The sequence below is a fragment of the Chiloscyllium punctatum genome, chromosome 29 (genome assembly GCF_047496795.1).
Source record: "Chiloscyllium punctatum isolate Juve2018m chromosome 29, sChiPun1.3, whole genome shotgun sequence".
In the NCBI taxonomy this organism is placed as follows: Eukaryota; Metazoa; Chordata; class Chondrichthyes; order Orectolobiformes; family Hemiscylliidae; genus Chiloscyllium; species Chiloscyllium punctatum.
This window is the reverse complement of record NC_092767.1, coordinates 8,251,016-8,323,104: the sequence shown is the minus strand read 5'-3', so window position 1 is coordinate 8,323,104 and position 72,089 is coordinate 8,251,016. Positions and strand designations below refer to the sequence as shown.

The following is a 72,089-nucleotide window of genomic DNA, read 5'->3' as shown; positions in this document are numbered from 1 at the left end:
ATATTCCCGAGATAACTTCAGGTTTTACAAAAAAAATTAACATCCCTGCTCAGACAATGCATTAAATGTGTGAGGTTAGAGACTGTATCTATTCCATCTTTGAGTCAGACTGGTTCTAGTTCCAACGTAGGAACTTATAAAATGTTACATGGATTAACTGCCTGCATTCACTGCCTGCAGGTTGTGTGCTTTTTGAGCAAAATAGATTGTATCTACAAATACAATTCTGCAAATACAAATTCAGCCCATTGACTTAAATGTTTGTGTGTGTGCATGTGAGGGAGAGAGGAGCGTGTGTGTATGTGCATGCATGTGTGTGTGTGTAAGGGAGAGTGTGTGTGTGTGTGTGTGCGAGTGTGTGTGCTTGCTTGATAGACTGTGAGTGTGACGGAGTATAAGCCTGTGAGAGGGAGTGCAAGTGGGGATTGTATGTGTGTTTGGCTGAAAGAGAGAATATGTATATGAGAGAGTCAATATGAGTGTATGTGCATATAAGAATGTGTGTGTATGTGAGAGTATATGTGTGTATATAGTGTAGTGGAGTCAACTGTAGTGGAACATGAACCCCAGGTCCCGTTGAGGCCATCCTCATGGGTATCAAATGTGGCTATCGACCACTCCATCTCTACACACTCAACTCAGCATGCACACACTCACACTCTGTCTCTCTCCCCCAACCCTCAACATACACATACACTCTCTCTCTCTCACACACGCACACATGCACACACACACATAAGTCGATGAGGTGAATTTGCATTTGCAGAATTGTATTTGCAGATGCATTCTATTTTATATTATTGACCAGAGACAAAGTAATTTGTATTTTAACTCATCCATAAACACACCCTTGGCAAAAGCAAATTCAGCAAAACAGTGTGATTCTCATTGCAGTCTTCTCATTCTAACGCGGCAGAATGAAATACTGAAAGAACCCTTTCAAAACTGAGAGAGCCCTCAAGAGTTTTTTGTAGCAGCAGAGAGAGAGCTGTATTGACCAGTTTCAACTCCAAAACACGAAGTTCAACAACAGATCACAGAAACTAAAACCCTGGGAGTTTGTGAGCCTAACTCCATCCACTCAGGATGTTGTTGTGTAAATTTTAAAAATATCAAAGCTATTTACTCTGCTTTCCACGGAGCAGACACCTCACCATTAGTTGACAATAACTCTCTTCAAGAGAAACAGGACAAAATAAATCCCACTTAACGGCATATTTCCCACACACTGTAGTCCCATGTAGCCCAGTCCATGTTAGAATGAAAGCTTTCCTTCTCTGAAATATATTTGTGAAGGAAATGGGATTCTTTTTTTCCTGACAACTGATAACAGTTTAGTGGTCACCATTAGACTGTTAAGTCTAGATTTGTATTGAATTCACCGTCTGCCGTTGTGGATATCGAACCCAGCTCCCCTTGATCTCTGAAATCATTGTCTCACAAGACCAAAACACCATCATCTCCCCTAATCTTTGAGATTGGACTGGATCCACAGCAGCAGTCCCTGATACCAAGCTCCAAGAAGGCAGCGGAGTAGGATGTTCCAGCCAGAACTCATCCGTTCCACGTGTTCTTCTTTCTCTTTTCCTGCTCCTTTCCTTCCTGGCCGCTGGTGAGCAATGATTCTTTGCCTGCAGAGACGATTCCCAGCCTCTGGCAACCACTCCCGTCCTCTAGGGAGCACGATTCCTTGCCTGCAGAGATGATTTGCGCCCTTTGGTGTCGACTCCTGGACTGGCACAGCAGCCTCCTCTCACGGTCTCCTGGCCTGGCACACAGCTTACTGGCATGTTGTGGGCAGCCTTAATGTTCCCATAACAGCATTCCGGTGAGGTATGACATCCTACTGGCCTGTTGCAAGGGCCTCCCAGCCTAGCGCAGCAGTCTTCCAGCATGGCGTGCCATCCTCCCATCCTGGCGTAGTGGCGTCTCAGTGTGGCATCCTCCTGACCTGGTACAGTGGCCTTACAGCATAGTGCCCTCCCCGCCTGGTGCAGCAGCCTCCCGGGGTGACATGGCAACGTCCTAGTCTGGCGTATGAGCCTCCTTGCATAGCGGCTTCCCGGCATTGTGTGTCACTGATGCGGACTGAAAACTAGCTGCCAGCGTGGTCTGCTGTCCTGAACTTTTACTTTTGTATCTCAGTCGGTACTGTAATTGGTGAGGTATAAACTCCTCACTGTACTCATTGAGTATATGTGACAATAAAGGCTATTCGATGTTTGCTCCCCTAGAACAAAATTGTGGTGCAATTCTGGTGATCTCCACAGAGAGTGCTGGTTAAACCGCAAAGACTCCTAACCCTAGTGTGTGCTCCCAATCTGGGAGGGGGGTTTCCATTCACAGGGAGAGGGGCTAGGAGAGGAGTTTGGGTGCATGAACCTGGACATCAGGCAAGAAGCTTTGCTTAATCCCAGATAAAGTGCCTGATTTCTAAACTGGAAAGATGCAATGAACTATTTTGCATGGAGTCAGATTTTATTTGTGTGAAGACTATGGTTTACAGGCTTGAACATGTGACGGAATTCCATCACAAATATTGGAAGTTGGGCGGCATGGTGGCTAGGTGATTAGCACTGCTGTCTTGCAGCACCAGGAAGACAGGTTCAATCCCAGCTTCTGGTGACTATGTGTTGATTACATATTCTCCCTGGGTCTGTATCAGTTTCATTTGGGTGCTCTGGTCTCCTTACACAGTCCAAAAATGTGCAGGATCAGTGGATTGGCCATGGGAAACGCAGCGTTACTGGGATTGGGAGGCAGGTGTTTTGAGTGGGACACTCTTCAGAGAGTTTTTGTGGACTTGTTGGGCTGAAGGATTTGTTTCCACACTGTACAGATTTTTTTAAAAAAACACTTCTTTTAATTTTGGTGCAATCTAACCTGGGACATGGTGGTTGGATTCACTGCTGATTACCTTCAAAGTTCTGATTGTCAGTATGTTCAGTCCTGTGCATGAGGGAGTGACTCAATGTCCAATCATTCACCTGTCCATAATGTGGAGGGCATCCATTTCTGGTTACTGTGCCGTGATTCCATATCTTGTACTGTCCTTCATAAAGCGTGGATATAAAATTCTGGAGGCAATCTGAGCTGTGGAGATTCCAAAACTGAATGCAAACATTTTGCAGTTAATGTCTATGTCAGGTGTCTCCCATTCTCTACTTTATTGATCCCAGATGTCTTCTTGTGGATATTGTGGTCTTATGAGAAACTCCTGCCAGTCAGAGTAACCTATGAAAGAGAAGAAACAACTTCTGCTTTCCCCCAAAAATATTGAGTATATTAACGTGTTTCTGGGGGTGATTTGCTGCTGATGCATTTCCCTATGTGTCTCTAGAAGGGCAATTGTTTGATTTGAGAGGTGTTACTATAATTGTTCAGATGATAAGACACAGAGCAACAATTATCTTTGTGTTAAAATCCATCATGCATAGAGAATATTTGATCAGTAACTTTGTCTCTTTTTTGCCTTTCTCTCTCTTACAGTTAGTCCAGCAGCAATTCTAATCTTATCTGAGGGCAAGTGTGGTCTTTCGACATGCACCGCCTGCTATCTGGTAACCATGGCAGTGTCTGATCTACTTTTGATATCATGCTTTTTAAGTTTACTCACTATTATTATCCATGGTGCCTTCTGGACATCACTCCTGTTTGTAGCACCATCTATGCCCTGAGCCGCTTGACCGTTGATTGTTCTGTCTGGTTCACTGTCGCTTTTTCTTTTGATTGATTTGTTGCCATTTATATTCATCAGATGAAATCTCAGTATTGCACAGAGAAAACTGCAATGAGGGTTCTAGCAATAATCTGAATTTTCCTTTCTTTAAAGAATATTCCCAACTATTTTCGATTTGAAGCCGAAATGATCATTAACAATGTTCCATGGTACTGTTACACCACCTACAGATATTATAATGATGTTCATTGGCTGAGTTATCGATATATTGAAACATTTTTAACACCACTTCTCCCATTAACTTTTATTCTCTTTCTGAACATCCTGAATACATGAGTGAGAATTTAAAATTGAGAATTTGGAGGATAGTGTGTCTGTGTTGGTTCTTGCAATCACAGGATGATCAGGGAATATTGGGATTTGCTGGGATACGCAAAGCAGGAGGGAGGAAGACATTTGGACAAAGTAAAGCTATGGAGTTTATAATCTGGTCTCCAGCCGATATGGTGCTTGTTACAAAGGTCTAGATATAACAACCAAATAAATGACTGTTTCACCAAATATAAACTGAGGCAGGGATATAGGAGCTATTTTGCAGATAGAAGCAATTCTTCATGATGATATAAATATCATTTTGAATTTATCACAAGCAAACAGGGTTCACCCAGAGTCAGTTCTGCCACCTCCCAGAGCACCTTCAACCCTCCCATCTCTGTTACCTCCTTTAACCACAACAAGCTTCCCTATATCTGTAAACCTGCTCTATCTGTACACCCCTCATCTCTCTAATGTCCTTGAGAAACTACATACCTCCCTATCTCTTTCAATTCCACCATCCAACAAAACTCATCCCTATCTTTGTAATATTCTCCAGACACTGCATCTGTCCCTATTCCAGTAATCTGTTCCAGCCCCGACATCCCTTCCTCTCTCTTTGTGTCACCATCCAGCAGTTACATCCCTCCCTGTATGAGAAGCCATCTTGACTATCAACATTATTCCATATCTCTCCAACAGCCTCCAACCCCTATACCACTCCCTACCTCTGTAAACCCCACCAGCTCCAACACCCCTCATTATCTCTGTAATTTCCTTCCAGCACCTACACCCTCCTTATCTCCTTATCCCCCTCCAGTCCCTTCACTATCCTTCCAGGATATAGACGCTTCAGACAGGACAGGGAGGGAAGTAAAAGGAGGAGAGGATTTGCATTGTTGGTCAGGGATGATAGCACGGCTGTGCGAAAGGACTCTATGGAGGGCTTGAGTAGCGAGGCATTATGGGTGGAGCTGACAAATAAGGGTGCAGTTACATTGTTGGGGCTGTATTACAGGCCTCCCAAAAGTGAGCGTGAGGGAGAAGAATGAATAGGTTAAACAGATTTTGGAATGATGTAGAGGCAACAGGGTAGTGGTGATGGGAGATTTTAATTTTCCCAACATTTACTGGGATACACGTAGTGTCAGAGGTCTGGATGGGACATAACTTGTAAGAAGCGTCCAGGAGAATGTTTTAGAGCAGTATGTCAATAGTCCGATGAGGAAAGGGGCCATATTGCACTTGGTGTTGGAGAATGAGCCAGGCCAGGTGGTAGAAGTTACGGTGGGGGATATCTTTGGGAACGGTGACCACAATTCTGTAAGTTTTAGAATACTTGTAGACAAAGATGAGAGTGGTCCTAAAGGAAGAGTATTAAACTGGGTCAAGGCCAGTTATATCAAAATTAAGCAGGAGCTGGGAAATGTGGATTTGACAAATGTGAAAGGAAGTCCACATTTGATATGTGGGAGGCTTTCAAAGATAGTTTAAAGTTAGTGCAGGGTCGGCATGTCCCGTTGAAAGCAAAGGACAGGAAAGGCAAAATTCGTGAACTGTGGAGGACAGGAGAAATTATACGACTAACCAAGAGGAAAAGGGAAGCGTACATAAGGTCAAGGCAGCTAAGAAGAGAACAGGCCCTGGAGGAATATTGGAAGAGTAGAACCTGTCTTAAATGATGAATCAAGCGGGCTAAAAGGAGTCATGAAATAGCTTTAGCAAGCAGAATTAAGGACAATCCCAAAGCCTTTTATTCTTATATAAGAAGCAAGCGGGTAACTAAAGGATAATGAAGGAAGGCTGTGTGTCGAACCGAAGAGAATGGGTTAGATTCTGAATGATTACTTTACATCAGTATTCACTGAGGAGAGGGACATGATGAATGTTGAGATGAGAGATAGATATGTGATTAGTCTGGATTGTGGGAAGAAACCGGAGCAAACCCACGCAGACATGGGGAGAATGAGCAAACTCCACACAGTTCGTCGCCTGAGGCGGGAATTGAACCCGGGTCTCTGGCGCTGTGAGGCAGCAGTGCTAACCACCATGCCACTGTGCCGCTCAGTAGGCCATGCTAAATTGCCCATAATGTTCAGTGCATTAATCAGAGGGAAATGGGTCTGGGTGGATTAATCTTTGGAGGGTCGGTATGGACTTGTAGGGCTGAAGGGCCTGTTTCCACTCTGGAGGGAATCTAATCTAATCAGTGAGTATAACTGGTTAGGTAGAAGGTTAAAAAAAAACAGAATATAAAAAAATAGTAATCTCTGGTTTACTTCTGGTGCCAAGTTCTAATGAAGGAAGGAATAAAAGGACAGGGCAGATAAATCAATGGTTGATGAGGTGCTGCAATGTGCAGGGAGTCACTTTCTTGGAACATTGGGATCTCTTCTCGGACAGAAAAGACCTGTTTAAAAGGATGGGTTTCACCTGAAATAGACCAATATCTTGGTGGGGAGGTTTGCTCGTTCTATTTCAGGAGATTGTAAGATTTGAGAGAGGTGGGGCGGGGCTTTCTGAACAACAATGAAAATAGAAAGAAAGGTGACAATGATTCTAAATCAGAAAACAGCACGTTATTGAGAAAAGACAGACAAGAACAAGTCAGAGAACAAAGGAACACTGAACAATTAAACTGTATTTATTTCAATGCAAGAGGTCTAATGGATAAGGCTGATGACCACAGGGCATCTAAGAGAACATGGGCCTGGGATGTCATCGCTATCACAGAAACATGGCTGAGGAATGGAAAAGTCTGGCAGCTCAGTGTTCTGGGTTTTAGATGGTACAGGAAGGACAGAAAGAGGCAAGGTGGGAGAAGGTCTGGCATTTTTTATTAAGGAAAATATTAGGGAAGATATTTCTGAGGGATCATTTAGTGAAAATATATGGGTTCAAATTAGAAATAAGAAAGAGATGGGATGGGATTTTACTATCAATGCCCCAATAGTCAGAGGGCAATTGAGAAGCAAATATTTCAAGAGACTTCAAATATAGCGAAGATAACAAGGTTGTAATAGAAGGGGATTTTAATTTTCCAAACATTATCTCAGACTGCCAATGGTATTAAAGGATTTGATGGTGAAGAATTTGTTCACAAATTCACAAGACAGGCAAAAAGTGGTAAGATAAAGGAACCTTGGATGATGAGAGCGGTGGAGCTTCTCGTCAAAAGGGAAAAGGTCGCTTACATAAGGTGGAGGAAGCTCGGGTCAAGCTCAGCTCCACAGGATTACACGCAGGCCCTCACTTAAAAAAAATCTGAGGAGAGCCAGGAGGGGGCACGAGAAAGGCTTGGCAGAATGGATTAGGGAGAACACAAGTGCATTTTACACTTATGTGAAGAATAAGAGAATGGTCAAAGAAAGAGTAGGGCCGATCAGGGATAGCATAGGGAATTTGTGTGTGGAGTCTGAGGAGGTAGGGGAAGCCCTAAAGGAGTTTTTTGCTTCTGTCTTTATGAAAGAAACGAACTTTGTAGTGAATGAAACCTTTGAAGAGCAGTTGTACGTGCTGAAATGGATAGAGATAGAGGAAGCTGATGTGCTGAAAATTTTGTCAAACATTAAGATTAAGTCACCAGGCCTGGACCAAATTTGTCCTCGGCTGCTTTGGGAAACGAGAAATGCAATTGCTTCACCACTTGCGAAGATCTTTTCATCCTCGCTCTCCACTGGAGTCATACCTGAGGACTGGAGAGAGGCAAATGTAATTCCTCTCTTCAAGAAAGGAAATAGGGAAATCCCCGGCAATTACAGACCAGTAAGTCTCACGTCTGTCGTCTGTAAGGTGTTAGAAAGGATTCTGAGGGAAAGGATTTATGTCCATCTGGAAGAGCATGGCTTGATTAAATGCAGTCAACGTGGCTTTGTGAGGGGCAGGTCATGCCTCACAAACCTTATCAAGTTCTTTGAGGGTGTGACTAGAAACGTTGATGAGGGTCAAGCTGTGGATGTGGTGTATATGGACTTCAGCAAGGCATTTGATAAGGTTCCCCATGATAGGCTCATTCAGAAGGTCAGGAGGAATGGGATTCAGGGGAACATAGCTCTCTGGATACAGAATTGGCTGGCCAACTGAAGACAGCGAGTGGTAGCAGAAGGAAAATATTCTGCCTGGAAGTCTGTGGTGAGTGGTGTTCCACAGGGCTCTGTCCTTGGGCCTCTATTGTCAACCAGTTTTCAGATGACACAAAGGTTGGAGGTGTCATTGACAGTATAGAGGGCTGTTGTAGGCTGCAGCAGGACATTGACAGGATGCAGAGATGGGCTCAGATGCAGATGGAGTTCAACCTGGATGGCGAGGTGATGCATTTTGGAAGGTTGAATTTGAAAGCTGAGTACAGGATTAAGGATAGGATTCTTGGCAGTGTGGAGGAACAGAGGGATCTTGGGGTGCAGGTACATAGATCCCCTAAAATGGCCACCCAAGTGGACAGGGTTGTTAAGAAAGCATATGGTGTCTTGGCTTTCATTAACAGGGGGATTGAGTTTAAGAGTCGTGAGATCTTGTTGCAGCTCTTTAAAACTTTGGTTAGACCGCACTTGGAATACTGCGTCCAGTTCTGGTCGTCCTATTATAAGAAAGATGTGGATGCTTTGGAGCGGGTTCAGAGGAGGTTTACCAGGATGTTTCCTGGACTGGAGGGCTTATCTTATGAAGAGAGGTTGACTGAGCTTAGACTTTTTTCATTGGAGAAAAGGAGGAGGAGAGGGGACCTAATTGAGGTATACAAGATAATGAGAGGCATAGATAGAGTCGATAGCCAGAGACTATTTCCCAGGGCAGCAATGACTCAGGGGTCATAGTTTTAAGCTGGTTGGAGGAAAGTATAGAGGGGATGTCAGAGGCGGGTTCTTTACACAGAGAGTGTGAGAGCATGGAATGCTTTGCCAGCAGCAGTTGTGGAAGCGAGGTCATTGGGGACATTGAAGAGACTCCTGGACATGCATATGGTCACAGAAATTTGAGGGTGCATACATGAGGATCAGTGCTCGGCACAACATCGTGGGCTGAAGGGCCTGTTCTGTGCTGAACTGTTCTATGTTCTATGTTCTATGTTCTATGTTCTATAAATGTTCCCACTAGAGACGGATCAAAACTTGAACTTCTCTTGGGAAATAAGGCAGGGCAAGTGACTGATGTGTTAGGGAAGATTAGAGTGGTGCTGGAAAAGCACAGCAGATCAGGCAGCATCTGAGGAGCAGGAAAATCAATGCTTCGGGAAAAAACCCTTCATCAGGAATTTTGGGCAAAAGCCCTTCTGATGAAGACCTTTTGCCCGAAATTCCTAATGAAGGATTTTTGCCCGAAGCATTGATTTTCCTGCTCCTCGGATGCTGCTTGACCTGCTGTGCTTTTCCAGCACCACTTTAATCCTGACTCTAATCTCCAGAATCGATAGTGCCCACTTCCACCTGAAAGTCAGGGAACACTTTTGGACTTGTGATCGTAATGCGAATAATTTTAAAATAGTTATGGAAAAGGATAAGTCTTCCATAAAAGTTAAAGTTCCGAATTGGAATAGGCAAATTTTCAGGTTATGAAACAAGATCTTTCAAAAGTTGATTGGAGTAGACTAATCGCAGGGAAAAGGAGGACTGACAAGTGGGAGGCCTTCCAAAGTGTGACAACAAGTGTTCAGAAATATTCTGTTCCAGTTAGAGTGAAAGGCAAGGCTGGTAAGATTAGGGAACAATGGATGAATAAAGATGTTGAAGTTCAAGTCAAGAATAAAAAAATGATCATCTATTAGAGAGACAATTGGGATCAACTGAATGTCTTGAAGAGTATAAAGAACTTGATTACAGTGTGGAAACAGGCCCTTTGACCCAACAAGTCCACACCGACCCACCAAAGCGCAACCCACCCATACCCCTTACCTTACACTACGGGCAATTTAGCATGGCCAATTCACCTGACCTGCACATCTTTGGACTGTGAGAGGAAACCAGAGCAAACTCACGCAGACACGGGGAGAATGTGTAAACTCCACACAGTCAGTCGCCTGAGGCGGGAATTGAACCCGGGTCTCTGGCACTGGGAGGCAACAGTGCTAACCACTGTGCCACCCGTATAGGGGCAGTCTTCAGAAGGAAATGAGGAAGGCAACGAGGGGACAGGAGATAGTCTTGGCAGGTAAGGTGAAGATAATCCAAGATTCTATGAATATATTAAGAGTGAGAGAGCAACTGGAGAGAGAATAAGATCCCTTAAAGACCAACGAGGTTGTCTTTGTGTTGAATCTCAAGAGATGGGAGTGATATAAATGAATAGTTTGAATCAGTTTTTACTGTTGAGAAAGAAATGGAGGCTGGAGAAATCAGGGATATAAATATTGATGTTTTGAGAACAGTTCACAGAAAACAGAAGAGGAAGTGCTGGAGATCCTAAAAAACATAAAGATAAATAAACCTCTAGGACCTGATCAAGTGTGTCCCAGGACGTTGTGGGAAGTTAGAGAGAAGATTGCAGGGGCCTGACCACAAATATTTGTATCATCTAAAAACACATATGAAGAACTGGAGGACTGGGGTGTGGTTAATATGTTTAAGAAGGGATGTGAGGAGAAGGCTGGGAACTATTGACCTGCGAGTCTGACTTCGGTGGTGGATACATTTTTAGAGATGATCCTGAAAGGTAGGATTTACACACGGTGGAGAGGAAAGGATTGATTAGAGATATTCAGTATGGTTTAGTGTGAGGAAAGTCATGTCTCACACACTTGATTGGGTTTGTTTTTAGAAGTAACCAAAATGATTGATGAGGACAGAGTGGTAGATGTTGTTTGGTTGCCCTTTAATAACGCCTTTTACAAGGCTCTGCATGGGAGACAGATTAGTAAAGTTAGATCACATGGGATTCAGGGTGGACTTGCCAATTGGATGTAATTGGCTTGATGGTAGAAGACAGCAGGTGATGGTGGATCATTGTTTTTCAGATGTAGGCTTGTGACCAGCAGTGTCCCACAGGGAGCAGTACTGGCTTCACTTCTGTTTGTCATTTATACAAAGGATTTGGATGAGAATTTAGGAGGCATGTTTAGTAAGTTTGTGGATGACACCAAAATGGTCAATTGGACAGTAAAGAATGTTACCCAAGATTACAAAGAGATCTTGATCAATTGGGTCAATGTTTCCATACTGTAGGGAGTCGAATAGAGGGAATCTAACCCTCCATTCCTGGCAACATCTTGCTAAATCTTTACTGAACCCTCTCCAGTTTAATAATATCCTTCCTAAAAGAGGGTTGAGGAGTAGCAGATGGAGTTTCATTTGGATAAATGTGAGGTATTGCATTGTGGGAATACAAACAAGGTCAGGACTTAATGGTAGGGCCCTGGGTATTGTGGGAGAGCAGAGAGAGGCCTCAGGGTCAGGGATATACTTCATTGAAATTTGCATAACAGTTAGACAGGGTAGTTAAGAAGGTGTTTAGCATGCTTGCCTTCATTGCTCAGACCTTTGAGTATAGGAGTTCTGACATCATATTGAACTTGTACAGGACAGTGATAAGGGCTCTTCTGGATTAATGTGTGCAATTCTCATCACCCTCTTTTAGGAAGGATATTATTAAACTGGAGAGGGTTCAGTAAAGATTTAGCAAGATGTTGCCAGGAATGGAGGGTTAGATTCCCTCTATTAGACTCCCTACAGTATGGAAACAGGCCCTTTGGCCCAGCAAGTCCATACTGACCCTCTGAAGAGTAACACATCTAGAACCATTTCTGTCTAATGTACCTAACACTATGGGCAATTTAACATGGCCAATTCCCCAGACCTGCACATCAGTTTGAGATATAACAATGGGCTGTTGCATTGGAGGGTGAGGGGTAAACTTATTGATGTTTATAAAATTATCAGGGGCATAGATAAGGTGAATGACAGGGGTCTTTTCCCTAGGATGGGGAGTTCAAACCTGAGGGGTATATTTTTAAGGTGAGAGGAGAAAGATTGAAAAAGGACATGAGGGGCAACATTTTTAGTAGTTCATGTGTGGAATGCTCTACCAGAGGGAGTGATGGATGCAGGTACAGTTACAATGTTTAAAATACATTTGGATAAGTTCATGAATAGGAAAGGTTTGGAGGGATATGGGTCAAGTACAAGCAGTTGGGAATAGATTAGTTTTGGAACATGGTCGGTGTGGCCTGATTGGTCCAAAGGGTCTGTCTCCGTGCTGGATGACTCTATGACTCCATGACATTATGGTACGGAGTCAAAAGACACGTTAGTCTCTTCACGCGCTCACTTTGTCCTCCAGACCAGGACCTGGGACACAGCAGGGGGAAGGGTATTGTTTATGGATGGAGATACCTAGGGGCTTTTATATGCAGTGGGTGTGAAATAGAGAAACTACAGAGGGGCAATTCAGGGGAGATGAAGCAGCACAGGGAAGGGCAAATGGACAGGGGTCATGGAGGGGGACAGGGGCTAAATGTGCTGTTAGAGGGGGAGGGTGTCCAAAATTGAAGGGAAGGGTGCTGTTTCAGGATTGAAACACAGAAATAGGGAAGAAAAGGAAGAGTAGGAAAATGAGAGAAGAAGAAAGAGCAAAAGAGTGAGAAAGAACATAGATAAAGGTAGAAAGAAGAGGCAGGAGAGAAAAGTACAAAAGAAGAGGCTGTCAGTAAGAGAGAGAGAGATAAAGAAAGATAGTGTGAGAGAGAAAGGTTGAGAGGGAGAGGGAGATGTAGAGTGATACAGACAGAGAGTGAGAGATAGAGACAAAGCGAAAGACTGAGAGAGAGAAAAGAGGAAAAATCAGAGAGATAAAACAGGTGATAAGGAAAGATATGGCCACATTAAAGAGGTGATATTCACCATATCAGTTGGCCCTCTCTCCATTTGGAACAGACTCTGCTCCAGGGGTTTGCTTTAGGAGGGATTGGTTCAGGGAGGGGGTGAAGTTAAAGGATCAAAACTGGGATTAAGGTTCAACACTCCCCACACTCTCAGTCACACAAAAACAGACAGAGACACACCGATACTCACCCCCTGCTCAGTGCACACAGTGAAAGAGACAATGGCTGCCAGAACCTGTTTGAAATATCCCCAAGTCTCTCACTCAAAGCCCCCTCTCTGCCCAATTCCCAGCTCATTCAGTCAGCTCCCAGCTCCCTCCACCTAGGGCATACCACCACCCCCCCCCCGCCACGCCCCCCCCCCCCCCCCACCATCCCCAGCGATGGAGCACAGCCAAAGTCATCTCAGTGGGATCACAGTGGGGAGGAAGGGAGGGAGGAGATGTGAGAGAATGCAGCAGGTAAACAGTTTCATCCAGTCTGCCTTTGTCTACTCCTGCTTTGCACTGTATTGTCTTGGAATGAAAGCCAAATGTATTCACAAACTAATCAAATTCCTTTTGTCTTTGGGGTTTCCTACTGATCAATGTGAAAATCTTAATTTGTGATTGCCAGTAATCGAAGCAAGGAACTGAATGGAAACAAAGTCAATTATTGTTGAAAATAAATGTGCAATCAAAAGACACAGAATCCTTACAGTATGTTCTTTCCTCTTTCTGACAGGAAACTCCTGGTGTGTTTTAATTTGCCCTGATGTGTGGCTCAGAGAATTCAGTGAGGAAGAGTGGACAGGAGCCTGTCGTTGCATTTCCCTCTCTGGCCTGCAGTGAACGATTACATCTTCCTCCACATCATTTATCTTTCTAACCTCTTCACTCACTGAGAACGGATTACTTGGGATAAACGTAGCTTTTGTGTATATTTGGTTTTGCTTCCGTTGACCCACTTCCTACTAATTGTTGCTGATTACTAACAGCACTTTACACTGGCTTTACCCCTCCAGTCTTTGTCATTTTGCTCCTCAGATGGAGTCAGTCCTTGCCCATGAGGAAAGGAGTGTTATCATGTTGCTGCTCCTCCTTCTCCTTTCGGTCCATTCCTCACGTGGACTCCTCGTTCCGTTATCTGCTGCACCTAATATTGGCTCTCAGTTACTTGGATTGATTCACCAATTGAATTATTGTTCTAACTGGATATGTCACGGCATACTTTAACTGGTCTCTGAATTGTTTCTGTGTCACCACATAAATAAGGGCATTTGTGCAGCAACTTAAGTTCCTCAGCATATATCCAATCTGTACAAAGAGACCAAAAGAAACATAATCCAAGGAATAACCAGCATTAAAGAAATATAAAATATGCAACAACCAGAGAAGTATGAAGCTGGCAGATATGGCAAAGAGTAAAATCACAGAATTCTTCCTGCTCTCTACCTCTGGATCATTCTCTGTTTTTCTCTGACCTCTCAGTTCCTTCCGCACCTTAATGGCCTCGAAGATATGTCTGACAGTCAGAATGTTGATAAAGAGAATAAAAGTGAATGGGAACATTGGTGTTAAAAAAGTCTCAAAATATCTAAAACCTATCCACCGAGGGTCATTATAATAACTAGACCTGGTATAACAGTACCATGGAACATTATTGATCATCTTTCCAGGGTAATACACAAAGGAGTTGGGAATGTTCTTTAAACAAAAGAAGATGCAGATTGTTGCTAGAACCCTGGTTGCCGTTTTCCCTGTGCAATACTTAGTTTTCATCTCATGTAAACAAATGGCAACAAATCGATCAAAGGAAAAAGCAATGGTGAACCATGCAGAACAATCAATATTCAAGCGGTTGAGGGCATAGATAACACCACAAACAGGAGTGATTTGCAGGAAACACAGTGGACAATAATACTGTTGAAATCGGTGAAGGATGATATAAAAAACAATGAACAGTAGATCTGACATTGTCATGGCAACAAGATAGCGAGTGCTGCACGTAGAAAGACCACATTTGCCCCGAGCTAAGATTACAATCACCACGAGACTAACTGTAAGAGAAAGGAAAAAATACATTTGAAGTCACTAATGAAACATTCTCTGTGCGTGAGCCCAGACTGTAAGTGATGACACAAAGATAATTGTTGTTCCATGTTATATGAAGTTTAAAGAATCTCTCTCAATGAATCATTGAACTTTTAAAGGACATAGGGAAGAACATGAGCAGCAGATTACTCATAGAAACATGGCCATATACCCAAGGTGTCGTATATGGCTCGACGGCAGTTGATTCCTACTGCTGCCTGTCCTGCTGTGCCTTTTCTAGCACCGCAGTCTATCTGCAAACACCATTGTCTTCTAATCCCTAATGATCTGCTGAACCCACCCATTGCCCTGCTGTATCTGGGTTCCCATTTGGAGCGAGCTGCCTGAGCAAGAACCACCAACAAAATCCCTTTCCATCAAGGAATGGGAGACACCAGGTGAACTGAGAGGTGGGCTGTTACAAAACCCATAGCAAGCTGTGAACTACCACAGAGAGAGGTAGTCTTGTTAAAGTGTTGTTAAACAGTCTTGTTAAACACTGTGGCCTCAATGTAAACCCACTCTGCACAGTATAGGGAAACAAACATTACTGAGGAGTCTCTGAACTACAGACTATTCACTTTAACTCAGTCAGTGAGGAGACTATCAACTGTCTTCAGTATTTGCTTTGCTAAATGGGAATATAATAACTATCAGCTGTCGGGAGAAATGGGGATGATTCAATGCAGAGGTTTATATAAGTTAAGTTGTTACCAAACTTACCAGGAATGCCAACGACAGCCAGAATGGTCTCATACACTCTCTCAATCCTTTCCCTGAGAAGATGCATTTCGTTGTTTGTGACACAACCTTTCCCTTCCTGCTGCTGGCAATCTGTTGTATTTGGAGAATTCTCTCGGCGATGGAGCTGACACAGTTCCAGAGACTTTGTTTTATATTGTGTGGTATTTCCACTGGGAAACCATGATTACATCTTCAAAATTTTAATATCATTTTGAACAAACAAGTTACGACAGCAGGTTTATTTTAATGATGTGATAGCATTGAGATTTGCGTCTAGATTTGAATACCCCAAAGACTGGATTAATCGAATCCTGTTAGGTCTCAAACATTCATTTCCATTTGATTTCAAGCAACAATACTTGCAATATTTCACTCGCTATCAATCCCATAAATATCTAAATAGCTTTTGATTTTCTTTTCAGTGATGACCTTCATTCTGCTGAGGTTATTCAGTCATTCAATACCTCATGTTATACAGCTTTTTGAGAGCTGTTGTACTGTTCACTGTTATCCCACTGCTTTCCTTGTTAATTCAGTTATACAACTGATTTCAGAAAATTCTCTCTGTGAATGAGCACTCTAACACAGAACCTGAAGCTGACACACCAACAGCTGGAACTTCCACTCAGTCACATTTTCTCAAAATAAAAACAAAAATACTCAGTCCCTTCAGTTCAAAACCATAGAATGATGGCATCATCCAGGACAGAGATGGCCCTTCGCTCCATCGAGTCTGTATCGCTAAACTCACACTCAAAGCTGCACAGGGCTGGACAATGGGAAGCCTTTAAAAATGAGATATTGAGAGTCCAGAGAGAATGTATTCCTGTTCAGGTGAAAGACAAGGCTGGTAGGTGTAGGGAATGCTGGATGACGGGAGAAATTGAGGTTTTGGTTAAGGAAAAGAAGGAAGCATATGCCAGTTACAGACAGCAGAGAGCAAGTGAACCATGAGAAGAGCATAAATGCAGTAGGAGTATACTTAAAAGGGAAATCAGGAAGGCTGAAAGGGGACATGAGGTAACACTGGCAAATAAGATTAGGGAGAATCCAAAGGGATTTTATAAATACATTAAGAACAAAAGGGTAATTGGGGAGAGAATAGGGCACCTCAAAGATCAGCAAGGCAGCCTATGTTTAACCACAGGAGATTGGGGAGATACTAAATGAAAATTTCGCATCAATGTTTACTGTGGAGAAGGACATAAAGATAATACAATGTGGGGAAAGAAATAGCGACATCTTAAAAATATTCATATTACACAGGAGGAGGAGCTGGACTTAAAATGCATAAAAGTGGCTAAATGCCCAGGATGTGATCAGGTGTACCCTCAAACTCTGTGGGAAAGTCGGGAAGTGATTGCTGGGCACCTTGCTGAGATATTTGTGTCATTGATAGTCACAGGTGAAGTGCTGGCAGACTGAGGGTTGGCTAATGTCGTGGCACTATTTAAGAAAGATGGTAAGGAAAAGCCAGGGAACTATAGACCGGTGAGCCTGACATTGATGGCAGGCAGGTTGTTGGAGGGAATATATTTGGAAAGACAAGGATTGTTTAGGGATAGTCAGCATGACTTTGTGCTTATGAAGAAGATTGATGAGAGAAGAGTAGTGGGTGTGATCTACATGAACTTCAGTAAGGCGTTCAACAAGGTTCCTCATGGTTGGCTGGTTAGCAAGGTTAGATCTCATGGAATTCAGGGAAAACCAGCCACTTGGATACAGTATTGGCTCAAAAGGTAGAAGACAGAGGGTAGTGGTGGAGAGTTGCTTTTCAGACTGGAGGCCTTTGATCAGTGGTGTGCCACAAGAATTGGTGCTGGGTCCATTTCTTTTTATCATTTATACAAATGATTTAGATGTGAACATAAGAGGTATAGTTTGGAGGTTTTCCGATGACATCAAAATGGAGGTTACCTCAGAATACACAGGATCATGTTCAGATGGGCCAATGGGCCAAGGAGTGGCAGATGGAGAGTAATTTAGATAAATGTGAGGTGCTGCATTTTGGAAAGGCAAATCAGAGCAGGACTTATACACTAATGGTAAATCTTGGGGAGCGTTGCTGAACAAAGAGACCTTGGAGTGCAGGTTCATAGTTCCTTTATAGTGGAGTTGCAGGTAGATAGGATAGTGAAGAAGGCATTTGGTATACTTTCCTTTATTGGTCAGTGAATTGAGTAAATTAATTGGGAGGTCCTGTTACAGGGCATTGTTTAGGGGCCACGTTTGGAATACCGTGTGCAAATCTGGTCTCCCTCCTACCGGAAGGATGTTGTGAAACTTGAAAGGGTTCCGAAAAGATTTACAAGTGTTGGAGGATTTGAGCTGTCGGGAGAGGCTGAAAAGGCTGAGGTTGTTTTTCCTGGAGCGTTGGAGGCTGAGGGGTGACCTTATAGAGGTTTATATGGAGAGGCATGGATAGGATAAATAGACAAGGACTTTTCCCTGGGTAGGGGAGAAATTTAAAAGGGACCTAAGGGGCAATTTTGCCATGCAGAGGGTGGTCCGTGTGTGGAATAAACAGAGGAAGTGGTGGAGGCTGGTACAATTGCATTTAAAAGACATCTGGATGGGTATGTGAACAATGAGGGTTTAGAGGGATATTGGCCAAGTGCTGGCAAATGGGACGAGATTAATTTAGGATACCTGGCTGAAATGGACCAAAGGGTCTGTTCCTGTGTTGTACATCTCTATGATTCTCTCTCTCTCTCTCTCTCTCACATACACACGAGCACGCACGCACACACACCCGATATACACCACACACAATCATGTAATGCATTCCTTTCCATGGAAACCAACTCACTCTGCTCATCTTTCGTTCATTTAAACTTTCTACTGAGCAAATTCATTATTCAATCTCAAATGGGGTGATGTCACAACTGTTCAGATAGGATTCAAGTTCATGTTGTTGACAGCCCACACTCAGTCTGTCTGAATTCTGATTTTCAAGGGACCAAATAGAGACAAAATAATATTACACTCAATGAGACAAAATAAATATCAACTTTTATTTTGTAATTGGGACGGAAATAACAAGTTGGATTCGAAATCAGCCAGGAGGCCAGCCATTGATTTGACTCAGATTCAGATACTTCCCAACTATTATCCTGCACCCGCATCAAATCCTATCAATGACAGATGGCAGAATTATGATGTGGAACGGTTGATGTGTTGCCTCCCAGGTGCAGGGTTCATGACGTTTCTGAATTACGACAGTGGAATTATGACTGTAATGGTGACCACAAAACCCTTGTCAATTGTTGTTAAAACCCATCTGGTTCTCTAATGCCCTTTAGGGATTAGGGCTGTTTTTGTCTTGTCTGGGCTACATGTGACTCCAGACCCACAGCAACTGGTGCGGTGGGTGGAGGTCAGCCATCTAAGCTCCAGGCCCTCACAACAGGAGTTCCTCAAGATTGTGTCCTAGCCCTAACTATCTTTAGTGACTGTATAACTGACCTTCCCTCAGGCAGAATGTCATGAGTCCAAGGGTTCGCTAATACTCACACAATGTTCAGCAGCATTCTTCCCTCCTCAGATCCTGAAGCACTCCATGTGACTCTGCAGCAAGATACTGGCAACTTCAGCTCCTCGGAAATGGCATTAGGGAACTGGACACAGAGCTGGATGAACTTTGGATTATTCGGGAAGCTGAGGGAGTAATTGAGAGGAGTTACAGGGAGGTAGTCATACCTCAGGTACAGGGGAAAGGTAGATGGATAACAGTCAGGGGACGGAAAGGGAACCGGCAGACAGTGCAGGGACCCCCTGTTGCCATTCCCCTCAATAACAAATATACTGTTATCGATACTGTTGCGGCGTAGCGACTTACCAGGGGTAAGCCATGGGGTACAGATCTCAGGCACAGAGTATGTCCCTGGTGCTCAGACGGGAAGGGGGAAGAGGAGCAGAAGATTAGTCACTGGGGACTCCATAGTTAGGGGGACAGATAGAAGGTTCTGTGGGAACGAAAGAGACTCACGGTTTATGTGTTGCCTCCCAGGTGCCAGGGTTCATGATGTTTCTGATCGTGTTTTTGGTATCCTTAAGGGGGAGGGGTGTAGCCCCAAGTCATGTTCAACATAGGCACCAACTACACAGGTAGGAAAAGGGCTAAGGATTTAAGGCAGAAATTTAGGATTGCTACCCATGTCACTTGCTAGCGAGATGAGGAATAGGGAGAGAGAGCAGTTGAACACATGGCTACAGGAATGGTGCAGGAGGGACAGTTTCAGATACCTGGATAATTGGGGCTCATTCTGGGGTAGATGGGTCCTCTACAAACAGGATGGTTGACACCTGAACCAGAGAGGTACCAATATCCTTGGGGGGCAATATGTTTAAGCTCTTCAGGAATGGTGAAGCTAATTCAGCAAAAGATGGGAACCTGAATTGTAGCTCCAGTGTACAGAAGGTTGAGAGTAGTGAGGTCAAAAATAAGGTGTCAAGTTCACAGGAGTGCAGCAGCAGTAAAGAAGGTGCTTTGAAGTGTGCCTACTTCAACGCCAGGAGCAGCCGGAATAAGGTGGGTGAACTTGCAGCATGGGTTAGTATCTAAGACTTCGATGTTCTTGCCATTTCAGAGACATGCAGAGAGCAGGGACAGGAATGCTGTTGCAGGTTCCGGGGTTTAGATGTTTCAGTATGAACAGAGAAGGTAGTAAAAGAGGGGGAGGTGTGGCATTGTTAGTCAAGGACAGTATTACAGGTGGCAGAAAAGATGTTTGATGAGGACCCATCTCCTGAGGTAGAACAGGCAAAGTTTAGAAACAGGAAAGGAGGTTTCCCCTGTTGGGAGTTTTGTATAGGCTTCCAAAAAGTTCCAGAGATGTAGAGTAAAGGATTGCAAGAATTATTCTGAATAGGAGAGAAAGTAACAGGATAATTGCTATGAGGTCTTTCACTTTCCAAATATTGACTGGAAACTCTATAGCTTGTGTACTTTAGATGGGTCAGTTTTTGTCCAATGTCTGCAGGAGGGTTTCCTGAAACATTATGCAACTTCGTCAACAAGAGGCAAGAACAATCGGATTTGGTACTGGCTAATGAACTGGGCAAGGTGATAGATTTAGAGGTAGGTGAGCACTTTGGTGATAGTAGGTAAAAACAGTGACTGTAGATGCTGGAAACCAGATTCTGGATTAGTGGTGCTGGAAGAGCACAGCAGTTCAGGCAGCATCCGAGGAGCAGTAAAATCGACGTTTCGGGCAAAAGCCCTTCATCAGGAATACAGGCAGAGAGCCTGAAGTGTGGAGAAATAAGTGAGAGGAGGGTGGGGGTGGGGAGAAAGTAGCATAGAGTACAATAGGTGAGTGGGGGAGGGGATGAAGATGATACGTCGGGGGGGGGGAGGGTGGAGTGGATAGGTGGAAAAGAAGATAGGCAGGTAGGGCAAGTCATGGGGACAGTGTTGAAGTTTGGAACTGGGGTGAGGTAAGGGAAGGGGAAATGAGGAAACTGTTGAAGTCCACATTGATGCCCTGGGATTGAAGTGTTCCGAGGTGGAAGATGGGGCGTTCTTCCTCCAGGCGTCTGGTGGTGAAGGAGTGGCAGTGAAGGAGGCCCAGGACCTCCATGTCCTCGACAGAGCGGGAGGGAGAGTTTGAAATGTTGGGCCACAGGACGATGTGGTTGATTGGTGCGTGTATCCCAGAGATGTTCCATAAAGCGCTCTGCTAGGAGACGTCCAGTCTCCCCAGTGTAAAGGAGACCGCATCGGGAGCAACGGATACATAAATAATATTGGTGGATGTGCAAGTAAAACTTTGATGGATGTGGAAGGCTTCTTTAGGTCTTGGATGGAGGTGAGGGAGGAAGTGTGGACGCAAGTTTTGCAATTCCTGCGGTGTCAGGGGAAGGTGCCAGGATGGGACGGTGGGTTGAAGCGGGGTGTGGACCTGAGCAGGTAGTCACAGAGGGAATGGTCTTTGCAGAAGGCGGAAAGGGGTGGGGAGGGAAATATATCCCTGGTGGTGGGGTCTGTTTGGAGGTGGCGGAAATGTTGGCGGATGATTTGGTTTATGCGGAGGTTGGTAGGGTGGAAGGTGAGCACCAGGGGCGTTCTATCCTTGTTACGGTTGGAGGGGTGGGTCTGAGGGTGGAGGTGCGGGATACGGATGAGATGCATTGGAGGGCATCTTTAACCACGTGGGAAGGGAAATTGTGGTCTACAAAGAAGGAGGCCATCTGGTGTGTTCTGTGGTGGAACTGGTCCTCTTGGGAGCAGATACGGCGGAGGCGGAGGAATTGGGAATATGGGGATGGCATTTTTGCAGGAGGTAGGGTGGGAAGAGGTGTAATCCAGGTAGCTGTGGGATTCGGTGGGTTTGTAAAAAATGTCGGTATCAGGTCGGTCGTCATTAATGGAGATGGAGAGGTCCAGGAAGGGGAGGGAGGTGACAGAGATGGTCCAGGTAAATTTAAGGTCAGGGTGGAATATGTTGGTGAAGTTGATGAATTGCTCGACCTCCTCACGGGAGCACGAGGTGACGCCAATGCAGTCATCAATGTAGCGGAGGAAGAGGTGGGAGTGGTGCCGGTGTAATTACGGAAGATCACCTGTTCTATGTAGCCAACAAAAAGACAGGCATAGCTGGGGCCCATATGGGTGCCCATGGCTAGCCCTTTGGTCTGTAGGAAGTGGGAGGATTTAAAGGAGAAATTGTTAAGGGTGAGGACCAGTTCAGCTAAATGAATGAGAGTGTCGGTGGAAGGGTACTGTTGCGGACGTTGGGAGAGGAAGAAACGGAGGGCTTGGAGGCCCTGGTCATGGCGGATGGAGGTGTAGCGGGATTGGCTATCCATGGTGAAGATAAGGCTTTGGGGCCAGGGAAATGGAAGTCTTGGAGGAGATGGACGGCACACGTGGTCTCTCGAATGTATGTGGGGAGTTCCTGGACTAGGGGGGATAGGACAGTGTCGAGGTAAATACAAATGAGTTCGGTGGGGCAGGAGCATGCTGAGACAATGGGTTGGCCAGGGTAGTCAGGCTTGTGGATCTTGGGAAGGTGGTAGAACCGGGCAGTGCAGGATTCCCGGACTATGAGGTTGGAAGCTGTGGGTAGGAGATCTCCTGAGATGATGAGGTTCTGTATGACCTGGGAGATGATGGTTTGGTGATGGGGGTGTGGAGTCATGGTTGAAGGGGCGGTAGGAAAAGGTGTCCACGAGTTGGCGTTTGGCTTCAGCGGTATTGAGGTCAGTGCGCCAGACTACCCTTTATCCGCTGGCTTGATGGTAAGGTCGGGATTGGAGCAGAGGGAGAGAGGGAGAGGAGGGCAGCATGTTGTGAGGGTGAGAGGTTCGAGGCTCAGTGACTTCCGCCCCCTCCTCTCCCCCCGCTCCCCCCCCCCCCACAGTCGTGGTCACCACCACTTCCGCCCCCACCAACGCCACTCACCTGCATTCTGCTAACATGCGCCCCACAGATCCCACTGTCACCATCCACGCCACCCAGAACCCTGAGGGGAACACCACCCCTGCTCATGACTCTACCCCCATTCCCCCCAACACCACAACCACTCCAGTTACAGGCTCCACCCCCACTCCCAGCTCCACACTCACAACGGGTCCCAGCTCCTAGCCCTGCCAAGTTTTCACCATCCCTCCAGACCTCCCCTCACTGAGGACAAACGATCAGTCCTCAACAAAGGACTCACCTTTATCCCCCTCCGCCCACGCATTAATGAATTTAATACACGCCGTGACGTCAAACACTTCTTCCACCGCCTCTGCCTCTGAGCTTCATTTCACCATCAGGACTCCTGCTCACCTTCCGAGGACCCCTTCACCCACGTCCAACACACTGCATCCACCTGGACACACCGCGCTGGCCTATTACCCACCCTCGACCTCTTCATTTCCAACTGGCGCTGAGACATTTACCGCTTCAACCTGTCTACCCCGCCCTCCCCCACTCCAACCTCTCACGCTCACAACGCGCAGCCCTCCAATCCCTCTGCTCCAATCCCGACCTCACCATTAAGCCAGCAGATAAAGAGGGTGCAGTGGTAGTCTTGCTCACTGTCCTCTACACGGCTGAAGCCAACTTGAAGACACCTCCACCTCCCGCCCCCTCGACCATGACCCCACCTCCCCCATCACCAAACCATCATCTCCCAGACCATACAGAACCTCATCACCTCAGGAGATCTCACACCCACAGCTTCCAACCTCAGTACGGGAACCCCGCACTGCCCAGTTCTACCTCCTTCCCAAGATCCACAAGCCTGACCACCCTGGCCGACCCATTGTCTCGCATGCTCCTGCCCCACTGAACTCATTTCTACTTACCTCGACACTGTCCTATCCCCCCTAGTCCAGGAACTCCCCATATACGTTCAAGACACCACCCACACCCTCCACCTCCTCCAAGACTTCCATTTCCCCGGCCCCCAAAGCCTCATCTTCACCATGGATATCCAATCCATCTACACCTCCATCTGCCATGACCAGGGCCTCCAAGCCCTCTGTTTCTTCCTCTCCTGACGTGCCCAACAGTAACCTTCCACCGACACTCTCACTCATTTGGCTGAACTGGTCCTCACCCTTAACAATTTCTCCTTCGAATCCTCCCACTTCCTCCAGACCAAAGGGGTAGCCAAGGGCACCCTTATGGGCCTCAGCTATGCCGGTCTCTTTGTTGGCTACGTAGAACAGTCGATCTTCTGTAATTACACTGGCACCATTCCCCACCTCTTCCTCCACTACATTGATGACTGCAATGGCACCACCTCATGCTCCCGCAAGGAGGTTGAGCAATTTATCAACTTCACCAACACATTCCACCCTGACCTTAAATTTACCTGGACCATCTCTGACACCTCCCTCCCCTTCCTGGACCTCTCCATCTCCATTAATTATGATCGACTTGATACCAACATTTTTTACAAACCCACCAACTCTCACAGCTACCTGGATTACACCTCTTCCCACCCTACCTCTTGCAAAAATGCCATCCCATATTCCCAATTCCTCTACCTCCGCCGTATCTGCTCCCAGGAGGACCAGTTCTACCAAAGAACACACCAGATGACCTCCTTCTTTCGAGACCGCAATTTCCCTTCCCACGTGGGTAAAGATGCCGTCCAACGCATCTCGTCCACATTCCGCACCTCCGCCCTCAGACTCCACCCCTCCAACCGTAACAAGGATAGAACGCCCCTGGTGCTCATCTTCCACCCTTCCAACCTCCACATAAACCAAATCATTTCCGTCACCTCCAAACAGACCCCACTACCAGGGATATATTTCCCTCCCCACCCCTTTCCACCTTCTGCAAAGACTGTTCCCTCTGTGACTATCTGGTCAAGTCCACGCCCCGCTTCAACCCACCATCCCATCCTGGCACCTTCACTTGCCACCGCAGGAATTGCAAAACCTGCGCCCACACCTCCTCCCTCACCTCCATCCAAGGCCCCTTCCACACCCATCAAAGTTTTACCTGCACATCCATCAGTATCATTTATTGTATCCGTGGCTCCCGATGTGGTCTCCTCTACATTTGGGAGACTGGACGCCTCCTGGCAGAGTGCTTTACGGAACATCTCAGGGACACCCGCACCAATCAACCAAACCGCCCTGTGGCCCAACATTTCAACTCTCCCTCCCATTCTGCCTCCTTCACCGCCACTCCCTCACCACCAGACGCCTGGAGGAAGAACGCCTCATCTTCCACCTTGGAACACTTCAACCCCAAGGCATCAATGTGGACTTCAACAGTTTCCTCATTTCCCCTTCCCCCACCTTACTCCAGTTCCAAACTTGCAGCTCAGCACTGTCCCCAAGACTTGTCCAACCTGCCTATCTTCTTTTCCACCTTCATCCCCTCCCCCAATCACCTATTGTACTCTATGCTACTTTCTCCCTACCCCCACCCTCCTCTCACTTATCTCTCCACCCTTCAGGCTTTCTGCCTGTATTCCTGATGAAGGGCTTTTGCCCGAAACGTTGATTTTGCTGCTCCTCGGATGCTGCCTGAATTGCTGTGCTCTTCCAGCACCATGAATCCAGACTTTGGTGATAGTGACCACAATTCGGTTACATTCACTTCAGTGATGGAAATGGAAAAGTATATCCTGCAGGGCAAGAGATGTAGTTGGGGGAAAGACAATTATGATGCGATTCGGCAAGAGTTAAGATGAATAGGATGGGAAGGAAACTGCAGGGGATGGGCACAATTGAAATGTGGAGCTTGTTCAAGGAACAGCTACTGTATATCCTTGATAAACATGTACGTGTCAGACAGGGAGGGAAGGGAACCGTGGTTTACTAAAGAAATTGTATCTCTTGTCCAGAACAGGAAGAACGCTTAAGATGAGATGTGAAGGCTCTGTTGGGGTGCTTGAGATTTACAAATTAGCCAAGAAAGATCTAAAGAGAAAGCTAAGAAGAGCCAGGAGGGGACATGAGAAGGCTTTGGCAGGTTGGAACGAGGCAACCGGAAAGCTTTCCAGAGGGATGTCAGGAACGGAAAAATACTGGAGTAAGATTAGGACCAGTCAAGGACAGTAACAGGAAGTTGTGCATGGAGTCCGAGTCAGTGGGAGAGGAAGTAAATGAATATTTTTCATCAGTATTCACACAGGAAAAAGACAATGTTGTTAAGGAGAATACTGAGGTACAAACTATTAGGCTAGAAGGGATTGAGGTTCATAAGGAGAAACTGTTAGCAATTCTGGAAAATTTGAAAATAGATTTGTCCCCTGAGCCAGATGGGATTTATCCTAGGACTCTCTGGGAAGCCAGGGAGGAGATTGCAGTGCTTTTGGCTTTGATCTTTATTTTGTCATTGTCTACAGGAATTGTGCCAGAGTCTGGAGGATAGTAAATGTTGTCCCCTTGTTCGAGAAGGAGAGTAGAGACAACCCTGTAATTATAGACCAGTGAGCCTTACTTCGATTGTCGGTAAAGCGTTCGCTGAGAGGTGGCAAATGGAGTTTAATACGGAAAACTGTGAGGTGATTCACTTTGGAAGGAACAACGAAGTCACACAGAGTACCGGATTAATGGGAAGATTTTGGTAGTGTGGATGAACAGAGAGATCTCTGTGTCCATGTGCATAGATCCCTGAAAGTTGCCACCCAGGCTAACAGGGTTGTTAAGAAGGCGTACAGTGCCTTAGCTTTTATTGGGAGAGGGATTGAGATTCGGAGCCATGCAGCCATGTTGCAGCTGTACAAAACTCTGGTGAGACCGCACTTGAAGTGTTGCGTACAGTTCCAGTCGCCGTATTATGGGAAGGATATGGAAGCATTGGAAAGGATGCAGACAAGATTTCCCAGGATGTTGCCTGGTATGGAGCTGGTCTTACGAGGAAAGGTTCAGGGACTTGAGGCTGTTTTTGTTGGAGAGAGGGTTAAGAGGTGACTCAAAAGAGACACACAAGATGACCAGAAGATTATATCGGGAGGACAGTGAGAGCCTTTTTCCCTGGATGGAGATGGCTAGCACGAGGGGACAGAGCTTTAAATTGAGGGGTGATAGATAAAGGACTGGTGTCAGAGGTAGTTTCCTTACTCAGAGAATAGTAAGGCTATGGAATGCCCTGCCTGCAACAGTAGTAGACTTGCCAACGTTAAGGTCATTGGATAAACACATGGATGATAATGGAATAGTGCAGGTTCAATGGGCTTCAGATTGGCTTCACAGCTCGGCACAACATTGAGGGCTGAAGGGCCTGTACTGCGCTGTCATGTTCTATGTTCTATGACCCAGGCCTAGGCTGACAAATGACAATTAACATCGTGCCACACAAATGTGAAACAGCTACTACCTCCAAGAAGAGATCACAGAAATAACGCCTTCTGACATTCAAGGATTTGTGTTGCTGAATCCCCCACAATCAACAAGCTGGGAGTTCCCATTGAGCTGAAAATGAAATGGGTTTACAATGTAAGGACTGTGGCTACAAGAGCAGCTCAGGGGGCAGGAACACTGCAGTGAGGGATGTACCTCATGGCTCCAAAAGCCTTTCCACTATCTCCAAGGCACACGTCAGCCTAGGCCTGGAACATAGAACATAGAACATGACAGCGCAGTACAGGCCCTTCAGTGCTCAATGTTGTGCCGAGCTGTGAATCCAATCTGAAGCCCATTGAACCTGCACTATTCCATTATCATCCATCACGTCAGGGGTGTGATGGAATACTCCCCACTTGCCTGGATGGAAATATCTCCAAGATCCCTAAGAAATGGGATCCCAGCATGACCAAGCAGCCATATAAAAGCACAATGTTGCAGACACTCAAAATCCGAAATGAAATCAGCAAGTGCTGGAGAAATTCAGCAAGTCTGGCAACACCTGAGGAGAGAAATATAGAGTTAACCTTTTGAGTCCAATATAACACTTCTTCAGAACAGTGCTAATCAGGAGTCATGTCAGACTAGAAACATTAATTGTCTTTCTCTTTTTACAGTTCCACCAACCCTGCTGAGTTTCTCTAACATTTTCTCTTTTACAATGAAGTAACCAGTTTTTTTGGCACCACATCTACAAACATTCATTCCATCCACCACCAGTGCTCTGTCAACAGCATCTTCAACATCTATGACCACTCCCTTCCTAAAGAAACAGGTAATAGATGCATGAGAACACCACAACCTGCATGTTCCCTTCAAACCACTCACCATCCTGATTTTGATATATATTCCTTCAGTAAAGTCGCTATAGTCCCATTTGACCATAGGGCTGATCTCTCAGAGACATGACTGGTCATGTTTTTAACCTGAGTGTCACCATGCCTCACGGGAGAGGGGGTAGGGTTGAGAAGGTGGGATTTTCATGGTGATCTCAACCAGCATGATTTGGAGGAGCTGGTGTTGGCTGAGGTGGATAAAATTAAAAATCACACAACAATAGGTTATAGTCCAACAGGTTTATAAGGAAGCACTAGATTTCGAAGCACTGATGAAGGAGCATCACTTCAAAAGCTAGTGCTTCCAAATAAACCTGTTAGACTATAACTTGATGTTGTGTGATTTTTTACTTCAACCAATGTGGGAATTGAACCTGTGCTGTTAACATAGGACATTGAACAGGAAAGCACAGTATAGGCCCTTCAGCCCTCGATGTTCTGCTGACCTTTTATCCTCCTCCACGATCAAAGGAATCTACATGCCCTTCATTGTTCCACCTTCCTTGTGTCTATCCCAGAGTCACTTTAATATCCCTCATGTATTTGACTCTACTCCTACTGCTGGCATTGCATTCCACACACCCACCACTGGCTGTGTAAAGAACCTACCTCTGACATCCCCTCAAATCTTCCTCCAATCACCTTAAAATATATGCTGTCTCGTGATAGCCATTTCCAGCTGAGGAAAAAGGTCTCTGGGTATACACACTCTCTGTACCTCGTCATCATGGACAGGTCTATCAAGTCACCTCGCATCTATCTTCACTCAAATGAGAAAACCCTGATTTTCCTCAGCCTATCTTCATAAGACATGTGCCCCAGTCCAGGCAGCATCTGGGTAAATCTCCTCTGTCCCAGCTCTGAAGTTTCCACATCCTTCCTATAATGAGGCGACCAGAACTGAACACAAAATTTCAACCGTGGTCTAACTTGGGCTCTATAGAGCTGCTGCATAACCTCATGGCTCTGAAACTCAATTGCCTTGCTCATGAAAGCCAACACACCCTCCACCTTCTTAACAGCCCTATCAACTTGGGTGGCAACTTTGAGGGATCTATGGACAAGATCCCTCTGTTCCTCCACACTGCCAAGAATCTTGCCTTTAGCCCTTTTTTCTGCATTTAAATTCAACCTTCCAAACATTAATCATTCCACACTTTTCCAGGCTGAACTACATCTGACACTTATTAGCCCAGTTCTGTATCCTGTCAATGTCCTGTTGCAACCTACAGCAGTCCTCCACACTATTCACCACTCCACCAACATTCATGCAATCGGCAAACTTAGTATCCCACCCTTCTCACTCCTCATCCAGGTCATTTATAAAAGTTACAAAGAGCAGAGGTCCCAGAACCGATCCCTGAGGAACTCCACTGGTCAATGAGCTGAATACTTTACATCTACTACCACCCTCTGTCTGCTATGGGTCTGTCAATTCTGTATTCAGACACCCATGTTTCCCTGTATCCCATACCTGCTTACTTTCTGAATGAGCCTACCATGGGGTACCTTATCAAATGCCTTGCAAAAGTCTAATTACACCACATTCATTGCTCTTACTTCAGCAATGTGTTTTGTCACATCCTCAAAGAATTCATTAAAGTTTGTGAGGCATGACCTACCCCTCACAAAGCCATGTTGACTATTTCTAATCAAGCATCAGTTTTCCAAGTAATCAAAAATCCTGTCTCTCAGAATCCTCTCCATTGACTTTCTCACCACAAACTTAAGACTGATTGGTTTGTAATTCCCAGGATTATCCCTATTCCATTTCTTGAACAAGGGAATAACATTTGCCATGCTTTAATCATTTGGCACTACTCCAGTGAACAGTGAGGACACAAAGATCATCATCAAGGGTGTAGCAATCTCTTCCCTCATTTCCTTTGTATCCCAGTGTATATTCCATCTGACCCTGGGAATAAATCAATCCTTATGTTTTTCACAATTTTCAGCACATCCTCCTTCTTAACATCAGCCTGTTTGAGTAGATCAGCCTGTTTGAGTAGATCAGCCTGTTTGAGTAGATCAGCCTGTTTGAGTAGATCGGCCTGTTTGAGTAGATCAGCCTGTTTGAGTAGATCAGCCTGTTTGAGTAGATCGGCCTATTTCACGCTGTCCTCACAAATGCCAAGGTCCCTCACCCTCGTGAATAATGATTTATAATGGTCTTTCCCACCCCCTCCGACTCCAGGTACAAGTTCCCTCTGCTGTCCTTGATTAGCCCTACCCTCACTCTGGCCATCCTCCTGTTCCTCACATAAGTGTAGAACACCTTAGGGTTTTCTTTAATCCTACCTGCTAAAGATATTTCATGCACCCTCCTCGCTCTCCTAAGTCCATTCTTCAGTTCCTTCCAGGCTACCTTGTAAACACCTCGAGCCCTATCTGATCCTTGCCATCCTCAACCTTAAGTAAGCTTCCTTCTTCATCTTGACCACATCTTCCACAACCCTTGTCACCCAAGGGTCTTTCACCCTACCATCCCTTCTTTGCCTCAGTGGGACAAACCTATCCACCACGATCAGCAAGTGCTCCCTAAAAAGCCTCCACATTTCTGTCGTGCATTTCCCTGAGAAAATCTGTTCCCAATTTAGATGCCCCAGTTCATGTCTAATAGCATTGTAATTCCCCCTCCCCCAATTAAATGCTCTCTTATACCATCTGCTCCCATCCCTCTCCATGAGTATTGTCAAGCTGGGGGAGTTGTGATCACTATCACCTAAATGCTCGCCCACCAAGAGATCTGACACCTGACCTGGTTTGTTGCGAAGCACCAAATCCAATATAGGATGTTGGTGTCACTCTCCATCGCAAACCAGCCATCCAGTCCCCACCATTGCAGGTGGTAAGTTAGCACAGTTGGCTGGATGGCTGGTGTGAGATGTAGAGAGGCGAAGTGGTACTTTGGTTAAACTCACCATCAGTTGTCTCTCTATCTCTCTCCAAGACAGAATAACCATTTGAATAGGGCAATTCCTTCGGTGTCCCTCTGTCACAATCCTGGAACATCCTTCTCCCCCCATTCCCTTCACACCACTGACCAATTGTTCCCACATCATCAGGACTGTAGTGGCACAAGAAAGCAGCTACCGCCATAATCCCAAGGGCAGTAAATTCTGACCCAGCCATCGGAGTCAAAGTCCCCTTGATTAATTCTGAAACACATCTGAATTCAGCCCCAGTGAATTGGAAGGTAGCGGGTGGAAGCCCTGCATTAAAAAAGCAGGAAGCATAGTCCGGTTAGCTTAACATGTCACAGATACAGCAGGTCACATTGATCAGTTGAAGATAATCTGGTAGAGTCGACATTGTTGTGTGTGTCCATTGAATTTCTTTGAGGATGTAAAATGTGTCATTGATAAAGGGGACTTCCCTGAGCTTAGCTTTTATCCCATAAAATGACCCAGCAAATGTCATGGCAGGAGGTAAAGGCTCACGGTGTGGTGGGGTAATGATTACAAGGGATCACTGTGGTTTATTGAAATGGAAAACAATTGGAAGCCGCACTTACAAAAGACAATAGACAATAGACAATAGGTGCAGGAGTAGGCCATTCTGCCCTTCGAGTCATCACCTCCATTCATTATGATCATGGCTGATCATCCACAGTCAGTATCCTGTTCCTGCCTTATCCCCATAACCCTTGATTCCACTGTCGTTAAGGGCTCTATCCATCTCTTTCTTGAAAGTATCCAGAGATTTGGCCTCCACTGCCTTCTGGGGCAAAACATTCCATATATCCACCACTCTCTGGGTGAAGAAGTTTCTCCACAACTCTGTTCTCAATAGCCTACTTTTTATTTTTAAACTGTGTCCTCTGGATCTGGACACACCCATCAGCAGAAACCTGCTTCCTGCCTCCAGAGTGTCCAATCCCTTAATAATCGTACACTTCTCAATCAGATCCCTTCTCAACCGTCTCAACTCATGTATAAAAGCCCAGTCTCTCCAATTTTTCAACATATGATAGTTCCGCCATTCCAGGAATTGGCCTCGTGAACCTACACTACACTCCCTCAATAGCCAGAATGTCCTTCCTCAAACTTGGAGACCAAAACTGCACACAATATTCCAGGTGTGGTCTCACCAGGGCCCTGGACAGCTGCAGAAGGACTTCTTTGCTCCAATACTCAATTCCTCTTGTTATGAAGACCAGTATGCTGTTAACTTTCTTCACTGCCTGCTGTACCTGCATGCTTGCTTTCATTGACTGATGTACAAGAACTTAAAAATGTCTTGCTGGAAAAGCAGGTCAGGCAGCATCAAAGGAGCAGGAGAATCGACGTTTTGGGCATAAGCCCTTCATGCTGCCTGACCTGCTGCGCTTTTCCAGCAACACATTTCTAAGCTCTGATCTCCAGCATCTGCAGTCCATATTTTCTCCTGATGCACAAGAACACCTAGATCTCGTTTTACATCCCCTTTACCTAACTTAACTCCATTTAGATAGGAATCTGCCTTCCTGTTCTTGCCACCAAAGTGAATAACCACACATTTATCCACGTTAAACTGCATCTGCCAAGCATCCATCCACCTGTCCAAGTCACCCTGTATTCTCAGAACATCCTCCTCACAACTCACCTTGCCACCCAGTTTTGTGTCATCAGCAAATTTGCTAATATTACATTTAATACCTTCATCTATATCATTAATGTTTATTGTAAACAGCTGTGGTCCCAGCACTGAACCTTGTGGTACCCCACTGGTCACCTCACCGCCTGCCATTCGAAAAGAGACCTGTTTATCACTACTCTTTACTTCCTGTCAGCCAGCCAATTTTCAGTCCACATCAGTATTTTGCCCCCAATACCGTGTAGCCTAATTTAGCTCACTAATCTCCTATGTGGGACTTTATCGAAGGTTTCTGAAAGCTCAGGTACATGACATCCACTGGCTCTCCCTTGTCCATTTAAGAACATCTTACATAGGAAAGTACAACATAGAACAGGCCTTTTCGCCCACGATGTTGCGCCAAGATTTAATCCTAATGTCAAAGATAGTACCTTAACCTACGCACCCCTCAACTCACTGCTATCCATGTGCATGCCCAGCAGTCATTTAAATGTCCCCAATGACTCTGCTTCCACTACCACAGCTGGCAACACACTCCATGCATTCACAACTCTCTGTGTAAAGAACCTACGTCTGATGTCTCCTTTATACCTTCCTCCTAATATCTTCAAACTGTGACTTATTGTACCAGTCAATCTTCATTGTTACATCCTCAAAATATTCCAGAAGATTAGTCAAGCATGATTTCCCCTTTGTAAATCCATGCTCACTCTGACCTCTCCTCTTACTGCTATCCAAATGAGTCATAATTTCATCTTTTATAAGTGACTCCAGCATCTTTCCCACCCTTGATGTCAGGCTAGCTGGTCTATAATTCCCTGTTTTCTCTCTCCCTCCTTTCTTGAAAAGTGGGACAACATTAGCCACCCTCCAATTTGCAGGAACTGATCCTGAATCTATAGAACATTAGAAAATGGTTACCAATGCATCCATGATTTCTAGAGCCACCAGGTCCCAGGGACTGAACAGTCTTCAGACTTAACAAGGTAAAAACAATGACTGCAGATGCTGAAAATCAAATACTGGATTAGTGGTGCTGGAAGAGCACAGCAGTTCAGGCAGCATCCAATGAGCAGCGAAATCAACGTTTTGGGCAAAAGCCCTTCATCAGGAATAAAGGCAGTGAGCCTGAAGCATGGAGAGATAAGCTAGAGGAGGGTGGGGGTGGGGAGAGAGTAGCATAGAGTCTTCAGAGCAGAAACGTTGCCCGAAACGTTGATTTCGCTGCTCGCTGGATGCTGCCTGAACTGCTGTGCTCTTCCAGCACCACTAATCCAGTATTCAGACTTAACATTCTATCCAACACTATTTCCTGTCAAATATAAATTCCCTTCAGTTCATCCATTACCCCAGGTCCTTCAGCCACTATTACATCTGGGAGATTGCTTGTCTCTTCCCACTGAATTTAGATCCAAAGTACCTATTCAACTCTTCTGCTATTTCCTTGTTCCCCAAAATAAATTCACCTGTTTCTGTCTTCAAGGGCCCAATTTTAGTTTTAACCTTTTTTTTCTTTTCACATACCGAAAAAAGCTTTTACTATTCTCCGTTATATTTTTGGCCAGTTTGCCTTTGTACCTCATTTTTTTTGTCTGCCTATTGCCTTTTTAGTTATCCTCTGTTGTTCTTTAAAAGCTTCCCAGTCCTCCAGCTTCCCACTCATCTTTGCTGTGCTACATTTCTTTTCTTCCTCTTTGGAATGAACTGATCCTGCACCTCCTGCATTATATCCAGAAATACCTGCCATTGTTGTTCCACTGCCATCCCCGGTAGGGTATTGAACCATTGAGCTCCTCCCTAAGAGCTCCATAGTTCCCTTTGTTCAACTGCAATACTGACCCTTCCGATTCTCCCTTCTCCCTCTCAAACTGCAGATTAAAACTGATCATATTATGGTCACTACCTCCTCATGGCTCCTTTACTTCGAGGTCCCTGATCAAATCCAGTTTGTTGCACAACACCAGATCCAGAATTGCCTTCTCCCTGGTAGGCTCCACTCCAAGCTGTTTTAAGAATCTATCTTGGAGGCACTCCACAAGCTCCCTTTCTTGGTGTCCAGTACCATCTTGTTTCTCCCAGATTACCTGCATGTCGAAATCCCCCACATAACTTTGCAACAGGCCAATTTCAACTGCTTATTCAATTTGCACCCTACATCCAGACTACTGTTTGGGGGCCTGCAGCTAACTCCCATTAGGGTCTTTCTACCCTGACAATTTCTCAGCTCTACCCAGACTGACTCAGCAGTCTTTTCGCAGCAGAGAGCGGCGGGAGCTGGGCGGAAGTTCAGACGGAGCGCAAAGCCGGTCGGGTAGGTAAGTGATTGTTATATAAAAGAACTTACCTCGACGCCAACGGTCTTTTCGCAGCAGAGAGCGGCGGGAGCTGGGCGGAAGTTCAGACGGAGCGCAAAGCCGGTCGGGTAGGTAAGTGATTGTTATATAAAAGAACTTACCTCGACGCCAACGGTCTTTTCGCAGCAGAGAGCGGCGGGAGCTGGGCGGAAGTTCAGACGGAGCGCAAAGCCGGTCGGGTAGGTAAGTGATTGTTATATAAAAGAACTTACCTCGACGCCAACGGTCTTTTCGCAGCAGAGAGCGGCGGGAGCTGGGCGGAAGTTCAGACGGAGCGCAAAGCCGGTCGGGTAGGTAAGTGATTGTTATATAAAAGAACTTACCTCGACGCCAACGGTCTTTTCGCAGCAGAGAGCGGCGGGAGCTGGGCGGAAGTTCAGACGGAGCGCAAAGCCGGTCGGGTAGGTAAGTGATTGTTATATAAAAGAACTTACCTCGACGCCAACGGTCTTTTCGCAGCAGAGAGCGGCGGGAGCTGGGCGGAAGTTCAGACGGAGCGCAAAGCCGGTCGGGTAGGTAAGTGATTGTTATTAGAGTGGGTGTGTTCTAAACCCCAGACCCTACAAAGTAGGGTCTCCCTCCCTCCCTCCTCCTCTAACCTTAATTAAGAGTCCACAGAGTTGCCATAGGAAGACGGTCTAAGGAAGTTTAGATCGAAGAGTGAGGCTTCAGCTCAGGAATCTTGATAAAGAGGTTGAGTAAAGAGATTACACCACAGTTGAAGAGGGTGAAGACATGACTGCTCAGCTGGTTCAGTGCGCTACGTGTTTGATGTGGCAAGTCAATGACTCTGGTGTGTCTGGCTCGTATATGTGTGGAAAGTGTGCGCACATTCAGCAATTGACCGAGCATATTGCAGCACTGACGAAAGAACTCGAAGACCTTAGGCTCATCCGAGAGAACGAGATCTTTCTGGACAAGACCTTCAGTGATGTTATTACACCAATCATGCCAGAAGAGAGCAGAAGAGTGCAGACGATGAGGAAGGCAGAGAGGAGACAGGTGCAAGAGACGCCGGGAGAAGTACCTGTCAGGAACAAGTTGAAGCTTTTGGAAACAGTAGAGTCTGATGACACTACCAGTTCGCAAGGCGGCCATGTTTGTCCATCAAAAGTTGCCGCAGAAGCAGAGCGGAAGAGTCGGACATCACATAGAGCCGTGGTAATAGGGGACTCCATCGTGAGAGGAACTGACCGGGGTTTTTGTGGCAGCAGACGGGATTTAAGGATGGTGTGTTGCTTTCCTGGTGCTAGAGTGAAAGACATCGCGGACAGAGTGCAGGACATCCTCAAGGACGAGGGTGAAGAGCCCGAGGTGGTGGTACACGTCGGCACAAATGATGTCGGGAAGAAGAGGAGGAACATACTACAGCGAGACTTCGCAGAACTAGGAAGAAGGCTAAAAAGCAGGACGTCCAAGGTGGTTATCTCCAGTTTGCTTCCAGTTCCTCGGGCTAGTGTGGCCAGAAACCAGGAGATAATGGACTTGAACGTGTGGTTGGGGAACTGGTGCAGGAAGCAAGGTTTCAAGTTCTTGGATCACTGGGGTATATTTTATGGTAACCATAAATTCTACAAGAGAGATGGCTTGCACCTTAATAGAACAGGGATCGGCATTCTGGCAGGCAGGTTTTCTGCTGCAACACCGCTACATTTAAACTAAGTAGCGGGGGGGAGGGGACAAGCTGGATGTTTAAAAAGGAAATTGAAGGGGTAGTTAGAACAAGAGAAGTCAAGAAAGACAACTGTATCAAGGAGGCAGAAAACTGGAAAAGGCATCATGCTGTAAAGTTGAGTGAAATAAGGGTTGAGGGGAAGGGTGAGAGCAGTAACAAATTAAAAATTCTATATATGAATGCACGAAGCATTAGACACAAGGTGGATGAGCTTGAGGCTCTTTTGGAAATTGGCAGATACGATATTGTGGGGATAACTGAGACGTGGCTTCATGGGGACAGGGCCTGGGAAATGAATATTCAAGGCTACATGTGTTATCGTAAGGATAGACTGACGGGCAGAGGGGGTGGGGTGGCCTTGTTGGTAAGGGAGGATATTCAGTCCCTTGCGCGGGCGGACCTAGAGTCAGGGGATGTAGAGTCAGTGTGGATAGAGCTTCGAAACACTAAGGGTAAAAAGACCCTCATGGGAGTCATCTACAGGCCCCCAAACAGTAGTCTGGATGTTGGAGGTAAGTTGAATCAGGAGCTGAAATTGGCTTGTCGCAAAGATGTTACTACAGTTGTTATGGGGGATTTTAACATGCAGGTAGACTGGGAGAATCAGGATGGTATCGGGCCTCAAGAAAGAGACTTTGTGGAGTGCCTCAGAGATGGATTTTTAGTGCAGCTGGTGCTGGAGCCGACCAGGGATAAGGCGATTCTGGATCTGGTATTGTGTAACGAACCAGAATTGGTCAGTGACCTCGAAGTGAAGGAGCCGTTGGGAAGTAGTGACCATAATACAATTAGCTTCAATCTGCAATTTGAGAGGGAGTGGGTACAATCTGAAGTGACAATATTTCAGTTGAATAAAGGGAAATATGGAGCTATGAGGGAGCAACTGGCCAAAGTTCAATGGTATAATACCTTAACAGGGAAGACCGTGGAGGAACAATGGCAGATATTTCTGTGTATAATGCAGAGGATGCAGGATCAGTTCATTCCTAAAAGGAAGAAAGATCCCAGGAGGAGACATGGGCGGCCGTGGCTGACAAGGGAAGTAAAGAAGCATATAAGGTTAAAAGAGAAAAAGTATAACTTAGCGAAGATAAGCGGGAAAACGGAGGACTGGGAAGCTTTTAAAGAACAACAGAGGATTAGTAAGAAGGAAATACGCAGAGAAAAAATGAGGTACGAAGGTAAACTGGCCAAGAATATAAAGGAGGATAGTAAAAGCTTTTTTAGGTATGTCCAAGGCAAAAAAATGGTTAGGACAAAAATTGGGCCCTTGAAGACAGAAGCAGGGGAATATATTACTGGGAACGAAGAAATGGCAGAGGAATTAAATGAGTACTTCAGATCTGTGTTCACTGGGGAAGACACAAGCAATCTCCCTGAGGTAACAGTGGCTGAAGGACCTGAACTTAAGGGAATTTCTATTTGCCAGGATTTGGTGTTGGAGAGACTGTTAGGTCTGAAGGTTGATAAGTCTCCGGGACCTGATGGCCTGCATCCCAGGGTACTGAAGGAGGTGGCTCGGGAAATCGTGGATGCGCTGGTGATTATTTTCCAGAGTTCAATAGAATCGGGGTTGGTTCCTGAGGATTGGAGGGCGGCTAATGTTGTGCCACTTTTTAAGAAGGGTGGGCGGGAGAAAGCAGGAAATTATAGACCAGTTAGTCTGACCTCAGTGGTGGGAAAGATGCTGGAGTCTATTATAAAGGATGAAATTACGGCACATCTGGATAATAGTAACAGGATAGGACAGAGTCAGCATGGATTTATGAAGGGGAAATCATGCTTGACTAATCTTCTTGAATTTTTTGAGGATGTAACTCGGAAGATGGACGAGGGAGATCCAGTGGATGTAGTGTACCTGGACTTTCAGAAAGCTTTTGATAAAGTCCCACACAAGAGGTTAGTGAGTAAAATTAGGGCGCACGGGATTGGGGGCAAAGTACTAGATTGGATAGAGAATTGGTTGGCTAATAGGAAACAAAGGGTAGTGATTAACGGCTCCATTTCGAAATGGCAGGCAGTGACCAGTGGGGTACCGCAGGGATCCGTGCTGGGACCGCAGCTTTTTACAATATATGTAAATGATATAGAAGATGGTATCAGCAATAACATTAGCAAATTTGCTGATGACACAAAGCTAGGTGGTAGGGTGAAATGTGATGAGGATGTTAGGGGATTACAGGGTGACCTGGACAAGTTAGGTGAGTGGGCAGATGCATGGCAGATGCAGTTTAATGTGGATAAATGTCTGGTTATCCACTTTGGTGGCAAGAACAGGAAGGCAGATTACTACCTCAATGGTATCAAATTAGGTAAAGGGGCTGTTCAGAGAGATCTGGGTGTTCTTGTCCACCAGTCAATGAAGGCAAGCATGCAGGTACAGCAGGTCGTGAAGAAGGCTAATAGCATGCTGGCCTTCATAACAAGAGGGATTGAGTATAGAAGCAAAGAGGTGCTTCTGCAGCTGTACAGGGCCCTGGTGAGACCACACCTGGAGTACTGTGTACAGTTCTGGTCTCCAAATTTGAGGAAAGACATTCTGGCTATTGAGGGAGTGCAGCGTAGGTTCACGAGGTCAATTCCTGGAATGGCAGGATTGCCTTACACGGAAAGACTGAAGCGACTGGGCTTGTATACCCTTGAGTTTAGAAGACTGAGAGGGGATCTGATTGAAACGTATAGGCTTATGAAAGGATTGGACACTCTGGCAGGAGGGAACATATTTCCGTTGATGGGGGAGTGCCGAACCAGAGGACACAACTTAAAAATACGGGGTAGACCATTTAGGACAGAGATGAGGAGAAACTACTTCACCCAGAGAGTGGTGGCTGTGTGGAATGCTCTGCCCCAGAGGGCAGTGGAGGCCCAGTCTCTGGATTCTTTTAAGAAAGAATTGGATAGAGCTCTTAAAGATAGTGGAGTCAAGGGGTACGGAGATAAGGCTGGAACAGGATACTAATTAGGAATGATCAGCCATGATCATATTGAATGGCGGTGCAGGCTCGAAGGGCAGAATGGCCTACTCCTGCATCTATTGTCTATTGTCTATTGTCTATTGACTCTACAACTCCTTATTCTATACCCCACCTCGCACGGGGCTGAATATCATTCCTTACCACTGGGGCCACCCCACCCCCTCTGCCCATTAGTCTGACCTCTTGATAGCACATATAGCCTTAAATATTCATTTCCCAGGCCCTGGCCTTATGAAACCACATCTCAGCTATCCCCACAACATCGTACCTGCCAATTTCCAACTGAGCCTCAAACTCTTCCACCTTATTTCTTATGCTTCGTGCATTCATAAATAATAGTTTTAATTTGTTACTCCCCTCACCCTTCCTATCAAACCCTATTTCACTTGACCATACCGTATGATCCCTTCTTGAGTTTTCTGCTCCGTTGATTCTATTGTTTTTCTGAATTTCTATTATTCTCACTTTCCCTTTAACTTCCTTCTTGAATTTCCAGTTTGTCCCCTCCCCCCCCCCCGCCACCACCACTTAGTTTAAACACATCTGGGTTGTAGTGGCAAACCTGCCTGCCAGAATGCTGGTCCCCCTTCTATTAAGGTGCAACCCGTCCCTCTTGTATCATGTATCCTTACTGCAAAACATACCCCAGTGATCCACATTTCCGATAGTGTTGGGGCTTGAAGCAGCACTTACATATCCGATAGTGTTGGGGCTCGAAGCAGCACTTACATATCCGATAGTGTTGGGGCTTGAAGCAGCACTTACATATCCGATAGTGTTGGGGCTCGAAGCAGCACTTACATATCCGATAGTCCTGGGGCTTGAAGCAGCACTTAAATATCCGATAGTGTTGGGGCTTGAAGCAGCACTTACATATCCAATAGTGTTGGGGCTCGAAGCAGCACTTACATATCCGATAGTGCTGGGGCTTGAAGCAGCACTTACATATCCGATAGTGCTGGGGCTTGAAGCAGCACTTACATATCCGATAGTGTTGGGGCTTGAAGCAGCACTTACATATCCGATAGTGTTGGGGCTCGAAGCAGCACTTACATATCCAATAGTGCTGGGGCTTGAAGCAGCACTTACATATCCGATAGTGCTGGGGCGTGAAGCAGCACTTACATATCCGATAGTGCTGGGGCTTGAAGCAGCACTTACATATCCGATAGTGTTGGGGCTCGAAGTAGCACTTACATATCCGATAGTGCTGGGGCTTGAAGCAGCACTTAAATGTCCGATAGTGTTGGGGCTTGAAGCAGCACTTACATATCCGATAGTGTTGGGGCTCGAAGCAGCACTTACATATCCGATAGTGCTGGGGCTTGAAGCAGCACTTACATATCCGATAGTGCTGGGGCGTGAAGCAGCACTTACATATCCGATAGTGCTGGGGCTTGAAGCAGCACTTACATATCCGATAGTGCTGGGGCTTGAAGCAGCACTTACATATCCGATAGTGTTGGGGCTTGAAGCAGCACTTACATATCCGATAGTGTTGGGGCTCGAAGCAGCACTTACATATCCGATAGTGCTGGGGCTTGAAGCAGCACTTACATATCCGATAGTGCTGGGGCTTGAAGCAGCACTTACATATCCGATAGTGCTGGGGCGTGAAGCAGCACTTACATATCCGATAGTGCTGGGGCTTGAAGCAGCACTTACATATCCGATAGTGCTGGGGCTTGAAGCAGCACTTACATATCCGATAGTGCTGGGGTGTGAAGCAGCACTTACATATCCGATAGTGCTGGGGCTTGAAGCAGCACTTACATATCCGATAGTGCTGGGGCTTGACGCAGCACTTACATATCCGATAGTGCTGGGGCTTGAAGCAGCACTTACATATCCGATAGTGCTGGGGCGTGAAGCAGCACTTACATATCCGATAGTGCTGGGGCTTGAAGCAGCACTTACATATCCGATAGTGCTGGGGTGTGAAGCAGCACTTACATATCCGATAGTGTTGGGGCTTGAAGCAGCACTTACATATCCGATAGTGCTGGGGTGTGAAGCAGCACTTACATATCCGATAGTGTTGGGGCTTGAAGCAGCACTTACATATCCGATAGTGCTGGGGTGTGAAGCAGCACTTACATATCCGATAGTGCTGGGGCTTGAAGCAGCACTTACATATCCGATCGTGCTGGGGCTTGAAGCAGCACTTACATATCCGATAATGCTGGGGCTTGAAGTGAGTTTGTCAATTGCTGGGTTTGTTTCCCTTTGGCCCGAGCTGCCTCCTGTTTACCAACGGGGTGGGGGGTGGGAGAGCGGTATATGATCCCTCTGCCCATCCATCTCCCATCAGGATGGTCTGAAGGTTCTCTGCTTCTTTTTCAGAAAGAGTCCCCATCCCCCACCGTTCCCATCCACCTGGCTCAGCTCATTTGGAACCGTTTCCCTTTCACTGGCCTCACTTTCTCCAAGTCAAAGGGCTGCTTCTGGCTACCTGCACGGGTTGCAGTGTATCTGTGTCTTTGTGGGGAAGGTGGAATAGTTCTTGGCGCAGTCCTATTTAGCTCTTTCTCCAACCTGTTGGTGATGCAATTGCTGCTATTCCTGCTCTCACCAGAATTAGAGGAAAAATATATTAATTTGTTTCCAATTTCTGTCTTTCCCTCAAGGCCACATTTCTGACTTTTCCCTTCCTTGGCCTCTCTGTTTCCATTTCTGGGGAAAGGCTGTACGTCAATATCCATTCCAAACACATGGACTCCCACAGTAACCTGGAATACACTTCCTCACATCCTGACTCCTGTAAGGATTCCATTCCATTCTCCCTGTGGCTCCATCTTCAGCTGTTCTGGTGATGTCACCTTCCACCCCCTTATTTCCTCTCAGGGACATTTCCGGATCTATAAAGGAGGTGAAATTAAGGATCTCAGATGTTTTCACTTGGAACCAGAAAACTTGAGGGAATTTGCTCATTCTTCATAAAAGAACAGGGGGATCACTTCTCCAGATAAAGAACATTCATTCCCCTGTTATTGCAGCCTTTGGCATTTCCAGTAAGGCAATGCATTTTCTTCATGGACAGTGAACGTCACAGTGTTCATGGAACAGATTTCGGGAATAGTCCTCATTTACTGAGCAGCTCCCCTAGGATGAGGCTCAGCAAAGAAAATCAAGTCTGAAGACTTTAAGATAATGTTTGTGATGGAACTGAACATTTTACTGGAATCTACACATATTCAGCAATTATCAAGAAGTTATATCTAATATATAGGAAGTAAAGTTTGTTGAAAGGACAAGTGTATTAAATCTTCAAAGATTTATTTTCCTCAGTCAAATTGTCAGGAGCATTGATCTGTCATGTGAAAACAAATCTGTGGTGAACTCTATGGAATATCACAACCCAATATACCCAAACATTTCAGTGATTTTATTTTATATGGTGGTCCCCCTTGCTGTCTCTTCTCTCTCCCTCTTACAGCAAACCTACTGACCATCATCATTCTCTCCAATGGGAAGTGTGGACATTCCAAATGTATCTCGGTGTACATGATCGCCATGGCAACTGCAGATTTCCTGGTCCTGTTTTTCGGTGTTGTATCACGTTTTGAGATATCACATTCCAGATTCATTTCTGTCCTACTCTGCAGTTTGTAAAGTCATCCTGTGTTTTATTCCTGCCACATTGGATATATCAGTCTTGTTGACTGTCTTCTTTACAATGGACTGTTTTGTAACTATCTGTTGTCAGATATTTAAAGCAGACTATTGCACAGTGCGAACTGCTGCTCTGATGATGACAGCATTCCCTGCCCTGATTGCTTTACAGAACACATCCTGCTGGTTTCCATATGACCCTGGCTGAATAATTCCCAACGTTGCCTGGGGCTGTCACTCCAATGTGACCTTTTACACATCAACTGCAGGTGAGGCATCCTCCTGGGTGAAAAGGATTTCAGTTGCATGGCTGCCTTTTTGTTTGAGATTACTGTTTAACTCTTTAACAATCCGGTGTATTTTAGTGGGACAGCAGAGTCTGCAGGGGATTGTGGGATCTCAGCAATGAGAACAGAACCGACACAGAGATGAAACTCAGAAGGAAATCCATAGTTTTCCTGTTCAGTCTATCAGGCAGTTTTGTGGCTTACAGCCATCATTAACTTTTTAACCAGTAAAAAGACAGCGACAGTACATTACCGAGGTGTTTATACAGCTCCAACATCCACCGCCATTGATACTGGGGACATTCTAATGGATTTGAGTTTCTGCACAAACACGTGTAATTATGCAGCTACCCAAAACCAAATTCAGGGAAGAGATGAAGAAGGTGATGAAATCTCCCTTCATTTTGATATTGACTTTGGTTAAACAACATTAAACTGAAACTTTCTTCCCAGACTGAGTAAATGCCAACCTGTGGTCTCACTCAGAACGGACTATTGTATTACAGCTAAGAAGGATTCCACTTGTGAAAATGAAACGTTCTTGGAATACATTTTTCAAACTGTCGGCTATGTTTGATACCTGCTGATTTCTCAGGGGGTAACAGTCCTGATGGTGGTCACCCTCCATCCAATCAAATTGTTCTCACGGCTTTACCTGCCAGGGGCTAACACTACAACAGCCTCTTCTTGTTCACCAGCATCTCCACTTTAATCTTTGAGCAGTAGTCCAGCCTCACCTCCATTTCCCAGATGGATGGCAATGCCAACTTCTGATTCCATTCTCACTGTGAGAGTGTGTTGGTTAGCGGACAGCTGTTTTGAAATCACAGTGATGTCAACAGCATGGGTTCAATCCCTGTCACTGACTGAGATTCAATCCCTGTCACTGACTGAGATTCAATCCCTGTCACTGACTGTCACTGACTGAGGTTCAATCCCTGTCACTGTCTGAGGTTCAATCCCTGTCACTGACTGAGATTCAATCCCTGTCACTGACTGAGATTCAATCCCTGTCACTGACTGTCACTGACTGAGGTTCAATCCCTGTCACTGACTGAGGTTCAATCCCTGTCACTGACTGAGGGTCAATCCCTGTCACTGACTGAGGGTCAATCCCTGTCACTGACTGAGGGTCAATCCCTGTCACTGACTGAAGTTCAATCCCTGTCACTGACTGAGATTCAATCCCTGTCACTAACTGAGATTCAATCCCTGTCACTGACTGGGATTCAATCCCTGTCACTGACTGTCACTGACTGAGGTTCAATCCCTGTCACTGTCTGAGGTTCAATCCCTGTCACTGACTGAGATTCAATCCCTGTCACTGACTGAGATTCAATCCCTGTCACTGACTGTCACTGACTGAGGTTCAATCCCTGTCACTGACTGAGGTTCAATCCCTGTCACTGACTGAGGGTCAATCCCTGTCACTGACTGAGGGTCAATCCCTGTCACTGACTGAGGGTCAATCCCTGTCACTGACTGAGGTTCAATCCCTGTCACTGACTGAGGTTCAATCCCTGTCACTAACTGAGATTCAATCCCTGTCACTGACTGGGATTCAATCCCTGTCACTGACTGAGATTCAAACCCTGTCACTGACTGAAGGTCAATCCCTGTCACTGTCTGAGGGTCAATCCCTGTCACTGTCTGAGGTTCAATCCCTGTCACTGACTGAGGCTCAATCCCTGTCACTGACTGAGATTCAATCCCTGTCACTGACTGGGATTCAATCCCTGTCACTGACTGAGGATCAATCCCTGTCACTGACTGAGGATCAATCCCTGTCACTGACTGAGGTTCAATCCCTGTCACTGATTGAGGCTCAATCCCTGTCACTGATTGAGGCTCAATCCCTGTCACTGACTGAGATTCAATCCCTATCACTAACTGAGGTTTAGTACCTGTCTCTGACTGAGTGTCAATCCCTATCATTGACTGAGATTCAATCCCTCTCACTGACTGAGATTCAATCCCTTTCCCTGGTTGAGATTCAATCCCTCTCACTGACTGAGATTCAATCCCTTTCCCTGGTTGAGATTCAATCCCTGTCACAGGATGATGAACATTAACCCGTATCCTATGGGGATAAATCACGCAGGATGGATAAAGGGCAGTCAGCAGATGCAGCAGGTTTACATTTCCAAAGGAGCGTATAATATTCCAGAAATAATGTTACAACCCAATGTGAGAACCCATGGTAATGGGGTTAATACTTTAGTTTAGAGTGAGAATTAAATCATGACGAGAAACAGATTCAGGAAAGAATGGGTCAGTTTCAGGTCATCAAGCTATAACAAGGAGAGTGTCAGAGATCAGTGCTGGGCCCTTCATATTTATAAACTATACTCACACTAATACAAAGTCAAAAAGGAAATGAATGAGTTGGACAGTAAGAGTCTGCAAAGGGAACACGTTGTTAAGGTGAGTGAACAAAAAAAATGGCAAATGGTATAAGTATACGACTGTATATTGTCTATCCGGTATATTGCATGGAAAAGTGAAATATTCATTAACTGACGATGGTTGGAGAATGTTGTGATACAGGGCAGTTTGGGTGATCTATACAAATAAAAATTAGTTCTCACACAGGCACAGCAAACGGTTAGGAAGGAGAAAGAAAAGCCTTTGCTTGATGAGGTTGGAGATTAGCTGGAGTTGAGAGTTCCTACAACTGGACAGTGCTTTGGTGAGATGGCACAGAGGAAACACTGCAGAGTTTTGGATCTTTACTTCAGGAAGAATGGATTTAAAGGGAAATAGTTTAGTGCGGAGCGCCTCGGTTGGTTTCCATGATGACGGGTTAATCTCTGTTAACAGGGAGCTCAATAACAATGGGCCTGAGATGTAAATATTAGAAGGCAGTTGAATATGATTATTTCACCTCACAGGGAATAAGTGTTTGGAACTCACTGCTTCAAAGCTAACAAGACCTTCACTATGTTTAAATAAAATCTTGGATAGGAGCCTAAGGGGCATAACTTTACAGGCTCCATCCCAACAGCTGGGAAGTGGGTGAGACTGGAGCCCTGCTTTCTGTTAGTACCAAGGCATTGGGCTGAATAGTCTCCTCCTGCACTGTACATTTCCCCTGTTTCTGTGAGCTGTTTATTACCTTCTCCTCTCTGGACAGACTGAGCCTGGGATTGATACTTCGTACTAGCATGTTGGCTTCTCCTGACCTAAACCAGATACAAACACTGGTTCATGTCCAAGGGATACAACTGGATTCTTGCCCAAGGGTAAGACATAGGAGTGGAAGTAAGACCATTCGGCCCATCGAGTCCACTCCACCATTCAATCATGGCTGCTGGGCACTTCAACTCCACTTACCCGCATTCTCCCCGGAGCCCTTAATTCCCCGAGACAACAAGAATCTATCAATCTCTGCCTTGAAGACATTTAGCGTCCCATCCTCCACTGCACTCCGTGGCAATGAATTCCACAGGCCCACCACTCTCTGGCTGAAGAAATGTCTCCGCATTTCTGTTCTGAATTTACCCCCTCTAATTCTAAGGCTGTGTCCACGGGTCCTAGTCTCCTCACCTAACGGAAACAATTTCCTAGCATCCACCCTTTCCAAGCCAAGTATTATCTTGTACGTCTCTATTAAGTCTCCCCTTAATCTTCTAAACTCCAACGAATACAATCCCAGGATCCTCAGCCGTTCCTCATATGTTAAACCTACCATTCCAGAGATCATTCGTGTGAATCTCCGCTGGACACGTTCCGTGCCAGTATGTCCTTCCTGAGGTGTAGGGACCAAAACTGGACACAGTACTCCAAATGGGGCCTAACCAGAGCTTTATAAAGTCTCAGGAGCACAATGCTGCTTTTATATTCCAACCCTCTTGAGATAAGTGACAACATTGTGTTCGCTTTCTTAATCATAGACTCAACCTGCATTTTGACCTTTAGAGAATCCTCGACTAGCACTCCCAGATCCCTTTGTACTTCGGCTTTACGAATTTTCTCACCGTTTAGAAAGTAGTCTGTGCTTTTATTCTTTTTGCCAAAGTGCAAGACCTCGCATTTGTTCACATTGAATTCCATCAGCCATTTCCTGGACCACTCTCCCAAACTGTCTAGATCCTTCTGCAGCCTCCCCACTTCCTCAGTACTACCTGCCTGTCCACCTAACTTCGTCTCATCTGCAAACTTCGCTAGAATGCCCCCAGTCCCTTCATCCAGATCATTAATATATAATGTGAACAGCTGTGGCCCCAACGCTGAACCCTGTGGGACACCGCTCGTCACCGGCTGCCATTCTGAAAAAGAACCTTTTATCCCAACTCTCTGCCTTCTGTCAGACAGCCAATCCTCAATCCATCCCAGTAGCTCACCTCGAACACCATGGGCCCTCACCTTGCTCAGCAGCCTCCCGTGTGGCACCTTATCAAAGGCCTTTTGGAAGTCTAGATAGACCACATCCACTGGGTTTCCCTGGTCTAACATACTTGTCACTTCTTCAAAGCCGTCCAACAGGATTGTCAGGCACGATCTCCCCTTAGTAAATCCATGTTGACTTGCTCCAATCCGACCCTGCACTTCTAAGAATTTAGAAACCTCATCCTTAATGATGGATTCTAGAATTTTACCAACAACCGAGGTTAGGCTAATTGGCCTATAATTTTCCATCTTTTGTCTTGATCCTTTCTTGAACAATGGGGTAGATCTTCTGCAACATTATTTTTAAATTCCTGTGTAATCTTTGACATCTGAAACAAAGCTCATTCATAAAGATGGGCTGATATTTCTTTCTGTCCCAGTGTTTGCTGTGGTTCAGCAGGAACACAATAACTTATGATCATTTCACTCAGGTAACGGTGAACTGAAGGTATCCAGATACAAATCCAAGGCTCAGTCTGTCTAGAAAGGACAAAGTTAAAAATCACACAACACCAGGTTATAGTCCAACAGGTCTATTTGGAAACACTAGCTTTCAGAGTGTTGCTCCTTCATCAGGTTGTTGTGGATTTTAATATCAGAATTTATCGACAAAGGAGTCCAGTGTCATGGGGATGTGATACATTCAACAATTTTAAATTAAATCTTTCAACTTTTAGAAGGGGATTTGCTGGTTTCTGTTCTTTGAAATGTAAACCACAGAAGTTATTTTTAATTTCATTCTCAAAATAGCTCAGCATTTCTAACAATAGGTGTAAAGTCTATCTGTATTTACTGCGTTCCTGAACTTCACTCTGAACCGAGACAAAGTTGCTGCATAATTAAATGTTTGGTGGGTGGGGTCTGATGATGTCATGTGATCACCCGCCACAATTTCTCACATTGAGACCTCTCATAGTCGGCTGTTTGCCGCAGGGGTATGGGGTCTGTTAAATTGTTGCTGAGAAGGGAGACCATGTGTTTAATAGTCAAACATTTTCTGATGAACTATTCGATCTAATTACAGCGGGACACTCCAAAGGATTTGATTTTGATGGAGATTTACACAGGGTTTCAAGCTGACAGGAATTCCCCAGTGGGAAAGGCCATTGTCCCTGACAATTCCACTGGGGTGTGCTCCGATGGGGAATCAGCAGGATCCCGCACTGGGACAAAGGATGTCAGGAATGTGATGGAATAGCCCCCCATTTGCCTGGATAGGGGCAGCTCCAACAACACTCAAGAGCTCAACACCAGCCAGGACAAAGTGGCCTCGGTTTGATTGGCACCACATCCACAAGCATCCCCTCACACCACTCCCAATGCACCATGACAGCAGTGTGTACCATCCACAGGATTTCTCCAGAAATTCACCTATGATCCTCAGCCAGCACCTTCCAAACCCCCAACCACTTCCATCTAGAAGGACAAGGGCAGCAGATACATGGGAACACCACCCCCTGCAAGTTCCCCTCCAAACCACTCACAATCCTGACTTGGAAACATATCACTGTTCCTTCAGAGTCATTGGGTCAAAGTCCTGGAGCTCCCTCCCTAAGGGGCACATTGTGGGTCTACCTCCATCACATGGAGTGCAGTGAGTTCACGAAGACAGCTCACCATCCCCTTCTCAAGGGGCAACTAGGGACGGGCAAAAAACACTGGCCCAGCCAGTGCTGCCCATATCCCACGGGTCAATGAAGAATATCATTCCACAGTCTGGGAACAATGGGACCATCCCTTTGGCTTCAATGAGGAGTTTTATTTATTCAGAATGTAATGAATTTGTGTAGCCAGAGGTTTTACTGAGTTACTGATCTTCCCTCTGAAGGTAGACAGCGTTGCTGCATAAATAAATCTGTTTGTACAACAATGTAACCTCTGCAGCATGTAACCAACAACACTGAACACTAACAGAAACGGTGGGTAATCATCAGGATTGATGCCTCGAATGACATAATATCAGAAATCTCCAACATTGATGAACCACGGGAGGGTGAAGCTCCCAGAGATGGTGAAGAGCAGAATCACAGCCTTCCTTCTGCTCTCCATCTTTGAGTCTCTGCAGGTCTCTCCTTTGCTCTCACCCTTCAGCCTTTTAGTGATCAACTGGTCACTAAAATAGAACATCGCACATTACAGCACAGTACAGGCCCTTCGGCCCTCGATGTTGCGCTGACCTGTGGAACCAATCTGAAGCCCATCGATCTGACACTATTCCATTTTCATCCATATGTTTATCCAATCACCATTCAAATGCCCTTAAGGTTGGTGAGTCTCTAACTGTTGCAGGCAGGATGTGGGCCTTGGTGAAGAATGGACTTATAAGAGCCAGGAGGGGGCATGAAAAGGCTTAAGGAGGCAGGATGAAGGAAAACCTCAAGGTTTTGTACACTTATGTGAGGAACAAGAGGATGACCAGAGTGAGGGTAGGGCCGATCAGGGAGAGTGCAGGGAATTTGTGCCTGGTGTTGGAGGAGGCAGTGTTGGTCCTCAATGAATAATTTCCTTCAATATTCACTACTGAGAGGGAACTTTACATTTGTGAGGACAGCATGAAATCTTGGGAATTACAGACCAGTCGGTTTTGTGTCTGTGTTGGGCAAATTATTGGAGAGGATTCTGAGAGACAGGATTTATGATCAATTGGAAAACCATAGCTTGGTTAGAGATAGTCAGCATGGCTTTGTGAGGGGCAGGTCATGCCTCACAAACCTTATTGAATCCTTTGAAGATGTGACAAAACACATTGAGGAAGGTAGAGCAGTGGTTGTGGTGCACATGGATTTTAGCAAGGCATTTGATAAGGTTCCCATGGTAGGCTCATTTAGAAAGTAAGGAGGCATGGGATACAGAGAAATTTGGCTGTCTGAATACAGAACAGGCTGGTCCATAGAAGACCGAGGCTGGTATAGATGGAACGTATTCAGCCTGGAGCTTGGTGATCAGTGATGTTGCACAGAGATCGATTCTGGGACTTCTGCTCTTTGTGATTTTTATAAATGACCGGGATGAGGAAGTGAAAGGTTGTTTAGTAAGTTTATCGCTGTCATGAAGTTTGGTGGGGTGGTGGATAGTGTGGAGGACTACTGTAGGTTGCAACGGGACATTGACTGGATGCAGAACTGGGAGAAAGTGAGGACTGCAGATGCTGGAGATCAGAGCTGAGAAATGTTTTGCTGGAAAAGCGCAGCAGGTCAGGCAGCATCCAAGGAGCAGAAGAATTGACGTTTCAGGCATAAGCCAATTCCTGATGAAGGGCTTCTGCCCAAAACGTCACCTCTCCTGCTCCTTGGATGCTGCCTGACCTGCTGCACTTTTCCAGCAAAACATTTTTCAGGATGCAGAACTGGGCTGATAAATGTCAAATGGAGTTGAAGCTGGAAAAGTGTGAAGTGATTCATTTTGGAAGGTTGAATTGGAATGTAGAATGCAGGATTAAAGACAGGATCCTTGGCAGTGTGGAGGGACAGAGGGATCTTGGGTTTCCATGTCTATAGATCCCTCAAAGTCACCCCCCACCCCATCCCTCCCCGCAATTGTTAAGACGACGTATGGTGTGTTTGCTTTCATTAGCAGAGGGATGGAGTTTAAGAGCCGTGAGGTTATGCTGCAGCTCTACAGAGTCCTGGTTAGACCATACTTGGAATATTGTGTTCAGTTCTGGTTGCCTCATTGTAAGAAGGATGTGGGAGCTTTCAAGAGGGTGCAGAGGAAATTTACCAGGATGCTGCCTGGACAGGAGGACATGTTAATGAAGAAAGGTTGAGGGAGATAAGGCTTTTCTCATTGGAGTGAAGAATGATGAGATCTGACTTGGTAGAGGTGTACAGGATGATGAGAGGCACAGATAGAGGGAATAGACGGAGACTTTTTCCTTGGGCGGAAATGGTCATCATGGGGGGATTTAGAGGGAGGCTTAGGTGAGATGTCAGAGGCAGATTCTTAACACAGACAGTGGTGAGTGTGTGGAATGCACTGCCAGCAGTGGGAGTAGAGTCAGATACATTTGGGACATTTAGATCATAGAACATTGAACATTACAGCGCAGTACAGGCCCTTCGGCCGCTGATGTTATGCTGACCTGTGGAACCAATCTGAAGCCTATCTATCCTGCACTATTCCATTTTTATCCACATGTTTATCTAATGACCATTTAATGCCCTTAAAGTTGGCGAGTCTATTACTGTTGCAGGCAGAGTGTTCCATGCCCTTACTACTGTCTGAGTAAAGAAACTACCCCTGACATCTGTCCTATATATATCACCCCTCAATTTAAAGCTATGTCCCCTTTTACCAGCCAACACCATTTGAGGAAAAAAGCTCTCACTGTCCACTCTGTCTAACCCTCTGATTATCTTGTATGACTCAATTAAGTCACCTCTCAGCCTTCTCTCTAACAGAAACAGCCTTAACTTCAACAGCCTGGGTGGCAACTTTCAGGGATCTATGTACATGGACATCAAGATCTCTCTGCTCATCTACACTAACAAGAGTCTTATCATTAACCCAGTACTCTGTATTCCTGTTCCTCCTTCCAAAGTTAATCACCTCACACTTTTCCACATTAAAATTCATTTTCCACTTTGCAGCCGAGCTCTGCAGCTTATCTTTGCCCCTCTGTTAGCTGCAATATCCTTCAGCACTATTCACAACTCCACCAACCTTTGTGTCATCTACAAATTTACTAACCCTCTTTCTACCCCTCATCCAGGTCATTTATAAAAATGATAACAGCAGTGGACGCAAAACAAATCCTTGTGATACTCCACTAGTAATGAACTCCAGGGTGAACATTTCCCATCAGCCACCACCCTCTGTCTTCTTTCAATGAGCCACCTTCTGATCCAAACTGCTGAAACACCCTCAATCCCATGCCTCTGTATTTTGTGCAATTTAAGTGACTCTTGGATAGGCACATAGAGCAGAGAACAATAGAGTTAGATAAATGGTCGGCACAACATCGAGGGCTGAAGGGCCTGAACTGTGCTGTATTATAGTATGTTCTATGTTAACAGCACAGGTTCAATCCCCACACTGGCTGAGATCATCATGAAGACCCTACCTTCCCAACCTCACCGTTCCTCTGGGGCACGGTGACCTTCAGGTTAAACTCACGGCCAGTTGTTTCTCACTAATGAGAGAGCAGCCCTATGGTCCACTGGGACTTCAGGGACTTTACTGAAGGAATATATACCCAAGTCAGGATGGTGAGTGGCTTGGAAGGGAACATGTAGGTCATGGTGTTCTCATATATATCTACTGCCTTTGTTTTTAGGAAGGTAGTGGTCACAGATGTTGAGGATGATGTCTATGGAGCATTGGTGAGTCTCTGCAGTGTGTATTGTCAATGATACTCAGTGCTGCTATTGAACGCCGGTGGTGGATGGACTGAATGTTTGTGAATGCGGTGCTAATCAAACTGGGTACTTTGTCGTAGAAGAGAAAATGTTGGAGAAACTCAGCAGGCCTGGTGTACCTGTGAAGAGAGAAAGAGAATGAATGTTTTTAGTCTGACATGACACCTTGTCAACACTGTTCTGAATAAGAGTTATATTGGACTGAAAAGGTTAACTCTATATTTCTCTCCACAGGTGTTGCCAGACTTGCTGAATTTCTCCAGCACTTTCTGATTTCATTTTGGATTTTGAGTGTCTGCAACATTGTGCTTTTATCTGGCTGCTTGGTCATGCTGGGATCCCATTTCATGAGGGATCTTGGAGATATTTCCATCCAGGCAAGTGGGGAGTATTCCATCACACTCCTGACGTGTGCCTTGGAGATGGGGGAGAGGCTTTTGGAGCCATGAGGTCCATCCCTCACTGCAGTGTTCCTGCCCCCTGAGCTGCTCTTGTAGCCACAGTACTTACATTGTAAACCCATTTCATATTCAGCTCAATGAGAACTCCCAGCTTTTTGATTTTGAGGGATTCAGCAACAGCAAAGCGTTGAATGTCAAAAGGCGTTATCGATGTGATCTCTTCTTGGAGGTGATAATTGTTTCGCATTTGTGTGGCACAAATGTTAATTGCCATTTGTCAGCCCAGGCCTGGAACATAGAACATAGAACATGACAGTGCAGGACAGGCCCTTCGGCCCTCGATGTTGTGCCGACCTGTGAAACCAATCTCAAGCCCATCCAACCTACACCATTCCATTATCATCCATATATTTATCCAATGACCATTTAAATACTGTCAAAGTTGGCAATTCCATGCCCTTACTCCTGTCTGAGGAAGGAAACTACCTCTGACATCTGTCCTCTATCTATCACCCCTCAATTTAAAGCTCTGTCCCCTCATGCTAGCCATCTCCATCTGAGGAAAAAGGTTCTCACTGCCCACCCTATCTAATCCTCTCATCATCTTGTATATTTCTATGAAGTCACCTCTCAACGTCCTTCTCTCTAACAAAACAGCCTCAAGTCCCTGAGCCTTTCTTCATAAGTCCTTCCCTCCAAACCAGGCAACATCCTGGGAAATCTCCTCTGCACGCTTTCCAAAGCTTCCACATCTTTCCTATAATATGGCGACCAGAACTGTACCACATTTCTAGTGTGGCCGCACCAGTGTTTTGTACAGCTGCAAGATGACCTCATGGCTCCAAAGCTCAATCCCTCTCCTAATAGAAGCTAACACACTGTACACCTTCTTAACAACCCTATCAGCCTGAGTCACAACTTTCTGGGACCTACGTGTAGAGACATGGTGATACGGTGGTACAGTGGTTAACACTGCTGCCTCACAGCGCCAGAGACCCCGGTTCAATTCCTGCCTCAGGCAACTGACTGTGTAGAGTTTGCACATTCTCCCTGTGTCTGTGTGGGTTTCCTCCCACAGTCCACAAATGTGCAGATTAGGTGAATTGGCCACACTAAATTGCCTGAAGAAGGGCTTATGCCGGAAACGTCGATTCTCCTGCTCCTTTGCTGTCTGACCTGCTGTGCTTTTTCAGCTCTGATTTCCAGCATCGGCAGTCCTCACTTTCTCCATGCTAAATTGCCCGCAGTGTTAGGTGAAGGGATAAATATAGGGGAATGGGTCTGGGTGCGTTGCATTTTAGCGGCTCGGTGTGGACTTGTTGGGCTGAAGGGCCTGTTTCCACACTGTAAGTAATCTAAGACACTGAGATCTCTCTGCTCACCACACTACCAAAAATCTTGCCATTAATGCAGTACTCCATATTCCTGTTCCTCCTACCAAAGTGAATCACCTCACACTTTTCCGCATTAAACTCTATTTTCCACCTCTCATCCCAGCTCTGCAGCTCACCTATGTCCCTCTGTAACCTGCAGCATTTTACCACACTACCCACAACTCCACTGACCTTCGTGTCATCCACAAATTTAACAAACACATCCTTCTATATCCTCATCCATGTCATTTATAAAAATGACAAACACCAGTAGACCCAATACAAATCCTTGTGGTATACCACTAGTAACTCCCCAATAAACATTTCCCATCAACAACCACCCTCTGTCTTCTGATAGCTCACCAATTTCTGATGCAGAAAGCTAAATCACCCTCAATCCCATGTCTCTGTATTTTATGCAATAACATACCATGGAGAACTTTATCAAATACCTGACTGAAATCCACATACACCATATCAACCACCTTACCCTCATCCACCTGTTTTTTCATCTTCTCAAAGAACTCAATAAGATTTGTGAGGCACGATCTCCCCTTTGCAAAACCATGTTGACTATCCCAAATCAACTTTGTCCTTTCTGGATGATTATAAATCCTAACTCCTATCACCATTTCCAACACTTTATCCACAATCAAAGTAAGGCTCCCTGGTCTCTAATTACCAGGGTTCTCTCTACTCCCCTTCTTGAACAAGGGGACATTTACTATCCCTCAGTCTTCTGGCACTATTCCTGAAGACAATGACAGCATAAAAATCAAAGCCAAAGGCACTGCGATTTCCTCACTGGCTTTCCAGAGAGTCCTAGGATAAATCCCGTCTGACCCAGGGGACATATCTATTTTCACACTGACTAGAATTGCTAACACTTCCTCCTTATGAACCTCAATCCTATCAAGTCTAATAGTTTGTACCTCAGTATTCTCCTCGACAACATTGCCTTTTTCCAGTATGAATACTGATGAAAAATATTCATTTAGTGCCTCTCCTATCTCCTCGGACTTCACACATATCTTCTCATTAATGTACTTGACTGGTCCTAATCTTACTGCAGTCATTCTTCTTTTCCTGATATACCGTTAGAAAGCTTTAAGGTTTTGCTTGATCCTACCTGCCAAAGATTACTCATGTCCCCTCCTGGCTCTTCTTAGCTCTCTCTTTTGGTCCTTCCTGGCTAACTTGTAACTCTCAAGCACCTTAGCTGACCCTTCATGTCTCATCTTTTCTTAAGCCTTCTTCTTCCTCTTGACAACAGATACAACTTCTTTAGTAAATCACGGTTCCCTCGCGCAATCTCTTCATCGCTGCCTGACAGGTACATACTTATCAAGGACATGCAGTAGCTGTTCTTTGAAAAAGCTCCACATTTCAATTGTGCCCATCCTCTGCAGTTTCCTTCCCATCCTATGCATCCTAAATCTTGCCAAATCACAGCATAATTGCCTTTCCCCCAACTATATCACTTTCCCTGCGATATATCCCTGTCCCTTTCCATCACTAAAGTAAACATCACCTAATTGTGGTCACTATCACCAAAGTGCTCACCTACCTCCAAATCAAAACCTGGATGGGTTTATTACCCAGTACCAAATCCAATGTGGCCTCGCCCCTTGTTGGCCTGTCTATATATTGTGTCAGGAAACGCTCCTGCACACATTGGACAAAAACTGACCCATCTAAAGTACTCGAACTACAATGTTTCCAGTCAATATTTGGAAAGTTAAAGGCCCCCAGAACAACGACCCTGTTACTTTCTCTCCTATCCAGAATCATCTTTGCAATCCTTTCCTCTCCATCTCTGGAACTTTTTGGAAGCTTATGGAAACTCCCAACAGGGTGATCTCTCCTTTCCTGTTTTTAACCTCAGCCCATTCTACCTCAGTACACAAGTCCTAATCAAATGTCCTTTCTGCCACCATAACACTGTCCTTGACTAACATAGCCACACCTCCCCCTCTTTTACCACCTTCCCTGTTCTTACTGAAACATCTAAACCCCGGAACCTGCAACAACAATTCCTGTCCCTGCTCCATCCATGTATCTGAAATTGCCAAAACATCGAAGTCCCAGATACCAACCCATGCTGCAAGGTCACCCACCTTATTCCAGATGCTGCTGACGTTGAAGTGGACACACTTGACACCACCTTCCTGCCTGCAGATGCATTCCAGCCACCTTGAAACCTTATTTCTGACCTCACTATTCTTGCCCTCCTGGACACTGGAGTTACAATTCAGTTTCCCATCCCCCTGCTGAATTAGGTTAGACCCTCCCGAAGAGCATTAGCAAACCTCCTCCCCAGGACAGTGTACCCCTGTGGTTTAGGTGTAGACCATCCTGTTTGTACAGGACCCACCTACCCCAGAATAAGCCCCAATTATCTAGGTATCTAAATCCCTCCCTCCTGCACCATCCCTGTAGCCACATGTTCAACTCTTCACTATTCTTTGCTAGCATGTGGCATGGGTAACAAACTGGAGATGACATCTCTCTGTTTGTTCTAGCACTAAGCTTCAACCTAACTCCCTGAATTTCAGCCTTAAATCCCCATCCCTTTTCCTACCTATGTCATTGGTGCCTATGCGGACCATGACTTGGGGCTGCTCCCCCTCCTCCTCAAGGATCCTGAAAACACGATCCGAGACATCATGGAACCTGGCACCTAGGAGGCAACTAAATCAAACGTGATTCTCTCTCGTTTCCACAGAACCTCCTATCTGTTCCCCCAAACTGTTGAGTTCCCAATGACTAATTCTCTGCTTCTCTTTCCCCTTCCTTTCTGAGCAAAAGGGACAGACTCTGTGCCAGAGGCCTGTACCCCATGGCTTACCCCTGGTAAGTCTTCCCTCCCAACGGTATCTAAATCAGTATGATGTTAATAAGGGGAACAGCCACAGGGGGTTCCTGCACTGTCTGCCGGTTCCCTTTCCACCCCCTGACTGTAACCCATCTACCATTCCCCTGTACCTGAGGTGTGACACCCTACCTATAACTCCTCTCAATTACTCCCTCAGCCTCCCGAATGATCCGAAGCTCATCCAGCTTTGTGCCCAGTTTCCTAACACCGTTTCAGAGGAGCTGAAGTTGCCAGGATCTTGCTGCAGAGCCACATGGAGTGCTTCAGTATCTGAGGAGGGAAGAATGCTGCTGAACATTGTGTGAGTATTAGCAAACCCTCGGACTCATGACATTCTGCCTGAGGGAAGGTCAGTTATACAGTCACTAAAGATAGTTAGGGCTAGGACACAATCTTGAGGACCTCCTGTTGTGAGCGCCTGGAGCTTAGATGGCTGACCTCCACCCACCGCACCAATTGCTGCGGGTATGGAGTCACATGGAGCCCAAACAAGACAAGAACAGCCCTAATCCCTGAAGGGCATTAGAGAACCAGATGGGTTTTAACAACAATTGACAGGGGTTTCGTGGTCACCATTAGAGTCATAATTCCACATGTTTATTAAATTGAAGTTCTGATATCTGTCATTGATAGGATTTAACCCAGGTCCACGATAAGAGTTGGGAAGTATCTGAATATGAGCCAGTTCGATGGCTGGCCTCCTGGCTGATTTAGAATCCAACTTGACATTTCTGTCCCAATTTTGAAATAAAAGTTTAAGTTTTATTATTTATCATTGAGTGTCATATTAATTTGTCTGTATTTGGTCCCTTGAAAATGGGAACACAGACAGACTGAGTGAGAGCTGTCAACTCCATGAACTTGAATCCTATCTGAACGATTGTGAGATCACCCAATCTGATCCTGATTGACATAGGTTCGTGACTTCGCTTAATACATGGTTTAAAGGAAATATAGATGAGCAGAGTAAATTGTTTTCCCACGCAAAGGAAAGTATCACGTAGAAAGGCGGAAACATTATTTACGTGTGTGATGTATATCTTCTCTGTGTGTGAGACTGTGTGTGAGAGGGAGAGAGAGAGGGAGGGAGAGAGAGGGAGAGTCAGAGAGAGAGATCTCGAATCATAGAGATGTACAATACAGAAACAGTCCCTTTGGTCCAACTCATCCAGGTATCCTCAGTTAATCCCATCCCATTTGCCAGCACTAAACCCTTATTGTTTGTATACCCTTCTGGATGCCTTTTAAATGTTGCAATTGTACCAGCCTCCACCACTGTTAGCTCATTCCATACTTGCACCACTCTCTGCATGAACAAGTTGCCTCTTAGGTCTCTTTTAAATTTCTCCCCCGAGCCCAGGTAAAGTCTTTGTCTGTTTGTCTTCTCCATGCCCCTCATGATTTAATAAGCCTCGATAAGGTCTCCCCTCAGCCTCCAACACTCAGGGAAAACAGCCCCAGCCTGTTCAGCCTCTGCCTACAGCTCAAATCTTCGAACCATGGCAACATGCTTGTAAATCTTTTCTGAACCCTTTCAAGTTTCACAACATCCTTCCGATAGAAGGGAGAACAGATTTGCACACAGTTATCCAAAAGTGGCCGAAACAATGCCTTGTACAGATGTAACATGCCCTCTCAACTATTACAGTCAATGCACTGACCAATAAAGGAAAGTATACCAAATGCCTTCTTCACTATCCAACCTGCCTGTGACTCGACTTTCAAGGAACTATGAACCTGCACTCCAAGGTCTCTTTGTTCAACAACAAAACCCCAAGACATTACCATGAGTGTCTAAGTTCTGTTCTGATTTGTCTTTCCAGAATGGGTTTACACTGAGGTCACATTGATGGCCCTGACTGGTCTAGAAAGGGTTTCGGAAGACCACCCTCTCTCTGTGGTAGTGCACAGCCTGCTATTGGTCAGATGGGTTTTGTAACAACCCACCTCGCAGTGACACCTGGTGTTTCCCATTCCTTGATGGAAAGGGATTGTGTTGGTGGATCTTGTTCAGGCAGCTCGCTCCAAATGGGAGCCCAGATACAGCAGGGCAATGGGTGGGTTCAGCAGGTCATTAGGAATGTGGAGACAATGGGGGCTGCAGATAGAACATGGTGCTGGAAAAGGCACAGCAGGTCAGGCAGCATCTCAGGAGGAAGAGAGTCAAGGTTTCAGGCAGGACCCTTCTTCAGGACAGTTACAGTGACCAATGTTGCATGGATTCAGGTTTTATTTATCTGAGGGCTGTGCTGTACCACCGTTGGCTGGGGGTGGGGTGGGGGGAATCTCCTGCCCAAAACGTCGACTCTCTTGTTCGTGGGATGCTGCCTGACCTGCTATACCTTTTCCAGTGCCATGCTCTATCAGGTCAGGTCATTAGCGGGGATAAGTAATGGTCAGCACGGATGACGTTAACCATCTTGTGTGTTTTCGTCAGTCTGTGGATGTTTGGGGGCATAGTATTTGTGAGGACAGATCACTGGGAGGATTGTTGAGCACAGGGGCCCAACTATGATGTGTATTGTTGAATTATTGAATTGTCAGAAAGACGGGTGTGTGATGTGCCATTTGTAAAATGATGCAGCGTGCCGTGGTGCAGTGTCTCATCGGACAAACACTGAGATCTGGAATATTGTGGCAGCAGCTTGTCAAAAAAGGATAAAACATTTTGCCCAACAGGATGTTTCCCAAGTTGCCCTTAGGTGCTGTTATCCCTTGATGTTCCCCAAACAATAATGGTCTGCATGAAAGTGCTTTCATTTGGGATTATTATTTTGTCTTTGGCTATCAATTTTGATCAATATTCCTTAGGCTGCAACGCCAAGCTGTGGTACAATTCGAGTGATCTCCATGGAGAATGCTGGGTAAACTGTGGGGTTGCCTCGCCCCAGCGTGCACTCCCAATCTGGGAGAGGGAATCTCCATTCACAAGGAGAGAGATGAGAAGAGGAGCTTGGGAGTGTGAGCCTGGATATCAGGCAGCAAGCTTTACTTCATCCCATATAAAACGTCTGCTTTCTAAACCAGAGCGTTACCATGACCAGTGTTGTGGGGATTCAGATTTTATTTGTGTGAGGGCTGTGCTATTCCATCTTGGACAGGTAGAAGGTGTCATATCAAATGTTGAAGCTTTTCTGATTGAGGTGGATATCCAACCTGGGACATGATGATGGATCCACTGCTGAATACCTTCATGAGAAACGGACTCAATGCCCTATCATTTGCTCATTCATATCGTAGCGACCATCCCTTCCTGGATACTGTGGGGTGATTCAATGCCCTGTACTGTAGTTCATACAGTGTGGGAAAAGAAGTCTGGTGGCAAATTGAACTGTGGAGACTCCAAAACCAAATACAGTAATTTTGCGATCAATGTCCATATTAGGTGTGTCCTATTCCTTGTTTTCCTGATCCCAGGTGTCTTTGTGTGGGTGCTGTGGGCTTATGGGTAATGCCAGCCAGTTAGAGTAACCTGGAAAGCAGGTGAAATCGACTGCTGCTGACCCAAAACCACCTTGAGGATGTGACTGTGTCAGATCTACTGTTCATCGTTTTTTTTATCTCATCCTTCGCCAATTTCAACGTTATTATTATCCACTGTGTTTCCAGCAAATCACTCCTGTTTGTGGTGTTCTCTATGTCCTCATCCATTTGACCATTGATTGTTCTGTGTGGTTCACCATTGTTATTTCCTTTGATCAATTTGTTGCCATTTGTTTACATGAGATGAAAACTAAGTATTGCACAGGGAAAACTGCAATGAAGGTTCTAGCAACAATCTACATCTTCTTTTGTTTCAAGAACATTCCCAACTTCTTCATGCATAAACCTGGAAAGATGATCAACAATGTTAGGTGGTACTGTGTGTCACGTAAAGTTATCTTTATGACCATTGGTGGACAGGTTTTAAATATTTTCAAACTTTTTTAACACCAATGTTCCCATTCTCTTTTATTCTCTTTATCAACATTCTGACTGTCAGATACATCTTCGAGGCCATTAAGGCGCGGAAGGAACTGAGAGGTCAGAAAAAAACAGAGAATGATCCAGAGATATAGAGCAGGAAGAATTCTGTGATTTTACTCTTTGCCATATCTGCCAGCTTCATACTTCTCTAGTAGTTGCATATTTTATATTTCTTTAATGCCGGTTATTTGGATTCTGTTTCTTTTGATCTCTTCGTTCAGAGGCAGATTGGATGAAACTGTTTACCTGCTGCATACTCTCACACCTCCTCCCTCCCTTCCTCCTTCCCTCACCCCTCTTATCCCACTGAGGTGACTCTGGCTGTGCTCCATCCCTGGGGGAGGTATGTCCTGGGTAGAGGGAGATAAGAGCTGACTGGATGGGCTGGGACTTGGGCAGAGAGGGGCTTTGAGTGAGAGACTTGGGAATACGTCGAAGGGGTTCTGGCAGCCATTGTCCCTTTCACCGTGTGCACTGAGCAGGGGGTGAGTATCTGTAGGTTTCTGTCTGTCTCTGTGTGACAGAGCGTGGGGAATGGTTGAATCGCGAAAGCAAGCCCCTGGAGCAGATTCAGTCCTCAGTGAGAGAGAGTGAGTGTGAGAGTGACCATCCAGAGAGCTTAGACCAATCGGAATGGTGAATAACACCTCTTTCCTTCTCACCTGTTTGCATCTATCTGATTTTTCCTTTTTTCTCTCTCTTGATCTCTCCCTTTGCCTCTGTCTATATCAATCTACGTCATTCTTTCCCTTTCAACCTTCTCTCTCACACTATCTCTCTCTCTATCTATCTATCTTACTGATAGCCTCTTCTTTTGTATTTTTCTCTCCTGCCTCTTCTTTCTACCTTTTTCTGTGTTCTTTCTCATTCTCTTGCTCTTTCTTTTTCTCTCATTTTTTCTCTGTCTTGGCCCCTGTCTCCCTCCATGGCCCCTGTCTCCCTCCATGGCCCCATCCCCCCCCATGACCCCTGCCCTCCTCCATGGCTCCTGTCCCCCTCCATGGATCCTGTCCCCCTCCATAGCCCCTGTCACCCTCCATGGCCCCTGTCCCCCTCCATTGCTCCTGTCCCCCTCCATGGCTCCTGTCTAATTGCCCTTCCCCGTGCAGTTTCATCTACCCCGAACTGCCCATCTGCCCATCTATAGCTCCAATATAGACCCATTGTATATAAAAGCCCCTTGGTATGTCCATCCATCAACAATACCCTTCCCCTTGCTGTGTCCCAGCCTCTGCTCTGGAGGACAAAGTGAGCATGTGCAGAGACTATCTTGTCTTTTGACTGTGTACCGTAATGTCATGGAGTCATAGAGTCATCCAGCACGGAGACAGACCCTTCGGACCAATCAGGCCACACTGACCATGTTCCAAAACTAAACTATTCCCAACTGCCTGCACTTGACCCATATCCCTCCAAACCTTTCCTATTCATGAACTTATCCAAAGGTATTTTCAACATTGTAACTGTACCTGCATCCACCACTTCCTCTGGTAGTGCATTCCACACATAAACTACTAAAAACATTGCCGCTCACGTCCTTTTTCAATCTTTCTCCTCTCACCTTAAAAATATACCCCCCAGGTTTGAACTCCCCCACCCGAGGGAAATGACACTTCTCATTCACCTAATCTGTGCCCCTTATAATTTTTTAAACATCAATAAGGTCACCTCTCACCCTCCAATGCAACAGCCCATTTTTATATCTCAAACCTTTCATTCCTGACAACATCTTGGTAAGTCCTTACTGAACCCTCTCCAGTTTAATAATATCCTTCCTATAACAGGGCGATGAGAATTGCACGCATTAATCCAGAAGAGGCCTCATCACTGTCCTGAACAAATTCAATATAATGTCAGAACTCCGATCCTCAAAGTTCTGAGCAACGAAGACAAGCATGCTAATTACCTTCTTAGCCACCCTGTCTACCTACGATGCAAATTTCAAAGGACCATGTACCTGACCCTGAGGTCTCTCTGCTCTACAACGCTACCCAGGGCCCTACATTAAGTCCTATCCTTATTTGTATTACCACAATGCAATACCTCAACTTTATCCAGGTTAAAATTCATTTGCCAATCCTCAACCCTTTAACCCAATCGATCAATATCTCTTTGCAATCTTGGGTAATCTTCTTCCTGAAGAAGGGCTCATGCTGGAAACGTCGATTCTCCTGCTCCTTTGATGCTGCCTGATCTGCTGCGCTTTTCCAGCAACACATTTTCAGCTCTGATCCCCAGCATCTGCAGTCCTCACTTTCTCCTAACCTTCTTCACTGGTCATTTTACCATTTTGGTGTCATCCGCAAACTTACTAACCATGCCTCCTATATTGTCATCCAAATCCTTCATATACATGACAGACAGAAGTGGAGCCAGTACCGATCATTGTGAAACACTGCCGGTCACAGGCCTACATCTGAAAAACAATGATCCACCATAATCTGCTGTCTTCTACTGTAAAGCCAATTATATATTCCAATAGGCAAGCCCACCCTGAATCCCATGTGATCTAACTTTACTAATTAGTCTACTGTGCAGAGCCTCATCAAAAGCTTTACACAAAGCTAAACAAACAGTATCGACCTCTCTGTCCTCATCAATCATTTTGGTTACTTCTCAAAACAAACCCAGTCAAGTGTGTGATACATGATTTTCCTCACACTAAACCACACTGACCATTTCAAATCAATCCTTTCCTCTCCAACCTCTGTAAATTCTATCTTTCAGAATCATCTCTAAAAACCGAAGTCAGACTCACAGGTCGATTGTTCCCAGGCTTCTCCTCACATCCCTTCTTAGACAATGACATTTTAGCCACACCCCAGTCCTCCAATTCTTCACCCATGTTTGTAGATGATTCAAATATTTCTGCTAGGGGCCCTGCAATTTTCTCCCTAACTTCTAAAGGTTCCTGGGAAACACTTGATCAGGTCCTGGAGGCTTATCTATCTTTATGTTTTTTTAGGTTCTCGAGCACTTCCTCTTCCATTACTGTGAACTGTTTCCAAACCATCAATATTTATTTCCCTGATCTCTCTCACCTCCATTTCTTTCCCAACAGTAAAAACTGATGCGAAATATTCATTTAGATCTCTCCCATCTCTTGAGGTTCAACACAAAGACAACCTCGTTGGTCTTTAAGGGGTTCTATTCTCTCTCCGTCACTCAATGTATTTACAGAATCTCTTTGGATTATCTTTAACCTTACCTACCAAGGCTATCTCCTGTCTCCTCTTTACCTTCCTCATTTCCTTCTAAAGAATGCCCCTACAGTCTTTACACTCTTCAAGACATTCAGTTGATCCCAATTGTCTCTCTAAGAGATGGTTATTTTTTATTCTTGACTTGAACTTCAAGATCTTTATTCATCCATTGTTCCCTAATCTTACCAGCCTTGCCTTTCACTCTAACAGGAACAGAATGTTTCTGAACTCTTGTTGTCACACTTTGGAAGGCCTCCCACTTGTCAGTCCTCCTTTTCCCTGTGATTAGTCTACTCCAATCAACTTTTGAAAGGTCTTGTTTCATATCCTTTCATAACCATTTGCCTAACACCAATTAAGAGCTTTACCTTTTATCCTTTTACATAACTGTTTTAAAATTACTAGGATAATGATCACTGGTCCAAAAGTGTTCCCTGACACACACTTCAGTCACTTGCCCTGCTTTATTTCCCAAGAGAAGGTCAAGATTTATATATTGATAAAAGAACATTTTCTTGCAATTGAACAATTCTTCACCATCAAAACCTTTAACACCATGGCAGTCTGAGACAGCATTTGGAAAATTAAAATCCCATACTATTACAAACCTATTATTCTTCCATATATTTGAGATCTCTCGACATTTTTGCTTCTCAATTGCCCTCTGACTATTGGGGAGCCAATAATATAATCCCATTAAGGTGATAATCCTTTCTTATTTCTAATTTCAACCCATGTATTTTCACTAAATGATCCCTCAGAAATACCTTCCCTAATTACAGTCATAATATTTTCATTAATCAAAAATGCCAGTCCTTCTCCCACCTTGCCTCTTTCTGTCCTTCCTGTACCATCTAAAACCCAGAACACTGAGCTGCCAGACTTTTCCATTCCTCAGCCATGTTTCTGTGATAGCGATGACATCCCAGGCCCATGTTCTCTGAGATGCCCTGAGTTCATCAGCCTTATCCATGAGACCTCTTGCATTGAAATAAATGCAGTTTAATTGTTCAGTGTTCCTTTGTTCTCTGACTTGTTCTTGACTGTCTTTTCTAAAGAACGTGCTGTTTTCTGATTCAGAATCATTGTCATCTTTCTTTCTATTTTCACTGTTGTTCAGAAAACCCCGCCCCACCTCTCTCAAATCTTACAATCTCCTGAAATAGAATGAGCAAACCTCCCCACCAGGATATTGGTCTAGTTCAGGTGAAATCCATCCTTTTAAACAGGTCTTTTCTGTCCCAGAAGAGATCCCAATATTCCAAAAAAGTGACTCCCTGCACATTGATTTATCTGCCCTGTCCTTTTATTCCTTCCCTCATTAGAACTTGGCACCAGAAGTAAACCAGAAATTATTACTTTTCATATTCTGTTTATGAACCTTCTACCTAACCAGTTATACTTTCCCTGACTACGTTATTCCTATCGATGTGTACAATAATTTCCAGCTTCTCACTCTCCCCTTTGACAATCTGCTTCAAACGTTTTGAGAATCTTTTACCCTGGCACCAGAAAAGCAACGTACTCTCCGAGATTCACACTCACTACCGCAGAATCTCCTGTCTGCGCCCCTCGCAGGAGAGTTCCCAAAAACAATTATTCTTTTCAATCTTGACAAACCCATTTAACATAAAATTCATTGTTAGTGCCCAAGATCTGTTGACCACTTCTATTTTTCTCATTCAACAATATTCAAAATGGAATATCTGTCTGAGAGAGGAATAGCCACAGGAGACTTCTAAACCACCTCATACCCTTCCTGACGGACAATTATCGATCTGAATGATCCTGCTGTGTAATCACTTCACTATACGTACGAGTCATCACACTCAATATCCCTTACAGGCCATCAGTAACATTAATCCTACAAAGAAGAAGCTCTCAATAGCACCTTATATAGTAAATGAAACTATTTTTCCTTCTTTATTTAATATGAAGCATGCAAAGAAAAATTAAAAACATAAATATTAAAAAGAAATCGAAAACTTAACTGAACAAATGAAAAAAACAATTCCTCCTCAAATAATCCAACATTCAGCTTTCACTGTCCGGATACAAAAACCTCTCCTGAGCCGTCCCTATTCGGGCCTCTCCACAAGCTCCATGTATAAACAATCGGTCCTTCTTCATCTACTTTTCTAACTGAGTTTTTTTTTCCACAAAACTCACCCACCACTGACAACAGGTTCACCAGTCTATAGTTCCCTGGCTTTTCCCCACCACCTTTCTTAAATAATGGCACCATGTTAGGAAGGGATCTTTCCCCTTTCTCCTTCCTGGGCCTCTCCATCTCCATTTCCAGTGGACTCAACATGGACATTGACTTCAAACCCAGTGACTCCCACAGCTACCTGGATTACACCTCCTCCCACCCCCACTTCTATAAAAATACCTTCCCTGATCCCCAATTCCTCCGCCTCAGTCGCATCTGCTCCCAGGAGGGCCAATTCCACCATTGAACCTCCCAGATGGCCTCCTTCTTTAAGAACCACAGTTTCCCCTCCCACGTGGTCGATGATGCCCTCCAGTGCATCTCCTGCACTTCTTACACCCCAATCCTTGAACTCCATGTCTCCAAACACAATGAGGAGAGAACCCCTCGGTCCTCACCTTGTACTCCACCATCCTCGGATACAACATCCTCATCCTCTGCCATTTTTGCCACCGACAAACAGACCCCACCGCCAGGGGTATATCAAATTTTGAGAAGACTTGTAGCTCAGGTTGAGGTTCTAAATTGGAGTAAGGCCAATTTTGATAGTATTAGACAAGGCATTTCAAAAGTTGATTGGGGCAGATGTTCACAGGTAACAGGATTGGTTGGAAAATGGGAAGCCTTTGAAAAAGAGATCATGAGAGTTCAGGGACAGTATTTCCTGTTAGGGTGAAGGGCTAAGATTGTAAGTGTAGGGAGTGCTGGATGATCAGGAATAATAACATGCTTCCCTATCTACCTAACCTCCTCCAGGACCTGCACTCCTCCACGTTTCTGTGACATCACCCTGCCCCGAAACACCACCCTATCATTGTAACCACCTCCAGACCCTGCCCCCTTCCCTATCTCTGTAATCACCTCCAACACCTCCACCCCTCCCTCTCTCTGTATCCTCCAGCCCCTTCACCACAAACTATCTCTGTCATATCAGTGCACATGTAGGAGACGCATCACGTGCACAAAGATTGCTCATCAGTGACAGACTCTTTGTTTCATGTGAAGTTCTCAGGATCTGAGAGGAAGGGTCCATCACACTAACAGCCAGAGAACATTTCCCCGTGTCTTCCCACTGAAACTGGGCTGGAACAGAATTCCTGTAAATCCAATGAATTGGTCCCTTGACTCCAGGTCCATTTGCTGAAACAAGATCCTTTAAAACTGAGAGTAACTGGCAATATGAGAGTTAATGATGAGAACACAGATTCATTCAGAATCGGAGAGTAAATGTGCATCCTGTAAACAGTGAAGGGGGACATGACAGAGTACCTCACTTTCTTATCTCTGTCACCATTTTCTTTTGTTTTGTTTGTTTTTAGATGACAGTCAGTGAGGATCATTTACACCCCAATCTTTTGTTTCTTCTCTTCTCCCATTCTCCCACCTCACCCCCACCCATGGTTCCTTGCACCATTTTGGTCAATATTGTTACTCTGTCATTTCAGCCTCTCCTGCCCTCCAGCCCATCACAGCCTTTCCCTTCTGCTCTTCTTCCCACATTCCAGCTGAGCCACAAGTAACAATGCAGGTAGTTCCCTCTCACACACACTCACATTATCACTGACAGAGATACAGAGACACAGAGGGTCATCACTCCCACAGACTCAGACAGAGACACTGTTCAGTCCCATTCTGATCCCACCTTCCAGTGATATGTTTTTATTCTAACACTCAAACAGAGCAAGAGATAAAGAAATGATTTATATTTCTCTCCAAACTGGTCTGGAAACAAATCCCAATCTCCAAATCACATTGACGATAAAATTGAAAAGGACTCTGTTAATCTCTCAAGAGAAACCTACAGCAGCCAATTGAATAACATGTCGAATGGCCATCTGGGGTGTGGATGTAGACTGTAATGTTAACATTTAACTTTATTTTTCTACACAGTAATTCCTTCCTTCTAACTTAGATTTTGCGTTACTATGTGTATCTATGTTTTGTGCTGAGGTACCTTTGTACCTGAGATGCACAATGTTTGTACTTGTGTACACGTGACAATAAAGCTTAAGTCTATGTCTAAATACCAAACACCTTCTTCACTCCCTTGTCTATCCCTGACTCCACTTTCAAACATCTATGAACCAGCACTTCAAGGTCTCTTTGTTCAGATACTGTCCCCAGGCCCTTTACCATTAAGTGCATATGTTCCACCCTGACTTGCCTTTCCATAATGCAGCACCTCACATTTATCTGAATTAAACTCCATCTGCCACTTCTCAGCCCAGTAATCCATCTGATCAAGCTCCCATTGTACTCTGAGGGAATCTTCTCCATTGTCCACTACACCTCCAATTTTGGTGTCAAAATTACTAACTATACCTCCAGTGTTCATATTCAAATTGTTTATATAAATGACAAAAGCGGTGGACCTAGCCCCAATCAATGTGTCACATCACTGGTCACAGGTCTTCAGTCTGGAACGCAACCTTCCAGTACCCAAACGGCTAATTCTCCTTATATTCCACATGACCTAATGTGCTTAACCAACATACCATGCAGGTCTTTGTTGAAAACTGAACTGAAGTACATATAGATCATGTTCATCATTCTTTCTTCATCAATCCTCTTCATTACATCTTAAAATAACTCAATTAAGTTAGTGAAAAATGATTTCCCACCATGTGGACCTAATTTATGCTGAACCTTTCCAAATATATGCAAAACGTGTCCTCAGGATCCCCCTTCAACATGTTGCCCAGCACCAATGCCAGGCTCACTGATCTAGAGTTCCCTGGCTTCTCCTTCCCACATTTCTTGAGCAATGGCATCACGTTCGCCAACCTTCAGCCTTCTGGCACCTTACTTGTGACTATCGATGATACAAATATCTCAGAATGGGGCCCAGTAATCATTTCCCTCACTTCTCACAGAGTTCTAGGGTACACCTGCACAGGTCCTGGAAGTTTATCAACCTTTATCTGTTTCAGATTAAAAATCACACCACACCAGGTTATAGTCCAACAGGTTTATTCAGAAGCACCAGCTTTCAGAGCACAGCTCCTTCATCAGGTGGTTGTGGTTCTAGAGTCGAAGATCGTAGGACACAATTTATAGCAAAAGTTTAGTGTGATGTTACTGAAATAAAAAACTTATAAAGACCTGGATTGTTTGTTAAGTCTTTCATCTTTTAGAATGGGCATGTTGTTTCAGTTCTTTCATATGTAAATCCCAGAACTTGCTTAAAGTTACATTCTCAAGTGAGCTTTAACAATCAGTGCCATGTTGGCCCAGGTAATACATTGAAGGTGTGAGGTGCCCTGTGCGTCGCTGTCTGTGCCCCAATGTTCAGACTGATTCTAATCTAAAAAAGAGATTGACAGAATCTTACATGGATTTGTGCAGTGGTTGAGCAAAATAAAATGTAATTCTGAAAGTACAAATTCTCCCCACAAAATTATGTGTGTGTGTGCCTAGGTGGGTGTGTGTGTCTGCGGTGAGGGTATGTGAGAGAGTGTGTGTATATGTGTGAGCGTGAGGGTAAAGGGGTATAGGTCTGTGAGAGGGCGCGTGTGAGTATGGGAGTGTACATGTCAGCATATGAGAGAGGGTCTGCATGATGTATGAGTCTGTAGGCATGTGTGTGTCTATATATATGTGTGTGTGTCTGTGTGTGTTGTGTGTGTATGTGTGTGTGTATGTGTGTGTGTGTGTGTGTGTGTGTGTGTGTAGTGCAGTGGGGTCACCTGTAGTGTGACATGAACCCAAGATCCTGGTTGAGGCCAGCCCTGTGGGAACCGAACTTGGCTATCAGCCTCAGCTCAGTCACTCACTTTGAGTTGTTGCCTGTTCCGAAGTCTGCCTTGGAGGATGGTCATCCGAAGGTCCGGAATGCTGAAGTGTTCTCCGACTGGGAGGGAATACTCCTGTAAGTTGATTGATGTCCGGTTCAACAATCGACATTTGATTATCCGTATATTGGATTATCCAGAAAGATTGCAAAAACCCTGCCCGGACGGAATTTTACAATGTCGCCAGGGTCCTGTACTTCCTGCAGGAGCCTGTGCCCCACAACCTGAGCCACCTCCGGAGTTTTAGTTTTGCCCCTTTTAGGGACATAGAATGGTGGGCCCTGTACCGACTGCTGCTGCACACCGTCCACCTCTATTCCCTCATCCACCACCCGGACACGCCTTGGTGTGCCCCTTTGCCACTCGGTGGTGGGGATCCTCAGTGGAGAGCTCTCTATGTGGGAGTCCTCCCCCTTTCTCTCGGGAATCTGGGGTGGAGGGTGCTGCACGCAGCTGTCCCCTACAACCGCATTACGGTGGCTCATGGACTCCCAGCCCAACTGCTTGTTCTGTGGTGCTGTAGAGTAGACCATGTATATATGGGGTGTGGGCATTTGCACTCCCTTTTTGATTTTCTTAAAAACCTTCTCCTGTTTCTGGTTGCACTTCAGCCCCACGCTTCTTATCTTCGGTCACCCGGTGTGGAGGGAGGAGGGTAGGTCAGAGGACGTCCTCGTGGGTCTGCTCCTGGGTCTGGCCATAAGTAGGTCCAGGCAGTGGGCCGTGGAGGGGGGGCGTTAGGGCCGATTGCCTGCTCCTCTTCCTCGGGTATGTTAGAGCCCAGGTG

At 45.3% G+C, this 72,089-nt stretch overlaps 1 protein-coding gene across 1 annotated transcript; it reads left to right on the top strand.

The window, feature by feature from the left end:
• Window positions 1-35,648: 35,648 nt before the first annotated feature.
• LOC140454384 (uncharacterized) lies at window positions 35,649-71,825 on the top strand. The gene is made up of 3 exons (XM_072549090.1): window positions 35,649-36,605; window positions 38,672-38,760; window positions 71,693-71,825. Exons 1-3 carry the CDS (start codon window positions 35,922-35,924, stop codon window positions 71,823-71,825), a joined length of 906 nt encoding a protein of 301 aa, XP_072405191.1. The 5' UTR covers window positions 35,649-35,921.
• The last annotated feature ends 264 nt before the right edge of the window (window positions 71,826-72,089 follow it).

What these genes read in the sequence shown, in the direction of transcription:
- LOC140454384 (XM_072549090.1), top strand. Translation starts at nt 35,922, where the DNA reads ATGACTGCTCAGCTGGTTCAGTGCGCTACGTGTTTGATGTGGCAAGTC. An exon ending in TAAAAAGCAGGACGTCCAAG is followed by an intron (nt 36,606 to 38,671) that starts GTGGTTATCTCC and finishes GAATTTTTTGAG; the next exon opens with GATGTAACTCGGAAGATGGA. An exon ending in GATAAAGTCCCACACAAGAG is followed by an intron (nt 38,761 to 71,692) that starts GTTAGTGAGTAA and finishes CTCAGTGGAGAG; the next exon opens with CTCTCTATGTGGGAGTCCTC.